This window comes from Frieseomelitta varia, unplaced genomic scaffold (assembly GCF_011392965.1).
Source record: "Frieseomelitta varia isolate USP_RPSP 00005682 unplaced genomic scaffold, Fvar_1.2 scaffold_15, whole genome shotgun sequence".
In the NCBI taxonomy this organism is placed as follows: Eukaryota; Metazoa; Arthropoda; class Insecta; order Hymenoptera; family Apidae; genus Frieseomelitta; species Frieseomelitta varia.
The window spans coordinates 1,165-73,253 of record NW_025109194.1 but is presented as its reverse complement, the minus strand read 5'-3'; the positions used below and the strand labels follow the sequence as shown (position 1 = coordinate 73,253).

At 31.3% G+C, this 72,089-nt stretch overlaps 1 protein-coding gene across 2 annotated transcripts; it reads right to left on the bottom strand.

The window, feature by feature from the left end:
• Positions 1–39,258: 39,258 nt before the first annotated feature.
• On the bottom strand, positions 39,259–53,840 carry LOC122535085 (proline-rich extensin-like protein EPR1). 2 transcript variants are annotated; one of them, XM_043666302.1, is made up of 3 exons: positions 53,573–53,840; positions 41,859–42,963; positions 39,259–40,916 (listed from the first exon to the last, which is right to left on the bottom strand). In XM_043666302.1, exons 1-3 carry the CDS (start codon positions 53,585–53,587, stop codon positions 39,853–39,855), a joined length of 2,184 nt encoding a protein of 727 aa, XP_043522237.1. In that variant the 5' UTR covers positions 53,588–53,840; the 3' UTR covers positions 39,259–39,852. The 2 variants fall into 2 exon arrangements, with proteins under 2 accessions (XP_043522237.1, XP_043522228.1); XM_043666293.1 differs by having other exon boundaries at positions 39,259–42,963.
• Between the last annotated feature and the right edge of the window lie 18,249 nt (positions 53,841–72,089).

Here is a 72,089-nt window from a genome sequence, read left to right as displayed (position 1 = left end):
CTCTGCCTATCAAAAGTTTGCAAACTTTGAACGTGCGTTACGCGGCCCGTAATATTTGCAATTAGCTTGTAATTATATTTGTTGCAGCCACTATATCCATTACCCAATATCGGTAATTTATAATTGTAGTTTGAAATTCAAATTATTTTGCAATGTTGGAAATTGTTAGAATATGTTAAAGTTCATATTCGTTTCTTTCCTTCAAGTAAATTTGAAAGGTTACAAATGTATACGGAAATTAATATTTTGAACATGTTATTTAACAAGTGGCTAGAAGATATCCAAGTGGCTACAAGATAAATATTTTTTTAATCGGATGGCGATGAATCTTTTGTAGAAAATCGCACAATTCAGAGATAAATTGGATATTTTTGCAAATTTTAAACATCTTTCCTAATTTATAGATTTTGAACTTTATATTGTTCAGTGACAAAACGTATTTATTATTAAATTTTCTTGTAATCTTCAGAATGATTCCTTAACATTATTTTCTATTACTTATTTAATATTTAATATATTATAACAATAAAATATTGAATAAAATTATATTTTATTATATTTTATATTTAATTATATTTCATATCTAATATATTATAACAATCGAAGAAAGTACAGAAAGTAAATAGCATTAAAATAATAAATTAAAATATTCGACAATGTATAATACTCATTATATTGACAAAAATTTTGATCCGACTCGTTTGAACATTATCTATTATACTGTCTGAAGGTTTCGTTCTTCTAAAGTTTGAACACTAAACTTCTAGACACCTTGTACAATATTGAGATCTGGATTAAATATATTCGTAAAAGTATAGTCAGTTGATTCACATTGGCTTGCAAAATTAATTCCAAACACAACAATGATATTTAAAAGGCGCATCTAAAGAAAATATAAAATTTAATCGACACATTTCGAACATTTTGAACATTATAACAAAAAAGGATTTGAGCATTCTGAAACTCTCGCTTAAATTCAACATGTTTCTGCTCAAACTTTCGCAAAATATCCCACTCGTGAGCTTGTCCGCCAGATAACTGTCTCTTTGATCGAAACAGCAACGCAATTGGAATTTATTCGAGTCCGCGTAACGAAACTAAGGAAGCATTAAGGTACGGTCATTTCCGATACTTCGAAGCATGTTCCGCCGATACACACGATGTAACTGGAACTGTTTCAAGGGCGTCTACATGCGATGCACGATCGCTCGTAATGGCGAGGGGTTAGCTTGGAGAACGAGGCTTGGTTGCTGGAAACGAAAGACAAGAGGAACACAGAGTCGGGTTTGCAGAAATGCGGGCGCGGGGATCTTCGACGAACTAAGAGCAAGTTTCCACGAAGAGCCGCCGCGTACGTCGCTTAATCGGGCTTAGGCAAGCGAGCCCGGCTTCTATTTACATTAATTCCCAATAATCGGACAACAGCATCCGTCCTTAGTCGGGGCGAACCTTATGAAACGATCTCCTGAAATCGTTTAACCTCGTTGCACAGGCACTGTATCGCACGACGACGCACCTACGACCCGCTTTCGCACACCTGGAAGAGAGCTCATCGAGTTTCTCCATTTGCATCGTGGATGACCTATTTCCATAATGTCGCCTCGCTGGCGACGTACATGCCTGCCTCAAAATCCTTAGGGCAGAGATTACGCTTGCTTCAGAATTGGAAAAATTAAATATCAGACACTTTAGAGCAGTTGCAACACTTTGCGATTTGTAGTCATTTACGAAAATATTTTACAAACGTTTAAGATTTATTAGAATCTTCCATATCCAAATATTGTAACATTCGAACATTCTGTTGTTCAAATATATACTGTACTACTTGTAATAGTAGATGTCTCTCTATCAAATAATTTATTGTATTAATTGTATGTTTCGTGTTTCTCATAATTGCAAGAAAAATTTACTAAACAAGAGATGTCTACAAGATTTCATTGAAAAATAATGTTGATATGATACATAAAAGATTATGCATGTCTAACTTCGTGAGAAATATTTCATTTATGAGATATATATATAATAAATAATATCCTGTGCTAAAGAAAATTATTTATATAATTCAACATTGTTAAAATGATCTTTCTGTTAACCAAAAATTTCTTTTGTCAAACTTTTTTGTCTTTCTCTTTTTCTTTCAGTTGGGATATGAGTATGTCTATTATATAATATTTCACAGAAATCAAATAATACTTTACAAAGAATTGTAAAGAATTGTAATAAATAGCACTCTACGTAAAAATAGAAAAACTTTATCATCTACGATAATCATTAAGAGTGAAAAATATCCTAAAACTTTTGAGCAGGAATGTAAGTGTTCCTGGACCAGTTATAGCACGAACCATACCATCATTTACCGATGTTTCACTGAATTTTCGTCGTCATGCGTTCTACGTTAGGCCGAGATTAAGTTCGAGTCTTTCCATCGTCGAAACTTGGGACGCGTCGTTGCTTTTCATTATCCTTAAGAGTTGAAGCCAGAGTTCGTCGATTTATATAGCAAGTTACGCGTAAAGACAGGATTAACGTTTTCAGTGTACATATTCGTAGCAGATGCAGGATCCAATGTCGTTATAGCGACAAATACGAGTGATTTATCATCTCATTTTACCGCGTAAGATCCACGCTCTGTATGCCTATGATAATTTGGCGGTTTCTGCGGTTTGGGTTAGGTTTGAGAAACAATTTAGGCGAATACCAACCAGCTCTCACGTTGATGTTTTGCCTTTCGAGAATGCATGAGAAAATTTACCATATTGATAAATTGTCTTATTTATTGATTCGATGAAAAACATCGTGGTTCCTTTAATTGTAAAATATGTATTATAATAATAGAGTGTTAGGAAAATTTAATATGTGTATCAATATATGATATGATATATTTCAATACCGTCATTTTAAAGCTTGAACACTTAACATGATTCCATTGTAACGTCACAGAAAATTTGTTGTTAAAAGTTACAATTTAGAGTTGCATTACCTGCTTTTGGAATTTTTTAATTTATTTTAATTCTGTTACTAATATCTATTTACACATAAAATTCAACATTAAATAAAATACCATAAATATTTGTCACATAACGTAAATTACAACTATATCAAACTTCATCGATCAATACAAATGTATATGTGTCTTAAACAGTCAATTATTTCGTAGATTAAAATGTATATCAGTAATTTTTTTACTAAATAGTTCACAACAAATATCTTGTAGCTCTTATATAGATTATCGTTCAAAAACATAAAACATCCTATTTATTCTGGGATGAAAGATCTTTCGGTAGATAAGATTAAATAATTAAGGATATTTAATTATAACTTGTTTATACATCTATTAATTTCAAATGTGAAATTTTTTGATGCACAGTTTTAGATTGGTTTCAATCAATGTAATCATGACTGTCTCATTATAATATTAATTCTTTGAGCGTTTTGTCCATATTACAATCATAAAACATGATCCATAATAAAACTTATGATATATACACATCATGATATATTGAATAAATTTTCAAAGATTATATGCTTAAAAATGAATGCATATGCCTCTTATTCGCTATTATGAAACCTTTGGCAATTTTAAGCACTCAAAGGACGAACGAATTTTCAAAATGATTCATACAACGCACCAGTTACCATAAATGTTCGAATATTATCTCGACTCAATATATATATATATAACGTTTCATATCCTGCTAGAAGAAATATTTTCACACACGCTGATCAGGGCAATGGTCGGTCAGGCGATATCCTGATGAATGGGCAGAACCAAACCCGAATCAATATTCAATATTCCTTTGATCCAAGAGTTTAACTTCTTTGTTAGCTCGCGAAATTCCCCCGTTCCATCGTCGTTTCCCCGTTTAACCGGGAACCGATCGCTGGCGGATACTTTGCAAGTCCTCGCGGCAAGTTAGCAAACCGTCGCCGCCTATTTTCCGGCCAGGCCGCGACGACGAACAATGAAATGAGCAAATAACTAGATTCTCACGCGCAACGGAACAATAATAGCACCGGGGAGGGAGGGGGAGGGGGGAATTTTTCACGGGCCCGTGGGCAAAATAATTTGGCAACAGATGCGTCGCGTCGCGTTTTCCGAGCCACCCGACCAAGAATAACCCGGCAGGAGTGGCACGGAAAAGGGCGGCAGCCTGTTTGCACCAGCAGGGCCGGCACAATGCGGTACCTCGTTGTTGGTGTCCCCCATGGAATTTCGTTTTCTTATGGAATTAGAGGAAAAGATATATCCTGCCAGGCAACAGGCTTTCGTTGAACGGTGAAAGTTTACAATGTATGTATGTTTTAAGATCAGCGTTAGTATTAAGTAATAGTTAGTATTCAGTATTAGTTAAGTTAGTATTAGTATGTGTTAAGAATTAGTTAGTATTTAGTATTAGTTAATGTTAAGTATTAGTTAGTATTTAGTACTAGTATCAAGATACTATTAAGTATTAATTATTATTTGGTATTAGTATCAAGTTAAGTATTAGTCAGTATTATTCAATATCATTAGTTAAGTATTAGTTAGTATTTAGTATCAGTATCAAGACACAGTATTTTTTTATTTGTAAATAGTTAGATAGATAGTAATAGTAAATTAAGATACAGTGTTAGTATTAAGTATTAGTTAGTATTTAGTATTAGCGTCAAGTTACAGTATTACTATTAAGTAATAGTTAGTATTTAGTATTAAGTATTAGTATCAAGATATAGTATTTTTTTATTTGTAAATAGTTAGATAGATAGAAATAGTAAATTAAGATACAGCGTTAGTATTAAGTAATAGTTAGTATTTAGTTTTAATTAGTATTAAGTATTTGTTAGTGTTAAGTATTAGGTAGTATTTAGTATCAAGATACAGTATTTTTTATTTGTAAATAGTTAGATAGACAGTAATAGTAAATTAAGATACAGTGTTGGTATTAAATATTAGTTAGTATTTAGTATTGGCGTCAAGTTAGAGTATTGTTTATTCGTAAATAGTTAGATAGATAGTAATAATAAATTAAGGTACAGTGTTAGTATAAAGTATTAATTAGTATTTAGTATTAATGTTAAGTTACAGTATTGTTTATTTGTAAATAGTTATATAGATAGCAATAGTAAATTAAGATACAGCGTTAATATTAAGTAATAGTTAGTATTTAGTATTAGTTAATATTAAGTACTAGTTAGTACTAGTATTTAGTATTAGTATCAAGATACAGTATTGTTTATTACCAAATAGCGGTGTATTTTGACGCTTTCGTATTATTGCTGATACATGGTTGTTCGCAGAAGTATTTAGAAGGATTATTTTTACGAATATACTGTGCTTGTTTTACGAAAATTATTGAAGACATACTAAGGTCCACGAATATTTGGGTACTTCTATATTTTTTGCAGATGTACAATTGTTCATAGAAATATTCAAACACTTATGGTTTGTGTATCATATAAAAACTATTTTTATATGTTGAAGATTTACTATCGTCCGATAAAGGAATTCATAAAAGAAATATTTATGGGAATTTTTACACGTAAAATTATTTTTATGTGTTGAAGATACATTTCTGTCCATAAATATTTAAATACGTATAAATTATTACAGATATATAATTGTTCATAAAAGTATTTCAACATTTATTTTCGTAAATATATCATGTATGTCACATATAACGTTTTTGAATATTACTAAGACTAAAATAAGACATTACATTAATAAAATTTGAAATCAATATAAAAATGAGTATTTTACAAGTATACAAGGTATTTATTAAAAAGTTATCCTGGATTTTGCAAGCCACTACGTGTAATGAAGTACACTTCAAATGATATTAATCATTCTTCAATTTAGTTTGTTATATATTATTAAAATCGTTTGAATATTTGGTTATTTATTAGTTGAATGCTTAAACCGTAAATTACATTATTATAATGTAATTGTTTAAATATTATGCATTTACAGTAATAATATTGAAACATTATGAATAATACATTACGTGTTAATATAATTCGTTAATGACATTAGCTGATAACTGTTTAATAAAGAATTTTATCATAATTTATTACTGTTATTTAGTTGTCATTAATTTAGTATTACTGTTTATGATTGATTAATCAATATCTAGACTAAACGAAGTCTTATATTTAGTAAAATATGATCAATTGATTATCTACGTCGTTTAATACAATTAAAAAATATCTTTCTATCCCTTTTCGTTTCCATCGTGCAAAATTTATTTATCTATCGACAAAATTCCAATTCCACACAGCGAACTGAAAAGAAAAAGGGGAAGAAAATTGTTTCCTGTGCCGTGGTGAAGCGCGCAATGAAATGGGGGATCGTTTTCTCTACGACACGGTTAAAGTGATAAAAATCAAAAACAGTTTGTCACTCAACGTTATTTGAACTGTTGGTATCTATACGAAATAATAATAATATTACTAATTAGTGTTACTAATTCAACTAATGTTACTAATTTTAGAATGAGAATTTTATTAATATTTAAATTATTCTATTACTAATAAAAAAATTAATGTTAGTAAATTAATTTATAGTTAAATTACTTAATTTTATCATTCTTCATTTAAAAATTCAACCGAATATTCGAATGAGAATTTTATTAACATGTATAAACATCTCTATTACTAATAAATACAATAATAATAATAATAATAATAATAATAATAATAGTAATAATAATTAATGTTACTAAATTAATTTATAGTGAAATTGCTTAATTTCATCATTTTCCATTTAACCGATTTTTCGAATGAGAATTTTATTAACATCTAAATTAATCTGTTACTAATAAATATAATAATAATAATAATATTACCAATTAATGTTACTAAATTAATTTATAATTAAATTTCTTAATTTTATCATTTTTCCATTTAACCGAATTTTCGAATGAGAATTTTATTAATATCTAAATTAATCTATTACTAATAAATACAATAATAATAATAACAATAATATTACCAATTAATGTTACTAAATTAATCTATAGATAAATTTCTTAATTTCATCACTTTTCATTTAACCGAATTTTAGAATGAGAATGGAAAATTTTAATGATAAATATCCAACACAAATTAATAGAATGATCTACGATCCAGCAATATCGTCAACCTCAAGTCAATAAGTTAACTTACCTTACCAATTTTTGTCTCAAGGCAATTTTGCTCGGGAATGTACGTCAGGAGAAGTCACCAGGAGCACAAGAAGCTATCCCTTGTTGATCGGTTCCGAATGAATACCTGATGCCTATTGCCGGTGGCCAGTGTCGGGTTCTGTTCTTACACGCTGAGAAACTCCTCGACCCTCGAGAGATCGAAGGGTCGGTCACGAGGGGAGCGTAGGGTGAGAAGCAACACAAGCGAACGAGCTAGAACGACGAAAGAGAAGAAGGGCCGCAACTTAGAAATAACAAGGCCGAATGGCAAGAAAACAGTGGAAGAAGGGAAAGACGGCCGGCTCCGTTTCTGTTGGAAGGAGGGAAGCTTTGGCAGGTTGGTCGCGACGAAGGAGGGCTGTCGCTGTTGTGGGGGAGGGCGGGCAGGGGTGTAAAGATAAGAGCGTTACGTGAGCGACTCATTAAGGGATGCAAATTAACCAGCAACGATGCCGCCTGCCTAGCTCCCTTGAAACTTCGGCGCTGAGCACCCTAGACCGCTGGCTGCTAGTCGTAGTTGGCTAGAAGTACAACGTGCTTCGAATCGCCGTTCGAGTATGTAACATGCATACTGCCTATCATCCGCGCCCGGTGCCATCTTTACTACTAGACAAAGAATGAAGTTGGAATTTCCTATAAGCGTCAGGTGCACGAGCCTTGACCTACGGCGTCAGGGAGCTTCTTGGCTGGATGCGGCATTCGAGTGACGAAGATACTCGTTTCGCAGTCCACATCGACCAAATTCTCGAATTAATTTAATAGAATAAACGATACGAATGTGAACATCAATTTGGTTAAAGAGGCGAACGAACGTTCGTTAATTTTGTCGATTGAAATAATAATCGAAAATAGTGTAAATGAAAATACGTTTCTCTATTGTACTGTTAGATGCAAGAAGGATTTCATTCCCATCGAGAGAAACGTCTTGAAATATTTTTTATACGTAAAGTATAAAGTTGTTTAAGATTATAATTTTTAAAATTTTGATACTTCTTCTTTATGGTTTCATCAATCCGAGTCTGATACATCAATGCATAGAATGAATTTTGATTACAGTGCCTTGAGACTCTTATTGAAATAAAACATTGTTTTGTTGAAATTTGTTTATAACATTATAGTATCAAAACGAATATTATGGATAATATCTCTGTTCAGTATAATATTCTATACAATTCAATGAAAAGTTTTCGATACGTTAAATCACTACAATTTCTTAACAAGAGATCATAGAACAAACTATGAATTAAACGCATCTCGCTTATAAATGTTTTTAACATCATTTTGTAGTAGGTAAGTAAGGATATCTTTTCTTTCGAAAATTTTGCAAATTCAAGTGTCTTAAAAAGTTCTTTTCATAATTAAATTCACAAAGTTCTTGACAATTAACCTCTTTGTAATGATTTCTTAAAATTTGTTGTACTACGTTCTTCGCAAAGTGAATGTATAAGAATTTAAAGTATTGAGTATTTTCTACGTCCATTGTATCTAACACTTCAATATCTTATGTCTAACAAAAGATAACAAATTATTGTTTGCACAAGAAAATTATTGAAGCAAGTAATTAAAGCAAATAATTAAATCAAGGAATTAAATATATGATGTCTAGGCTAAATGCTTGTTTATTCAAGATCTTCGGCTTTTACCGATGGAAGTGATGTTACCGCGCTTTGATCAGACTGATAAGCGATCGTAAGGAGATCGAATACCGTGTTCGGCTTGATTGAACCGAAGGGTATGTAGTGATTGGATGTTGCGTTAACGAGCCTCAGTCGATGTGGTTCGTTAATATTTGAATGAAACAACATTGTGTTACTTTTAAATTGTGTGTGCTTCTGATATGGTAAATTGTATTCTTATTAAAATCATTTCAACCGGTTATTAATCAAAAAATATAAATTATTAGTAGACTATGAATATTTGTCTATTTTGGGAAAATTTAAAGACATGAGAGTTTGTAAGATGTAAAGTCTGTAATACAAAATATCCAAAGAAAGCTATAATTGTTATAATATGATGGATAGAATGGATAAAATCAATAATTTTTTTTAAAATAAATTTCACAAATGTCAGTTTTTTTATAGATATTTATTTCAATTTCATATAATTAAACATTTGAAAATAATAGGATAGATAATTTTTTATCGTTTCACATATAACGCGTTCACAAAGTTTTAAATGGCCTGTATTTGTTATTATATATTTATATAAAATATAAAACTCTGAAAAAATTTAGTTATTAAATTCTAGAACACTGTTACAATGAAACCGAGCACATTATACATTTGACAGTAAAATATAATGATACAGCGTTTGCACGGAGATATTTACTACAATGTTTTTATAAAAATTGCAAATAGTAGTCACTTGGTAGCAATAGAATAAATGATAACGCATGCAAACGTAAGACTATTTGTTTATCAGATTCTAGCTAATTCAGCGAAAGCTTTTTTGCTTGGTTCACTCGGTCCAAGGCAATTCTGAGACTTCGAAGGTCTCTTTTGTAAACGACTGTCCAGTTTACCCTATGATTTATACTAGCTTTTAGTTGGTGCTCTCGCAAAAAGCTACCCTTGGGTAGAAATATGTCCCTGGACAGAAGCAAACTTTTCACGATACGTTGAAACACCGTGAAAGAGAATACTAAATTGAAAAATTTTAGCCTCTGAAAAGAGCTTTCTAGTTAAAAACTTTGACATACGAATGACTCGCTTCCGTCAGGAAATGGTTCAAACGCAGGTGACGTTTTTTAATGAAACTGTAATGGACAATAATATTTTTCCAGCGTTCACGCGTGAAAAAAATATTTACACTTTTGTATTTATTAAAATATGCCCCTAGCACGACTGACTAATTTGTTTGTACAAATTATACGGCAACGAATAATATTATTATATACATCATAAAAATTTTCTAGCTTGAAATTTTTACGTGATAAAATATTATATGTATTATTTGACTTTTTTATCCATTTTATTATTTGACTTTTTTAAAGATCAAGCAATAGTTTATCAGACGCAAATGCAAATATCATAAATATTATAAATACTTCATTATATCATAATTAAGTATTTATTAACTAATTATTAATATCATAATTAAGTATTTATTAACTAAAAATATTAACTAACTTTCATTATATCATATGATATTAATATTACTATACTATCACTTTCAATTTTGTGAAATTTCATAGAATTATAGATTCTATTTGATAAACATAATGATGAAAAAAAAACATAAGTGAATCTTTACTAAATTATATTGTTACTTGAAGCATTATAGTTGTAAAATGTAAATAATAGCAATGAATGACAATGATGAATAATGTTGAAATTATCAATGGATACGAATGTTGTTCAGTTATGATTATTTACCGAATTAAATGAATTTAATTTATTTTAATTTTAAATAACTTTCTTTCTCTAATAAACAGATATATCAATATCTTTCCGATAGAGATATTGTTTATTATTAAGTTTATTTATTATAGAAATATTATTTATTATTATTTCCATTGATTATGGATGAAAGAAACTTATTGTTAATCAGGAGGAAAGGAAGAAACTTAATCAAAGTTAGCTTGCTTAATTACAATTAGTTACAATTAATTATAATTAATTAATTAAAACAAAAATAGCTGGATATTATTAATTAAAACGAAATAAAAAAACGAATCATCTATTAAATAAAAAAATTCATCTTCAATGAATTAAGTTTCGAAATAGAAATCAATCATCAATACATACATCTCACATACTTACAATTAACAAAAATAGAAAATACAGGGCACAGAATAATTACAACGTCGTAATTATTCCACGCGACGAGATATCACTAAGTCGCTAAATAACCGATATTAAATAGAGGTTCTTAGATCAGAGTCAATTGATACCGCCTAGCCAATAGAATCGGGTGAATCTCTAAATGCGAGCAAATCGGCCCTTGGAAGGGATCCTAATCAAGAAGGAATGCATTCAGTGTCGGTAGGCAGTACGAACTGATGGGGAACAACGTTCCACAGCTTCCACTAGGCGTTCTTAGGGAGTATTAGTGACCACTCTAGAGATCACCCAGGGGCTTACCCTACGAATTTCCGCTCTGAACTACCCAGTTCATTCGCCCTATTCCCACCTCTCGTCGTTAATTCATCCCTGGTAGATTGACTGAGGATACAGGGAATTCGACAACTTAAGCCCTTGTACGACTGCATAAAGGAAAGTTAACGCGTTTCTCTGTGTACTTGTCGCTTCTATTATACGAAACTCTCTGCGTCGTTGTTAACCCCTTGACTGATTAATTTTTCTCGCAGAAAGTCGTCTCAAAAATTGCCGACTTCTTTTCATCCCTATTTTGTAATCATTCCTTACATTTCTATGGACAGAGAAGAAACTAACCTGGTACAATAATTTGTTTCCATAAGAATTTTATACTAAATAAATTAATATAGGATTATTTTAATATAATACTAAATCAAATAAAATAATATTTAAATAAATATTTTAATAGTAAATAAATATTTTATTCAAATCTTGTTTAAATAAATATTTTATTCGAATAGTACTCACGCCTTCGGAAAATATGATTATTTCTAAATTTAGCTTTAATTTTTCTAAATTTAGCTGTAGTTTTCGCATTTTGATAACAATATTTTTGAACGATCAAAAATAACATCTACATTTGCTCAATTGAATACCGACAAAATGTGCCACAATGTTCGCGAGATTTATGTGCGAAAATATAATTTGTACGGTTACGTCGGATACTGGGTCAAATTTTGTTCCTGGGTCCATTTTTATCTGCCTGCTACATTTTCTTCTCTGTTCCGTAAAAATCGATTCCGATCAGCGTAGTTCGACAGTTATTTTGGGTTTGACTATCTGGCTGCCATTGAATGAATCACGCGTTCAAATTCTTCAGTTCACTGAAGAGATTGCGGAGTAGAATCAATTTTCTTTCTCGGTTTAGAAATATATCATTAAGAGTTGAAAGAGTTCACTAAATATCAAATATAATGTCGTTATTAGAGCTGTCATTTATTCTGTTAAGATGTAAGGACTTTAATTTAGAATTTTAAAGCGTTTAATGACAGTTGGAAGAGAAAACGAGGAAGAATTAGACGACAGATATTTCATAAATAATTCAAATTCAACCTAAACCAATTTCTAGTAAAAGAAATTTATTTAAATTTAGGAAAACGAGTAGTATGACTTTCTTTGCCCACATTTCCTATTTATTCATAATTACTATCACACCACCACATTATTTCTATTCATCGTTCCCTACTAAAAAGTCTTCATTGTATTATAAATTTCTGTGTCAAAATTTTTTATTATTTTGTGTATTAACGTGTAATGTAAAATAATACATATTATTTACATATGTACATGTTGTGTCCTTTATTATATTATAAGCTTCTTCTTATTTCTTATTTCTGTCCGTTTTTCTGATACGATTTAGTCATCGACAATTCCAAGACTAAAAGAGCTCAATGATACTAATTCAACGATAAATTATACCATGCTAATCAGACATGCTACTTCGTCGAAACAGTTAAACCCAGTGGAAAAATCAGTATGCTATAACATTCTCTGCCACTGGAAGCGGATTTCATATACGATGAAATATGTATTTGACTTTAAAAGTTGAACTATTTGTCTTCTTCACTATTTATCTTGTCTGCTGGCTGGCAACTTGTGACGGCCGGGTATAAAGAGTAAAATTCGCTTCCGTATAGAAGCGTAAGGAAAATGTAATGGAAAGTAGAATCAGGAGCTGTCTGAATTATTGCTTTACCAACTTAAACGTTCCTTTCCCCGTATCGTGCATGTATATACGTGTCTTATCGCCTTATCTTCCTCGTCCACCGTCCACACTTTAACCCTCTCGACCTCGGATTTTGTTTCTTTTCTTTTTTTTTTTTTTTTAATCAAAATTAATAGTACCAAACCAGGTATTGGGATGAGTGCCCATATCAAATTTATGTGTCAGTTGTTAAAATTGAGACATAAACTCTCATTTGAAAGTCTTGGGGATAAATAACTAACTATCAAATTAGAATCATTTGCAGTTTACAGTGTTTCACATGTTTGTAGTAAAATTAAGAAATCCAAACGAGAAACTATTACAGTATTACACATAGATAACGAAAGAAAAGTGTTGATACTGTTCTTGTCTTTTATATTTAGGTTTAAAGAAATTGAAGTTAAAGGTTATTCAAAATTAATAATTTTTCGACGCAAAATCTAAATTAATAATTTTTTTTATTAAGGTTATTCTAAATTAATAATTTTTCGATGTGTCTACTAAATTAATAATTTTTCAACGTCTCTACTAAATTAATAATTTTTCGACGTAAATGGGTAAAAAAATGTTGAATTTCATCGATTAATAGATGTTATTTCATTTAAAAAAGTGGAAATAAACTTAAAATCTCTACTTATAAAAAAAATTATTATCTCATGACTCTCTCTGAAGTGAATAACTATCATTAACATCTTGAATATAGTGAAACTATACTAATGATGAAATGCAATAAAATTTCTATCTCAATTTAGGAATCAAATTGAAAAAGTCTAATGAAATATATATTACCATCAATAAATATTTGGGCATATCCACGTATGTGAAATAAAATTCAAACGAAAGATTCTAATCTCGTCTGTAAGATGTGGTAGTAATTAAAAAACTTTGGTCATTGACTCTAAAAGAAGATATTGACGAAAACAATAAATAATACCAATTAATATAAATAAAGAAATAATTGAAAGTGGATGAAAGTTTATCTTGCAGAGATGTCTAAATGAATTTAATTTCTATTGGGATATGAAAGTAGTTGAGATATCTGTTTGCCACATTCTAAAAATGTCAAGTCCTACAAATGTCAAGTAGATACTAATTAAAAATTCACAGAGACTTTGACTGATGCAGATAATACTTAATTTAGTCCGAATTTAGGAGCCCAGTCCTTGCAAAAATTAAAGAGTTAATAGCAGAGAAATATTCCTAAACGTAACAAAAATATTAACTTTATTAAAATGGCATCGATTGTTCAAATATTTGTATGACCATAGTATATTTGTACGTTTCGAATATAACGAGACAGTAATTAATTTAACAATAAAAATGAAAACGTCTAATAAAATGCATTTGTCTCAAAAGCTCGACAATATTCTCGTGAAAACTTAAACAAACGTGAAATATATGTAAAACACATTTCCCTGCGAACAATCAGAAACATTTACGTCTCGGATGTATGTACGTGCATCAGGGTTGAAAGAATTCGCTTTCGATGAACTATTTTCGTTCACTGACATCTCTATCGTACGTACGACCGCGTGATTAATCATTTTCTAACGAGCGAGAACGTTTCGTCATTTAACTCTCGCTCGTGCACGCGCGGTTAGATGGGGTGGCATTGGGAGGGGGGGGCAACAGTGCCCTCTAAGGAAGGTGGTAGGCTGCTAAAGAAGGCTGATGGAAAATGACGTTATCTTTTGGCGTAAGTCGGCCGAGTCACGAGGGAGGCGATTCGTAATTGCTTTAGTTAAGGAATGTGCGTCGCGCTTCGGGCTTGGACGCGGGATAAAAGCCGGAAAGACGGCCTCGTGGGGAGGAGGGCAGACGAAACTGACGAGAGAAACGAAAATTGGAAAAAGAGGGCACGTGAAGAGGAAAGGCGAGAGAGAAGGTGAAAGCGGCGAGAGAAACGAAAAGTGAACGGGGTTAGAGGGAAGAACAAGAGAGAGAGAGAGAGAGGGAGAGTGAGTTCCAGGGGTAAGTTCAGCGCCATGGGGTGGCTATGAATTTAAATTTCTCTAATTAGGACGCACGGGAGATGCGGTGACGCTGTTGGTAGCTACGACCCCCTTCAGGCCCTCTTTCCTCCGTCCCTGTCTCTCTGTATCACCCTCTGCGTCAACTTTCTCATTCTCTCGTATAATACTTTCTTTCTCGGCTGCCTCTTTCTCCCTCCGTTCCTCTCCCTCTTTTTTATATATGTATGTATACATTTTATATATTATGTATACATACCGAGTGTTCGAAAAGGTTCAGCGAAAATTTCGGGTATATTTCCTGTTGAAAATCGAGAGAATGAGTATATCATTGATCTAAATACTTGATTGTATGTATATATATAAAAGTGTCATTGGCCTTAGAATACAATATATATGTATTGTGTTAACTATAATTATGAACTGATAATTTTATATATTTTGTACTGATGTACATATTTTAATTATGTTATTATAATAACGATTGTATCATTTAATAATATATATTTATATGACTGATATATGTTAAAAGTAATTGATACAATTAAAATATGTCAACTTTCTTATATTCTTGTGTTACATTTGTTACATACTATTCTTACAAATACAATTCTTCTAAACTAGATATGGACTATACTTGAATTAAATTACTATGACATACTTGTTATATTTATATAATCATTTGATTACTATAATATGAATTTCAGAAAATACGAACCTGTTTCTTCTGCTTCTCCATGCATAATACAATCTTGCACTTGACAGCAATTAAAACAATCCTACTATTTTCCATAATAGCATATTTCTTCTTTTCCACAACCAAAAGAAACTTTTTTACTAGATTTGTCTTTCATTGAATGTTTCAGTTTCTTTTATAAAAAAAAATTAAAAGGAAACACATTTACAAATATTTACTTTTATTTTATTGCTAATGTATTAATTGATATATTAATATCAAATATTAAATATTTACTTGTATTTATGTTATATTTGCGAAAGCTTGTACTAAGCTTAAACCCCCACTTTCACTACTCAAAGAATAATACTCATTCCAAATCGAGCCCGGCATTTTTGAAACACCTTGTACATATGCTTGTCCGTACGCACACACACGCGCAATACATACGTGCGTGTGTACATATTTATGCGTGCACGTGCGTGTAGGTAACTCGCCATAATACCGTAGCAACCACAAAAGCCTGGCGCTGAAGTAACTCAAGTAAGAGGTGGCTCACATTCGCCGTAGTTGACACCACCTGACTCAGATTTGTTGCTTCTCACGTTCTAACCGAAATTTATTTGATGCCGGCTCGCGCGGGTTAATTAACGCTTTCCGGAGAGAGAGACACGCGAAGCGACAGAATGAGAAAGGAGTAGAACGCGCGCGTGCAAAAGAGAACGGCTGTACCAAGAGATGAAAGGGAGAAAGGGTGGAGAAACGGGGAGGAAATAGTACCTTCGAGATTGGACCGACACAGAGAAGAGAGAAAATCTTTTGACAGAAAACGGCAAGCAAAACGATCGAAATACACACGTGTTTTTTACGACACGGTTAATGATGTGATTAGTAGTATAATTCCGGTATGGTCAGCCATCAACATGCAGAAGCTACTCGTCGAAATAATCAATAAGAATGTAGTGATTTTTGTTGTATTTTTTTTTTTTTTAATTTTTCAATGGAAAATACATTGTAATCGGTGTAAGTTATTTTTATAATATAGTAAAATTGTAGCTATAGCAATAGAACTATATACGTAGTAATATAGTAGTTATTAATAAATTGTAGCTCTTGGTCATTGAAACATACAAAATGTTTGATAGTTTTCAGTTTTTAATACACTTGAGAGGCATGAGCCAATTTTATGTATGAGATTATAATAATTATTAAGATATATATATATATATATATAGTTAGATAATTTTTGTAAGAAATGAAATAGATATTCTTAGAAAATAAACACAATAAGAGTATAATATGTATACATAAATAAAATGAAAATAATTATTAATATTATAATTATTATAAATATAGTATGATGGATAATTTCTGCTTAAATTCCATTTCTTAATTATATTTGGGAAAATATGAACTTGTATAAATATCCATTATTTTAGCCACATGTATAACGTCGTACCAATCTAAAACTTCAATTAGTATCATAGAACGTACTGACTATAAAAGGCAAGGACTAACGAAAAGTTTAGAGAAACAGTAAGTAAGGAACTTTTTAGGGAGTTTCAGCAATCATTAGCAAGCATTGGGGGTTGAAGCTGACAATTTAAAAAAAGCTTTCGCGGTGCATACATTAAGCTACGCCGGTGTGTACGAATCTTAATTCTTTCTTTGTTATCTCTTTCCACTAATTCACGACAATCGCGCCCGGGATAGAGGGTCGACGAAAAGGGAAAGAAAAAGGGCGAGAAAGAAATAGAATAAGAAAGAGGCTAAAACCACGGCTACGGCCGATGTTCCTCGTCTTCTTTGTCCTTGAGAGATTAAAAGCTTAAAGCCTTCACACCCGTTCTACATATTTCACCCCGAACCCGCTAACGTTTAGCAATACTGGACTGTTTTCTGCATAATGTTCTAAAAATCGAACCAAATTACCGAACGTTTAAGAGCTAATTATAAATATCCAAACACTTTTAATAATTTGTATCTCTAACATTAGTATCTCAAATATTCTAACTTGAACTAACAGTAGTATCTCAAATATTCTAACTTGAACTAATTATTGAATTATCCAAACACTTTTAATAATTTGTATCTCTAACACTAGTATCTCAAATATTCTAACTTGAACTAATTATTGAATTATCCAAACACTTTTAATAACTTAATATCCAATAATAATTTAATATCCAAACGCTTTTAATAATTTGTATCTCTAACACTAGTATCTCAAATATTCTAACTTGAACTAATACTAGTATCTCAAATATTCTAACTTGAACTAATTATTGAATTAATTAACACATCTCAGGAACTTTGTGGACCACATCTCTGAAGATAAATAATCTTTCCAAAATGTTTTGTTAAAAATTTTATTAAAAAATCATATCGTGCAAAATCCAATATTTTCTTGCACATATCCCTTACCTGTGATATTTAATTATCACTCGTAAAAGTACGCATATCATATACAGAAAAATAGAATTCTAGAAACAAGAAAGAAAGACTAAAAGATTTTAAATAAAGAAACTTTGATTAATTGTCTGTATCATTTATTATAGAGTGTAGACTTTTATACACTTGCGTACATAAAATTTCAGAAATAAAATATAATCTATAGGATATTCAAAGTAAAGTACGCATAATATTTATTTACTCACGTCTTTGAAGCCACGTACTGCGAAAATATTAATCCCTGCAAAAAGATGCGCAGTCTAATTATAAACACGTCACTCCGTTCATCCTCAACGTTAACCTGAGCATTAAGAGAACAATTATTCTGGATGATCAACGTTTTCAGCGCGTGGAAATCTTGTCACGAAACCAAAAGGCGGAAGCACAAAGGTAATAAACGGTATTGCAGGGGCATTCGTGAATATCGTTCGATAAATTAGTTCTCGGGTATATTAATTAGAAAGCGTGAAAATTGGTCTGGAGTATAGTCGATGGTATCGTCGATTTCGTATCCAATTAAGACTAAACTACAGCCGAATTCATAAAAATGCTGTAATTAAAAGTATTGATTATCGAAGGGTGACCGATGCGAGTGAGGCTCGCTACGATAGAGAACGGCAGTAGCTTGCTTCGTACACCTGTTCATTAGGTAATGAACTTATTAAATCAGAGGGGCGCGTAGGCGCAGTAAAAAATTCTACCCTATCTTCCCGACCTTCGATCCTTCGCTGACATTCTTGTTCCTCTATTTGTTCAATTACCTCGCCGAAAGGATTCAGTGTTATTGGATACGAGTTTAACTAAATCTTCCGAATAATTGCGATTATTTCCTGAACGAAATTCGTGGGGGATAAATATCCATGTTGTTCGTTGTGCTATACCTTCCTCGCTCACGGAGATTTATCAAACTGATATATGCACGCTCGGTTATTAATCGTTCTTCTTGTAATTTAATTCTGGATAACGTAAATACAATCGTGAAAGTGAAGAAGTAGATCGTGCGATTCGTTTCAGTAATGCAAATTTTTAAGAGATTTTAAGAGCAAAATTAAAAATTAACCGAGAGGCTGCAGATAATAAAATTACAGGTATCTATACGAAAATATAAATTATAAAAGAAGTGTCAAGTGTTATATTTTCATTTTTCTAAAAGAATATAAGCTGATGAACTTTATAGGTTGAAATTTAAAAAAAAATGACAATTATAAATATTACTTTTTGAACTATTTACCTGTTATCAGTAAATTTGTGAAAGATAGTTTCTTTATTTTTTAATTATGTGCTTGACAAGCTTTACATATAAAGTTATGTAATTGTAGAAGTTGGAAAATTATATATGTTAAAAATATAATTCGAACATTCATATAGCTATACATGTTGAGAAGAACTAGACTTTTATCAAAGTTTTAAATACTCACAGTAAATGTAAATATATTCACATGCATTAAGTGTACAATATTTATGTATTAATAAAATTATACTTTTATTAATCATTATTAATTATGATATTGATATTCAATATCATCACTAATAAGACTTGATCTTCAATTTGCAATAATTGTAAAATGCAAAATAGTAAATCAGTTTTGTTCTTAATATGAATAATGTGCATAATGTTGTATAAATAATATATTTGACTAATTTCATAACATTTTCTTCGTATTATTATTGTATGAAGTTCTAATTGTTTATTTAAAATTTTATCAGTGTATCAAAATTAAATGCAAGATTAAAATATTCAATATTGATTAAATATTCTTGAAAACGAAGCACGATAATTTCTTCATCAATATGGAAAAGAATCTTATCTACAATTCTATGAAATATGCATTATCATAACAAAATATAATATTCATCTGAAATATGCATTATCATAACAAAATATAATATACATTAAATATAATATATATTAAAATATAATATACATCTCATCTGAAATATAATAATCAAAATATAATATACATCTGAAATATGTATTATCATAACAAAATATAATATACATCTCAAAATATAATATGCATCTCAAAACGATCGATAACACAAAAATTATTCAGATGTACGTGTACAAACCAATCTTAATCTTCTCCCTTTTACCCACCAATCAAATAATAAATATTCTATCAAATAATAAATATTTAATAGAATCAGCTTAAAAAAAATACTTTCAACGCGATCAAATCGAATCATTTTCGTACTTTCATCCGAACTGCAGCACGCTCGGACCAGCGTATTATCATGTCTCCCTTAAGCGGTATCTCGCCGAGGCGGACAGTATATAGAACAACTTTTCAGAAGAGCTAACTGAAACGCTCGAAACGTTTCACAGTGGGGAATGGGGTGGGCGCGCGGCGGTACCCTCGACGCTCTAACCCGCATAACCGAATTAACACCGGAGGAAACCTTGCTACAGGTTTACCTCGGTACAGTTTAATCCTGCGTTCCGCGCCGTGTCCGCAAGGAGGTCCCCGCCGGGCCGATGCTGGTCTTCGTCGAGCCGACTGAACCCGGCTGGGATGCGAGAGTGACGTAAAATTTAAGAACCACCCGCATTAAAATCACTGCCGCCGCCAGTATTTCAACTTCCAGCCACGTTCACCCTTTCGCCGCTCGTGTTACATTCTCCTTTCGACGAGAGAACGAGAAAGAGAGAGAGAGAGAGAGAGAGAGAGAGAGAGAGAGTCTGCAAGTATATAAAGGGTTCGCAAAGTGACTCGAATTGCTGCACGGTCGAGACTTTACGAGACTAGCTATTGCTAATATCAGAACATAAGGGCTGTTCCTCCGTTCTCCCTTTGTCGTCGCGTGATTCCCTCTGTCTCTTCGTCCTTCTTTGTTTCTCGCAGGGACATTGGTCCACCACACTTTCATCCCCACCTGCGTGGAACAGCTGACGATTTCTCCCTGCCTCGGCGAAGCTCCTTAACCATTCGACCCTCCGCGACATTTTTAGTGGCCATCAGAAAGCAACGTCAGGGCTTAATTATGAGGGCAGCGACAGAAATCCTGGTGCTCGCCTGTTTGGCAGCTTGGTTCGTCTCGATTCTGGATAGTCTAGCTCTTGTTATTCTGCACTTACTGCACGAACCAGCCTCGAGGAATCCTTTGTTTCTTCTTCGTTTTTAGCTTTTCGTTTGGTTCTTTGAAAGGAAGAAAGAGAGGTGGTGTAACGTGAAAAGAAACAATAGCGAATCTTTTCGAAAGTATGCCGGTGAAAAGAGTGGCATGTCTTTCTTTTGTTTCTGTACACCAGAAGCATGTGAATACTGACAGTTCGGTTGAAGTGGAATAAAACGGTGGATAAAGTTATACGTTCGAGATAATTGAGGGTAAAAGTGAGAACACGCAATAATTATCTGAAATGATACTTAATAATGTGATGGGTTTATGTAGTTTGTACCTAAAAATGAATAAGAATATTTTGAAGAACTTCAGTCCAGTTTAATTCGGGAGTTATGTGCATAATTTAAAACAGTAAGATTCACGCAATTTTATTAACGAGGTAATAATACGATAATAAGATTGTTTGTATAATTTATACTTCTGTTAAAGATAAATAAGAATTGTTTTGTCAAAGAGAAATAAGAATATTTTGGAAAAATTTAGTTCAACTTAATCTGAGAGTTATACAATCGACATATTTTTAATTTCTGCATTTGAAATTGATACTTTTGGTAAATAATATGTGTAAACTTCAATGTAATACATGTGACTATTAATATTAGTGTTTAAAAATAAATCAAATTGATAATTTGATGCAACAATATAAAAATATGGTAACTTCATAATACAAAAATTACTTTATTACTACACAATACGATTCTCGCAAGTCAATTAATTCATAACTTTTGTACATAAAATATAAATAAATTTGAAATCGTTAAAACAATTATGACTGTTCATGTCTATATAATATTATTATTATTATACAATATAATATAATAGAATTTATGAAAATATTGAAATTTTGTTGAAAGATAATCTATAATTTTGTATAAACGCGACAATTGATAAAATTAATATTTTAAAATTTATAAATACTAACAAACACTTCCAAAATTATAAATTAATGTTTTCTTTTCTTTTATTGTAAAATATAGGATTATATCGAGAAAATTATATAATATAAGGTTATATGAAGAAAATAGACAATACCATCCCTCTGGATTGTTAAAGCAATTTTAAAATCGACATATTTCTTTAATATTATTATAAATAACGTAAATGCAGTATTTTTTTAATCTCAGCCTTACTGCTACAGATTAGAAGATAAAAATTTGTATGAACTCATAAAAATAATCAATGTATAATTTTAAAACGTCATCTTCTTTCAACTCATTTATTTCTGAAAGAGAAATACGGAAATTATGAAACATGTTTATGCTTTAGTCGAAAATAAATCTCGAAATATATATATCTTTCAAGATTCATATAAAAGTCAGGTGTTTTCAGTGTGTTATAGTGTCAAGAGTAGTTATTAGAAGTTCCTAATGTTCAGAAGAAAAAGAAAAAGATTTAAGAAATAATTCTTTTGCAAGATATAATTTTATATGCGCTATTTTAAGATTAAATATTGTAATATTTAAATTGACATTAATTTAAATAAATATTATATGTTCGAAAATTAATATGATCAATTAAATAATTACAAATTTAACTAAGATAAGTATTTTAATTACAAGTTTTTCAAGAGTATGTTTAATCTCTGCAGTAGAATTCTATTTACGAAGGCAAGCAATCCAAATAATTGGAATTCATTGATTCTCTCCCATTATCTACGATTTTTCGTTCGTGTGATAGGAATTCACGTTCAAATAAGTGGATTCAATAGGTAGAAGTTCATTTGATCGGGCACGAAATAAAATTTCGTTCGAATGAATGGGATTTCACTAAACATCAAAACAACGTTCAGCATTTAAATTTCACCTCATGCCTAAATAACGTATTTAATTTACATATTTATAGTAGAATAAAACAAAGGTTCTTAAAATTTTCTATTTGCTGCAAATCGTTTACATTTTTGTTGTGATTGTTAAATTTTATTAAATTTATTATATTAAATTACATTTTATTTTAGTTATATTCTTAATACTTTTATTCGATCCTTTAAAATTAAATCTTATCACTTATAGAAAGTGAGAAAGAAAGCATGCTTTCTCTGTATTTTATATACAATATATATGTACACATGTATATAAAGTACCTTAACGACAAGTCGTATTGCATTATATGAAATGAATATCCAAAAATAATAGTACAAATATGGAAAACAGTAAATATTGCAACAAAAGTACATAATTGTATCACTTTTGAAAGAAGGAGCACATGTACTACTTTGCAGCTATACATATCAATTCTAGTAATACTTCAATAGCTCGAATTTAAGCTACTTTTAATTTTGAAAATTTGTCGCGCGTTTATTTTATTTTTCAAAGAATGCAAGACTGATTCGATCCAGTAATTGTTATACTAAATTTTATTTCAAGACGTTGATAATCCCAAATGAAGTCATTTAATTCAACGAAACGAATTTCTCAATTTTCTAAACAAGATTCTTCCACTTAATGTGCAAGAGATACTGAATGATACATTCAATAGTCTTGAAGACCTACTTTCCTTTTAGAAGTGCATAGAGAATGAAACAAAAAGCTGACGTGAGCGAAATGCATGATGACTGAAGACGTATGGAAGAAATCCAAGCAAATAAGAAGAAAGTGTAAATTAATTAAAATTACTTTGTATCGAACAATTACATCGTATTGTTAAAAAAATGAGACATTTTGAAGAGAAAGATTTCTAATTTACAACTATGGTAGTATATGGTTTATTATAAAATTAAGAGACATCATTCGTGCAAGATATTTTTTATTGCTAAATCTAGATATTTCTAGAAAACCACGTATATTTTAATAAACTCTATTGAATTATGGTATTCATTTCAAATCACATAGATCCGAGGAGTGCTATAGGATTAAATTGGAAATAAATGTAAATTATATGAGAAGGAACAAAAATTGGAATTTGTGTGAAACAAAAGCGTGAAGTCATTCAAAGTACTGAGTCCGATACATTAATGAAATATGTCTATTGCAGAATGTGATGATATAAATTTAAATGACAAAGTTTTTTTTTAATTTAATGGTATAAATGTAAATGATAATAATTTCTTTACTTGTAGAGAATAAAGCTTTACTTTCCAATCGTATGTACAACTTGTAACAGAAACTTGGCCTCCATATAACCACAGAAAATAATAAAAATATGCGTGATCAAGAATAACCAATGATTCGGAACCACATAAGTATCGGATATCATTGAATTGAATGTTTGAAACGCGTGAGAGAGTCTAGCAAGCAACCTAATATTGCATGAGAACAGGAACATTCTAGAGAATCTGATCACGAAGTAAGGAAGACGAGAGTATTTTCCAGATAGAGGAGCAGCAGAAACGAAAGAATCCCCGAATCGAATCTTCGCCTTAGCGATTTAGTCCTTTCTTTTTTGTAACTTTTGAGATGTATACGTTACGTTATTTTTAAATATTAAATTATTTTATATCACACGACTTCACGTAAATATAATTGTAAATAAATATAAAACAAAATAAAATAATACAAAATACGTGTGTATTTAAAATTGTTAATAAATATAAAATAAAATATGTATAACACAAATAAAATGTAGTTTCTCAGTTTCTCTTTTTTATGTGCCTATTATCGAACTGCAGCGTGTTTCCTCTATAGGTAACAATAATATTTCCTACAGTTTAATCACTTAGATGTCACTGTAAAGATATAATTAATCATTCGGTGTTTTAGTCCATTGATTTGATCAATGAACATCGGTGATTGCAACTCGAGGAAAGTTCTGTCTAAGCACTTGCCACTGTATGGTAGCAATGCAAACACGTTCAAAGTTTGTCTCGTATATTTGTCTAAGAGTTGTCTACGTAAGCACTGTACAACAGGTTGGGCGCAAGTTGGGTTTCCTCTGCTACTTACACACTCTGCATCTCACAAACAGAACGTTTCTTCTACACCTTAGTGTTTCAAGAGTGTATAAATCATTCGTAATTAAGTAAATTGCAATTTAAATTGAAATAAATCAAATTAATATCAATTAAAGGAACTATCATTGAAAAAATTATTGTCAACTGATAATTTCATCGATTCTTAAATAAACGAGTGTGGAACCTATTTTTATTTATTTTACAAAATTTGACTCTAACTCTTTTACGAACACTTTTTAAAAGTAAGTAGAACATATATTTTGTTAAGATTTTTTTTTAACTCATGACTGAACATGTTTATCACATAAATACTATTACTTTATTACACGAATACTTCACTTTCTTTGGGTCTCAAAAAATTGTATAGCATCTAACTAGAAAACGAAGGAAATACTAAGCAAATCCATGGAATTCTTTTTCATAGTTACAATGTTAAAAAAGCAGAATTCGATAATATAAAATGATATAAAAAAAAAAAAAAAAAATTGAAACGACAATTCAATAATTCTTACATGCAATGGTTCATCATTAATAATCACACGTATCCTTTACGTATTAACATATTAACACATTCTATACTCTACAAATTCTATACTCTTTCAAAATCACATATCCAAAAACATCAGCGCTTGAACACGCTCGGACGTTCGAAAATTCACGTCGACTGTTTAGTAAACGACAGATCATGACAGGAGAAACTTTATCCACCTACCCCGTTCCGTAGAAACGCACGAAAATTTCAACTGTTCCGGTGATAAGAGGGCCAACGTGACAAGGGAAGGTGGTGTTCACGCGAAAGGGTGAAGAACATCGGCGGAACGCTCGTCGCGCGCGTGCATATTGCGGGGAAAATAGCTTAGTTTCGTCGCGGGTACCGAAATTAGATTTCGTTCGAGGAGACGTTCCAAATGTTCGCTCTCCCGACCTTCTTTTCCTTTATCTGTCGCGCGCCACCTCCCCTGAAACTCCCCTACTTCGGCTCTCGTTTCAGCCGTCTTCTTCCTCCGCCGTTCGCTGCTGCCACTCTTCTTCCACACCTCCTGCCACTCGCTCTTTCTCTTCCGCTTGCAATTCGTTCTCTTCTTCGTGCTGGGATTCCAGTTTCCCCCGGGACACTCGACGACGTCGCGACGCTCCTCCACGTTCCGCGGTACTATGCATATTTCACCGATTTTTATGGAATTCCTTCTAGACTCGTTCCTCCCTCCTCCAACCCGTTCTCCCTTTCCTTTTCTCTCTTTTTATCTATCTTACAGCCTCTCTCTCTCTCTCCTTTTATTTCTTTCACATTCTCTTTCACGCGCTCTTCCTTTCTCCCTCTCTCTCTCTTTCACACTCTTTCCATTTCCGTTTAAAGCGCCGAGCCGCTCGTTCCTTCCGTCACCCTTCTGTTCTCGCGCTCTCTCTGTCGCACCCCGCCACCTCGTTGTCTGTCATCTTTCCCTCTCGTTGTTACGCAGCGTGTACACTCCACTTCCATCCCGTAGCTCGCCCCCTTGGGGCCGGATTTTGTACGGAGATTTTCCGATTAACCCCGTTGAACTGTCGATCGATCAAGCGGAACAATATTCCGGCCGACGTCTATGAATTCCAGCGATCTTCCGAGAATCGTTGTGTACGTTCACCGATGAAGGAGGTGGCGCGCGGCTAAACGCGCGGGAACAGAACGAAAAGATCCCGACGAGAAAATTGAAAGCACCGCGCATTGTAGGAGCTTTCACCCCCTCCCGCGCCGAGTTTTATTTCGATTGGCAATTACCCCGCGGCGCCGCGATTATCGTTTCACGCAAATGTTCTTTTTTTTTTTTTTTTCCTTTCTTTAATTCGGTTCGACGATTATTTTATGGAATCGCTCGTGGTGAATTGATAATTAATTGTTGAAATGGTGTTTACCGTCTTTGCTTTTGACATATAAATTTGATACGCTGAATGGAATATCGTGTGTATTGAATATTCTTCTATTATTATATATTATATATATTATATATAAATTATTGTGCATATTAAATATTATATATATTATGTATAAATTATTGTGCATATTAAATATTATATATATTATGTATAAATTATTGTGCATATTAAATATTATATATATTATGTATAAATTATTGTGCATATTAAATATTATATATATTATGTATAAATTATTGTGCATATTAAATATTATATATATTATGTATAAATTATTGTGCATATTATATATTGTATGTATTAAATACTGCATGTATTGCAAAATATTGTATGTATTGTAAATATTAATATTGAAAAATATTGTATGCAATATATTAAATATTGTAAATATTGCAAAATATTGTATATAAATATTGCAAAATATTGTATGTAATATATTAAATATTGTAAATATTAATATTGCAAAATATTGTATGCAATATATTAAATATTGTAAATATTGCAAAATATTGTATCTAATATATTAAATATTGTAAATATTAATATTGCAAAATATTGTATGTATTGTGCATATTAAATATTATATATATTATATATAAATTATTGTGCATATTAAATATTCTTCTATTATTATATATTACATATATATATATATATATATATATATATATATATATATATATATTAAATATTATATTCTATTATTATATTATTCTGGTATTGTATTGAAAACTATTTGATACATCGTTATTATCAAAGCATTAATTAGCAATGATGTATTGTCTTTGATAAATCTTGATTCGAAGTATATACGAATATTAGTTATATTAATTATAATTTTCCATTATTATACTAGAAAGTATTCTATATGTTATTATTGTTGAAAAGAAATTGGAATTGTTACAGATAATAAAACTATAAGTTTGTTACAGTAATAAGAATAATGTGTATATATATATGTTACTAAAAGTGTAATTAATTATTATTAAAATATAGAAAACATTATTATTATTAAAACTATCAATTCGAACATGTAGACTTGTTTTACACAAAATTTTAACAGTAATATAACAGTAGAAAACATTACAATTTTATATATTTATTTCGTTACAGAAAAGCTCAATCATCTAACTTATTAATCATTTGATTTATTAATTTATCGAATTAAATATTGATTTTAATTTAATTGAATGTTAAATTTATAATATAAAAAATGATTATAGAACTTAAAGCGTAAGACTTATAGCTGGGATTTTCATTTACCTGACGCCAAAGCAGCAATATATTATCGTTCTCGGCTGTCACTTGTGACGGCTCATTCAGCAACAAATTAATTATGCAAATGAAATAGTGTATCGCTAACTAAACCAACTTAATGAGAAATTGTATGCGTGTCCATTTAAAGTTGTCACATCCTTAAATTCCCAATATTTCTCAATTATGCGGCTAATTGGAGTATCATCTGGCAAGTGACATTCACAGCCTCTATTAACGTATAGTTCCAATAGACATTATTGTAACATGGAACGTTTGCATCAACGAGCTTATGAATCATGTGTCATCATGTTCGCGTGTTGATCTATGTAGACGAATTAGCATTTACAATTTCATTTTTCAACAAATATTTTTAAAAATATTTTACAGAATATAATTATAGTTGGACAAAGTGTTTTTGATCTGGAGGTGATTTCGTATAAAGAAAATAACTCGAAAATTTTTTCATTATTGGATCGAGAAGACTGGATTTAAGAATTTGTCAAGTATACTTAAATTTGGATATGTGCAAACATTTCCTGGATAGGAATGAGTAATCCAGAAAGTTAGGCTATTTGCGAAGCCAAATAAAATTTAAATAAAATTAAATAAAATTATATTTAGCCAAATAAAATTTAAATAAAATTAAATAAAATTATATTTAGCCAAATAAAATTTAAATAAAATGAAATAAAATTATTTAATTAGTATTATATTCATATACTTTATTATATTCATAAGTAGTGAGTCTGTGATAATAGATGATTTATAATAATATTCAGAAGAAAGTTTCAGAGACCAATGATAAAACATAATTTTTATAAATTATTTACAAGTGTTATGAATAGATAGAATGAAATACATCTCATTGTCAATATAAAATAATATGATTCTTACTAATGTTGATAAGAAAATGTCTTTTTTTCATAAAAATAATCTAATATAAAAATTATATATGTATGCATACATACCAGTAACAAACAACATCAATAATTCTGAATTTCTTTTATTCAGCGCTTTATAAACATTATAAGTTGTAGGAGAAATATTCTATTGTAAGCATTATAAGGGCTGTAGGAGTAAGCATTATAAGGGCGTTGATTTTGACAAGATAGAACGTGACCCATCCAGCGTGAACGAAAAATGATAAAAAATCGGTTTGACAGGGAATGTGTTAGAAGCATGAATATTTATTGGAAATTTGATATATCACATCTATTTTGTAGGGTGATAATATCCTCTTGCTGGATGCACAAATAGTTTCATTTTACAATATCATCGTGAAAAATTTAAATATAAATTGTATTTTATATTATTTCATGTGTGTGTATATATGTATATATATTTATAAATATGTGTATATATTTCATGTATGTATATATATATAATTTATCGATTGTTTTTAAAATATACAAACACAATTATTCTTTAAGTGTAATAGTAAGGTTATAGACGAAAGTAGAATTTAGTATAATACTAAAAATTTAGTTACAATTTTAATAAGAGATGACGAATATCAAGTTTCCTGTCGTACCTATAGAAAAAGAAATACACAATTGCCCTGTTTTAATAATTTTATTCTTTGGATACATTTCTATTGAAACATTTCTAGCATTTTATCATTTTTACATAAAATATAAATCTTCCATCTTTCTTTCTGCGAAAATAGCATAATAAAATAACGCAATTGAAGTTGCTGACAGAAACTAGGAGTGTAGTAATAATTGGTACGTTTTTGGTATCATTTAGCACTATGTTCCATATTTCGATTTATAATAATAAAATTTGTCGATAATTTTAATGTTTCGCGTCAACGTGGCGATCGAAGTAGATGGTGTGTCCACGTTAATTCTAAGGAACAGCGGCTGATTTGACATAATTTCTCCACGCACCTCTCCTTCTAGGAGAGTCTGCCCGCGGGGCTATTTTATTCCCTTACATTCTACTTTTAGCGACTATTCGCCATTCCGAAAGAAAGACAATTTCGCCTTCGGCGAACAGGCTGCGCTAAGTATACCGTCCAACGATACGCCAGAGACTCTTGCCTCCCTCTCTTTCTCTTCTTCGAGTCGCCTTATATCCCCCCGCCGTATATACCATCCAGGAGGCAACGACGTACCTCTCGAGATCAGTATGACTGTCGGTGTGTACGGATACCGACTCACTATGGAAATAAAGCACTTCCGAGCTCCGCGAGAAATGCATACGTTCCCCCTGGCTACCCGTGAAAACCTTCCTCCGAGATCTCTGGCAATCCCTTCTCGTCACCAGCCTTCCACGAGAACAGCCAACAAACCGGCTGATACGGCTCTCGATTAAAGCTACACGGAGAAGGAAGTCGTTACGGTTCCTTCGGGCTTGTCTGAACGCTAACGAAATTCACGTTTCGACGTCGTCCTCATCGTTGTCGTTGTTGTTGACACGCAGCGGCCGAGTTACGCCATTTTGTCTTTCTTCGGGCTTAACCGTTCAGCGAAGCAGTTTCCACCTATCGAGGGGTATTTTAAGGTGTTCCCGACGAATCGTTGTGAATATTTATGTAGAGATGTCGAGTGTTTGTCGAGTATCTTTATTAAATGAATGCCTGGAAATGAAGCTATATTTTCTTTCGATTGTTGCCAACATTAATTTAATCCATTATAAAATAATCCATCTTTTCGTAAGTGTCCTAATTAAGTAGAAAATTTCTTTCATGAAATTCGTAATTAATTCTAATTCCGTGAATTTAATTTAATCACGACCAATCGATTTTGAAAATTTATAAGAACCCGTAATGCAAAACATTTTTAATATAATTTTAATATAGTGATAAAAAGATTCTTTACAATATAAGCTATATTTTCTTTCGATTGTTGCCAACATTAATTTAATCCCTTATAAAATAATCCATCTTTTCGTAAGTGTCCTAATTAAGTAGAAAACTTCTTTCATGAAATTCGTAATTAATTCTAATTCCGTGAATTTAATTTCACGACCAATCAATTTTTGAAAATTTATAAGAACCCGTAATGCAAAACATTTTTAATATAATTTTAATATAGTGATAAAAAGATTCTTTACAATATAAGCTATATTTTCTTTCGATTGTTGCCAACATTAATTTAATCCCTTATAAAATAATCCATCTTTTCGTAAGTGTCCTAATTAAGTAGAAAACTTCTTTCATGAAATTCGTAATTAATTCTAATTCCGTGAATTTAATTTCACGACCAATCAATTTTTGAAAATTTATAAGAACCCGTAATGCAAAACATTTTTAATATAATTTTAATATAGTGATAAAAAGATTCTTTACAATATAAGCTATATTTTCTTTCGATTGTTGCCAACATTAATTTAATCCCTTATAAAATAATCCATCTTTTTGTGAAGTTACTTACAAGTGTCCTAATTAAATAGAAAATTTCTTTCATGAAATTCGTAATTAATTCTAATTCCGTGAATTTAATTTCATGATCAATCAATTTCGAAAATTTATAAGAACCCGTAATGCAAAATATTTTAAACATAATTTTAATATAGTGATAAAGAAGTTCTTTATGTACAATATTAATTAGACGATTGCAGACATTGAAATTCAGCAAGTGATTTCTGATAAATCCACTCATCGTGCTTTAACAGATAATAAAATAGTGTGGCAAAATGTTTGAAATCGAAAAAAATTTATATTTATTTCAATTTATATCAATTAGCAATTTTTTATTATACATGTACAATTTCCTGACTGATTTTCTTTTGATTCTCTCACGGTACTGTCGTGTAAAATATTGAAATCACTTGCCTCGTATGTAGGTGACACAAATCCACGTGACTTATACTCAATTTAATTAACCCAAGCTGATTAATCCGAACGAGCCTTCAGACTCGCCACGGTTACGAAAGTTCCGTGGAAGAACGCTGTGCTCGCGTGTCTTCCGTGAGCGACGATCCTATCTTGGGGGCCGGTATTTCGCGACATGGATTCCTGCCTTGTATGCGGATGCGTCCTGTTTCGTAACGAAGCGGCAGGAAGCGAGCTGGAGGAATATTTCGGAAAGAACGAGCAACGAGGGATTGGATTAAAGCGCGCAATCATAATTTGTGGAACAAGCATGGATTTACCTTGCAAACGACGCAGAATGATACACGAGTTGCTCGGATTCTTGAATATCCGTAAACTGGCGAAGCATTTCGACTCTGTGGCAAGCTAGGTACATTTGGCGAGTATTAGAATGAAAAGGCGACTGAAATGACATTTATAACGTAACTAGGAAACTATTATATAAATTAATAATAGTAACAATTTCATGTGGGAGAACAATTATAATACAAATTAAATATTGTTATTTATTGTTATAAGTATTGTTATTTATTGTCATTTTTATAATTATATTTGTTATTATTCGTTTATCATTTACATCATTACATTTACTATTTATTATTGATACAATTACATATTATTTCGTAAGATAATGGTAACAAACTATTAAATATAGTTATTGTAATTCGTTGTCGATTTTATAGTTATATTTGTGCTCATGTTATATCAAAGAAACCGTAACAAGTATAATATTGATTATATCGTAAAATAATAATAACGTAATCGTAAATGCAATCGAATATAATATTCTTAAAAATATAAAATACAATTTTTACAATTACATTCGCTATTATGCAATTTTACTTTGCAGACAGTTATACATTTGTAATAAAAATATTATATGAAAGCAATATAACAGACAATTCACTCAATTAATGCAATAAAATTTGGATGCAATAACCCTAATATTTGCAGTAGCATGCAAAAACGAATATTTAAAATTTACAATACTTGTAAATTATTTAAATAAAAATTGTAAATTATACTGTAAATTATTTAAATAAAAATTGTAAATTATACTGTAAATTATTTAAATAAAAATTGTAAATTATACTGTAAATTATTTAAATAAAAATTGTAAATTATACTGTAAATTATTTAAATAGAAATTGTAAATTATACTGTAAATTATTTAAATAAAAATTGTAAATTATATTGTAAATTGTATTTAAAATTTACAATACTAATTTCCCTTATTCATTAGTTGTATTGTTGATCAATCAGCGGTAAAAAGATGCCGAAAATCGGCAGAACGAACAATTAATGCGTCTTCGTGGCAAATTAACCGGGAATCTTCTCAGTGCTTGCTCGGTTTTATAACCGAGAACGTGCGAACATTCCCATAGTTCACCGGAGTTTCAGTTTGCGACGGAAACCTTATGATCGCATTGTCTGCTACGCGAAGTACGGAATAATGGAGGAAACGAAGAGAAGCGTGCAAGGTCGAAGGGTTGAAGGGAAAGAAACGGTGGAAAAGCGGAAGGGTAACCGCTAGGACACGCGCTGGGACACTCTAATTGTACCGTGCTAGCCTAACTGCCACGATACCCTTTCATTTACATAACCATAATCCTACTTAGAGGTAGATGCCCAGATTCTCCTTCTGCATTTACGTTTGTGCATCGTGCCTACCTATTCGTTTTCATCTAATAAACACTTTCGAGATTTCATAGATTAATTTACATATGTTACGAGCTGGTATACAGGCTAGTGATCGTTTTGAACCAGTCGTCTCGCTTTTCTGAATTACACGCATTCTTCCTTATCTCGTTTTCAACGGTTGTACTTTTTGATGAAAGAGAAACAAGTGATGTATAAATATATGAGTGACGAGCGTATATTTAAATGAAATAGTTGAATAATAATAAGTTTATGTCATGTTATAATTAGATTATAGTTTGTAAAAGTTTTATTAAAGTTTCATTTTTTATTGAATATGAAAGGACAGAGTTTTTAAAGGGAAAAGTTTTAATTATCACCTCAAACTTTAGCAAAAGAAAGAAAGAAGTACGATTGACAAACATTTGTAAAATTTCTAAAACTTCAAAGTTTTGGATATTTTATAGATGTCTAATTTAGTGAATTTGTTACTACTACTATTAATATTAAAAATATTATTGACAATGTTAACAATGTTAAAGTATTATTAATAAAATGTTTCTTGTATTAACTAACTAATAAATAAATTAAAATAAATAAGTAAAATAAATGAATTAAATAAATTAAATAAATTAAAATATTCTTATTTTTCTTTTAATATTTTAAACTTGACAAAATTCATACCTATCATTAATTTAAAAGGAAAATGAATTTTCTCACATACGAGCAAGTTAAATTATAGATGAATAACCAATAAATAGCTACTTCTTTTTAATAATAGAAAAATTTAAATTGGAAAGAAAATTAATTTCCATTAGCGAAATAATAATTTTCTCAATTTTATATCTCCTATTCTAAACCTGATTCTCTAAAAGATTTAATTTTTAATTTTGTCAGGCAAAACTGATGATACAAAGTCTCATTTCTTAACATTCGCCGTTCAGTCATTAGGATCACTTTGAATTATAAAGAACTTTCAAATTAACTTCAAAGATATTTCATCAAATAATCTTACTGAACTAATGAAACTCATGAAATTTTTTTTTAGCAGTGTTTCAAATTTGTTACCATGGAAGATGACCCGGTAACAAATCCGTGATCCCGAAACGTGAATCTCGGTCACTGAAAGTTGCGATTACGGCCAACGTGAAGGGAAAACACCATTGAGATAAACGGAACGCCAGATGCTTGGAAATTCTATCATGTATTCACACACACACACACGTGAACTGGCTTTCAGAGCAAACTAATGTTTAACTGCGGTTTACTATGTAATTCTCGAGGTTTTATTTTTATAGTCATATTCGCGGAAAAATGAATCTGCACAGTCTAACCCAGTATGATACCCAAGGTTAGCGAGTGATGTCGTGCGATTTTCAGGAAACGAATGGAGTTTACTCAAAATGCTATAAAGAAATTAATCAAAACTCTGCATATGAAAAACAAATTCTGACTAGCATATAATTTATTCTGTTATCAGTAGTTATTCTATGATGTTTGAATTGGAGCGCCATGTGATTCTTGCCAGTAATCGTAAACATTATATTATCGTAACGTTAATATGATTTTCAGTTCCCTCGAAATGTAAGAAAAGCTAAGTAAAATTTTTTATAACGAAAAAGAAAATTCTGATTGGGAAATAATAATATCAATGCTATTGTAGCGTTGTGTGATGTTTAGATCGTCAAATAAGTTCAAATGTATATAGTACTCCTATTTCAAACTGAAATTGATTTCTCGTTTTAAGTATCAAGAGTCAGAAACTCTTAACAAAACTTGGCCTATGGTAAAAAAAATTCAGACCGAAAAATTAAAAACTGATTTGAAATCGTCGTGATAGTATGATTGGACAAAAATTTTCCTGCCGAATTTAACGAGTCAATTTGATCAATATCACTTTCAAGTGCAACTTCTCTTAAAAATTCGATCACCTTTTTATTTCTAACAGGAGATAGGAATAAAAAAAAAAAAAAAGAGCGGAATGAGAAATAAGATGCATCTTCTATTTACAAATAGATCGTATATTTACATACTTAACCTCGTAAACATGTGTACGTATACATATAAAAAAAGAAATACAGTCGTACGCGCGCCATGTTCAACGAAGTGATAACGTCGATCTAACGTTAACGCCACATGCACGAAACGTTACGTACATAAAATAATAAATTAATCCATTAAAAGAAAAAAAAAAAGAAAAAGAAGAAATGAAAAAGAAAAGGAAGGAGAGAGACAGAAGGAAGGAAGTACATCGAGGTGGATAGAAGTTAGGAGTCGACGTGTTTTATGGCTTGGCAGCATCGTCACTGCGTATTTCTTAACAATGAGCATCCCTCTTAAGCTTATACGCTCTACTTATTTTACGTATCTGCAATACACCAAGTTATGCATAACCATTTGCCAGGCAGCAACAATAAAAGTAGAAGAAGTTTAAGATTAACTCCGGAATGCGTGTACACGCCGCGGTATGCAGCCGATTTTCAGCACGTGTCGATGACCGTACACGCGAACGTGTTAACATTTTATTACCTATGTATGTCTCTGGCCAGTTGCATTTTAGTTAGTGTTGATCACATTGTTTATCAACGTATCGGGTGGCTGGGTTTTATTGCCTTCGTCACGCGAATATGACTCGTGTATCTTTGGGTGCTTATGGTTCTAAATGCCTCCACTTAAAACGACATTCTAAATTTCTTACATTAGCAATATATATATGTTATAAATATAATTGTAGAGAAAGAGGTGACGGAATGGAACTATTGAGAATAATATTTTAATGGAATCATTAGTCTCCAAAGTATAAAAGACAGATTTGAATGATTTTTAAACATTGATATATTAGTAAGGATTTTTAAAATGATAATGCGGATTTATCATTAATCATTAATCTGACAGATATGTAAGAAGCACTTGAAATTTTCTACATTATTAGGTTACACGAAATCTACGTTCTTAAAACTCTGAAACAGAAAGCGTTCATTTTTAACAATAATGATAAAAAATTTTAAAACATTCTTCGTTCGCGAGAATTCTATATTATTAGTAGACTACTAATTTGTAAAGTGCAAACTTCCACATAACGAAACATATAAAATAGAGAATAATCATTATTACATTAGCCACTATCGTACTGTATTAAATTATTACTCTCATTTTTCCAGTCACGTTCATAAAAAAATTTTAAAATGCCTAGAAGTCCGCAATTTAATCATCACCTTCTTCCCTGATTCTGAAAAATATAACATAACGTACGTATATACTCGGATAAATTTAATAGCAAGCTAATTCCAAACGGTGAAAGATCGCGCCTCTATTTAAAAGCGTCCAGCGTTAGAAGCTAGAACGTACTTCTACAATTAACAAGATCTCGCTAAAGTTCCGGGCTCGCGTACCGTCGTAATGGTGTTTCTATTTTTCAATGCGATTACCGCGCTTGGAGCAAACCGAGGCGCCTAAAAACTCATCCCCTATGATGCAGGTGTATAATTGGATATAGCATATCTCATCGAGAAACAACAGACTAGATGTATGCATATACATATATATATATATATCTATATCTATATGTTACTGTCACAAAGGTATGCAAAACCGTGTGTATCGCGTTCGTTGAACGGCTTGCAAAGTGAAGCAGCGCGTTTCACTCGGAAACGAGATCCACGCGAAAGGTAGGTATCATTACCTGTGTGAAGCTGTTTGACGAGGTTCTGAACTTTCACCTCGGTGAAGGTTAAAGACATGGAAGTGAACGAGAGGCCGGTGTCCCCGTTCGATCACGTGCACGAGCGTCAACGATGAAAGTTGCCCGTCACCTCGCCTTTTATTCCTCGTACGGCAACGATTTGTTACTCGAGCCGAGCCGAATCGAACGATATTGCAAAACGTTTGGTTATGGGATTCCCGTCTCGTTAGACGCGTGCGCGTCAAACGAGCCCAAAAGCGGCGGGTTCTACGTGAGATTTGTTGGCTCTCGCCTGATGGCGCGTTTAAATCAAAGGAAAGAATGCTCGTTTGTTCACCGCCTCGAGCAAATCCGTGCTCGTTTAGCGTAATCTATGTTTACTGATGGCGCTTGAATACATGGTTTTAGTAGGTTTATTAACAGACTGTGGAGTTTTCGACATTATTTCATGAGGGATCTGAAATGCGTAAAGTATTATTTACCCAGTGACGCAATTCGAAACGAGTGTGTTTTTCAGAGAGAGAGAGAGAAAAAGCTGAAATTCAGAAAACGCAATTCAACGCTTCTTATCTTGTCAATGTGCATTTGCTCGATGATAATAAATATTTCATCGACGTAACGTTAAAAAAGTTACCAAATGATTCATTTGCTGTTATTAGTTCCCAAATTTGACGTTGGATTAAATAACAGTCTTTTACTTGTATAAATGAGTGAAATTTTAGTCAACGAGTTATTAATGACGATTCCTTACCTAGGTTTTTTTAAATCGAAAATATGAATTTGCGTAAGCGAGCCGACGTTCGATAAATGTCCGTTTCAATTCGAGTTCCATCAGAGCAGGGGAACGAACGAGCATTTGTTCGTTTGATCTGAAACGCACCATGAGACGAATGGAATTCACGGGAATGGCCATGACACGGTTGCTCCTCGACCCCAAAAAAGGATCGCTTCGATACTTTTACTTGCTTTCGTTCACGTGTAACCTCTCCATCTTGTGAAGCGTTTTCGAGTGAAAAGGGCATAGAATGGTCTTCGGTTCTTCGGGAATGGGACGGAAGAACACTCGAGGACTTTCGTATCTTCGTCTTGTGTCGCAATTAAACTCGTAAAAGGTAGGATTTTGCTTTTCACGAACGTGAAAAGAAAGAAACAAGAAAGGTACCTCGAGGTGATGACGTCTGCGTTACGTGATCATTGCTTTGCGAAAATTTCTCGATGTAATCAATCATCGATACACGAAAGTGATTCAATAATTATTAACACCTTTTACCTTGGTTGCAGCATTAGAAAATGCTTACGGTTGTACAAATTTTTGCGTAATAATGTATACAGAATAACAAATGTAAGAAAAGAAGCTTAAACGTACAGATTAATTTTGAACAGCTCGCCCTGTAGCAACAAAATGAAAGAAAATGAAACAAAAGGGAACAGAAAGAAAATAGCGTTTAAGTTGTTCAAAACTGTCCTTGTAAATTTAATATCAATTAATTAAAGTAAGTTGAAACGATTTCTGTTCAATCGCAAATCACCTATTTGTCTATTTTCAACTGAGCGATCTAATGATTTGTGATTGCCTGATGTAAATGTAATTTAACAGTGGCTGAATCGCTTTGTTTTGATAAAAAAAGAATTAAAATAAAAAAAGTAATGTGCTGTTATTTTTATAGTTTGAAGTACCAAAGAAGATTTTTAATGCAATGTGAACGTTATTAATAAATTAAAACTGGCTGCAAAGAATTAAATATATGCATGACTTGCTATTTAATAAAAAATACTTTCTTTTGAGGCTATAAAGAAGCTACAAAGATGGATTAAACGAATTACTAAGAAAATAATGTTATACTAACAAGCAAGAGGATTATATTGTAGAATATTGTTGTAAAATCTCTATTTTTATTTAATAAATTTATCTAAGTTTCTAATAAGTTTATCTAATAAATTTTACAATTACGTTACGAATAATTATTGCATCACCTTCGTATTTGTCGAAAAACGAACATTATTTTGCGTTTCTCGGCGAAGAGGGAAACGAAAATGTTATGCAAACCGTGACTTGCTCACGATTCTGACATACTCTGAAATGAAATGTAAAGATGTCATTGACGATCAGTACAACAACCATCATGACCCGAAGAATAATTCAAGTTCACTTAGTAGACTGTGAATCTATCAATCCGACGCAGACAATCGAACGTCAACGTTTGTAACTATAACATCCATATATCATATAAAATTTAAATATTTCGTAATTAAATATAGTCTTTAGCTTAATGACTTTAATCAATAACCTCTACGCGAAACAATTTTAATGTTTCCATCTTAATCATCTCGTAGTATCGTGGCGGCACTTGGTGAACCTTAACTTGATAATGCAAAAAAAAAAAAAAAGAAAAAAAACGAAAGCTCGTTCGTTGTATAAATTATCATACATCACCAGCAAATCTATCGACGAAAGTATTTTCGAAACGAACGAGACGATTTAAGAGGACTTTGTCTCGCTAGCATTCTTCCCATCGTCCGAACGAACAGCCGCCACGTTCTCGTTTTTCGTCACCGATCTTATCTCCTTCCTCGAGTCACCGTACTGACTGTTGAAGAAGAGAGCGACACCTTCCTTCTTCGTGGATATTTCTCTGTTCGATTCAGCCTCGGTGTTGTCACCAGGTTGTCCGAGCAACGCGTTGGAATCTTTCCTCCGATCATTCTGTTCCACAGTGATGTAATGTCCTTTAGGGACTTCCGTATCGCCAGCCTGTGGTAAATTACTATACACGTGTTGCAACTGTTGTTCCTCCGGCTGGCCGTGAACTTGTATCTGCCCCTGTTCAGGCTGTTCGATGGCCGCGAGTATATCTTGCAAGAGACCGTTAGACAGCACCTGATCGTGTCTGATGCTGCCATCCGAATTCTCCGTCCCTAATCCTCCGTCGGCAGCTTGGATTTGCAACGTGTACGTCCCCTTGGAGCCCTGAACCTCGAAACCGTCCCCGTTCAATCCCTTCACCAAGGACAGAGCTTCGCTGCCCTCGTGAGTGGTCAGAAATTGACTAGCATCCACCTCGTTCGCGGCTAGGTTCTTCGCTTGACTTAGGTCCAGGCCCGCGGTCAAAGCTTCGGCTCTGATCCCGTTGTTCTCTCGTTGGAATTGAACGTTCGAGGAGAACGAGTCCTGAGATTGTACGGCCGGTGGTGCCGAGAGCACGTTCGCCACATCGGTCGATTGACTGTGATCACTGGACACGACGTTGTCGGAGCTCTCAGGAGCGGCGTAACTCACGCCTATCGAACTGCCGTAGCTGTCCTTCAGATTCGTTTTAGGCTGATCGAAGTTCTGCAGGCTCAGCTGGCCGACCGACTGCGTGTTATCCAGCCCGCTCAACACGTTCGACAACGAGTCGACTTTGAAAAGCGAATTCTGATTCAGTCCGGCGGGGAGTGCCGCGCCGAAACTCGGGCCGACGTTCAACGAGTGACTTCCGAGATCTTCGAAGCTGTACCGCGTGCCAGGTGCCGTTTGCTGGAGGCCGCAATCGTGTCCACCACCTGTCGACAACGGGAAATTCACAACCGGAGTGCCGTACGTGGTGGTAACAGCGTTGCTGATGCCGTCGTATAAATTGCTGCCAAAGCCGGCGGAGCTGGAGACGAAGGAAGAAGCGGGACCAAAGTTAGGCGCCCCGTACGTCAACACCGGCGCTGGTGTGTTAAAATCACCGAATGACAATGGCGTTCCATAGTGAGCGTTCGGTGCCGCCATTGGTGAGTTCAAGCTGACGCTAGGCAATTTCTTGAAAGCGACTGGAGCGTTATGGATGGGTAACTGTTGCTCGAACGAAAATGGCGAGAGGTAAGTTTTTGGCGCTTTAGCGGCTAGCTCCGCGTGTCTCGGCGGTGGCAAGTAGCGATTAAGGTTAGTCAAAAGTCCGCTGGGAATGGATTCTTTGAATTTGATCGGCTCGCGATTCCTTGGCGGAATCAGGGTACCTGGAGGTGCAAGTGGATGTCTGAAGGATCCAGGGGGATGATAGTGTTGCAGAGTTTGCTTGAAAAGTACGTTGCCGTGTAGTCCGACGGAGGAAAACGAGGATGCTCGACCTGCCTCGGCAGCTGGATAAGGACCATTTGATGAGTATGATGATGAAGGAGGTGCACCATAGGAATCGAGCGCGGGAGGTGGTGGCAAAGGAATACCCGACTCAATGGGATTCAACTTTCCAAACGAAACGCCTGATAACGGCGGTGGGCCGTAGCTATTGGAAGGTCCGTTTAACGACAGCGACAGATCGTTTCCTAGATTTTGAAACGCGTGAGAGCTACCAAAATTCGAATTGACACCGGCATCAAGCAGGGGTAATTTCAACGTCGGCAATCCAGCGGTAAGGTCCGAGGTTAGAGACGGATTCGTAGGCAGTAACTCGAATCCAACTGTTTTCACGACTGAAAGTGGTTCTACCTTTGGCACTTCGTACTGTAAATTAATCCCACCTTGGATATCATTCTGGGGTTCCTTCTTTGGCGGGCTTTCGTTGTGAAACGGTTCGTATTCCGGCAACGGGGGTGGCGGCAATCCTTTATTGTCGTTAGAACCAGATCTCACCGAGGTCTTCAAGTCCTGTGCCTCGGGACTGTGAATCGGTACGCCGTACGAATCGCTCGGCACGTTCGGATTCTCAACGACGTTGTTCGTAGACTGCGGACGCTGTAAATCCAAGGATGAACCGTCTATAATCCTCTGCTCCTCGGATGGAGGTCCGTAAATATTCGTAGGCTGTTGATTGCCCAATCCAGCAATTGGTTGCCAACCATCGTACTTTATGTCGGGTGGAGTAGGTGGTGCTGGCACGCCTGGCGGAGGAACTGGCGGTCTGTACAGATCAGGTGGTCCATATTGTGATTCAGGTACCACTCCAAGCGATGGCGGTGGAGGTGGTCCGTAGTTGCCGCTCGATTGCGAACTAAACTGAACAGCCAGTTTTTGCGGAGGCACACCGTAGGTATCGAAAGGCACTGGGATAGCAGGTCCGTGCGCCGGGTTTGTTGGTCCAAGACCGGAGGATCCTACCGCTATGTATTGATTGGATGTGAATTTCAATGGTGGACCGTACTGAGGTTTCGGCAGTCTGAACGAACCGAACGAATATGGCGGTCCATGGTATTGCTTTGGTGGTCCATAGTGAAGTTTCAACGAGCCGAAGTTTAGCTTCGATGACAAAGGAGACAGAGGAGGGCCGAAACTTTGTTTTGGTGGACCGTGAAGCGGTTTAATATTCCGTGGTGGCCCGTATGAAGCTAATGGTGGACCGTAGATGGGTGGTGGAAGATCTGGTGGTGGCGGCGGGTATATGGGTGTTGGTCCTTGATCACCTGTTAACTCTGGTGGACCGTAAACCGGCACTGGTCCTTTAATATTTGATCCAATTGGTGGCCCGTAATCATCGGAAGGTGGACCGTAATTACTTATTCTTTCGTCAGCCTTAATTTCGTTCGGATTCTCTTTCTCCTTGTTGGCCAGCGATTGCGATTGCGCTTTGTTAACCACTGCGTGAACTTGATGTCCGATCAACAGGACGCAGAGCAGCGTGATTGTCATCTGAAATGAAAACGAAACACTTCTTCAATTTTCCTGTCGTTATTGTTCGATGACGTTTAAATAAAGAAAAAATTTGAAGGCACAAAGTTGCACATAAAACAATTTTCTATCGAGTTTCTATTTTCTAAATTTTATTTTTTAAAATATAAATTTTATAAAAATACACAAGCTGATAGTAAATATCTTTTCTTTAATCTTATTATAGTGTTTGAAATTTTATATCTCAATCTCATATATTTTGTTTGTGTTTTAAGGATCGGTCAGATTTTGAATGTTTCAATATAGCCTTTAAATATAGTATAAATATTGTTGAGTCGAAATGATTATAATAATTTATGCTAGATTACTAAAATTTACGGCATTTCATTTTATTTTGTATTTTATAACCATGATAGAAACTAGTGATTGAATAAAAATCAAAAATTACTATGATTCCCAACGATATCAATTAAGAATTAAATTTAAAAATTCTACGTTCAAAGCATAGAATCCTGCGTATTAACAAGGATTCTTTCACATTTTTCTTAAGACTAGTTAAGAATAAAAAGGTACGAAGGATTAACACAGCGTGACTAAAATAATAGGTAACTAGTTATTTATTAAACGATAATGGCTATGGTTATCGTTTAGAACGTAGTAAGACTTAACTAGAGCGTAGACCTAAGTAACTTATTTAATTTTCTGTACCAAATAAGGAAAAAATGAGATTGGAGAAAATGAACATTTCATGAATATGAGCATGTCCAGGGTGATTAAAATATTTCTACAAAATTAATATTAACATTTAATATTTAAATAATACAAACATAATGTAATATGTAAATAATTAAATATTAATTTTTTAATGTAATATTTAATATTTTATCAAAAGAGAAAATTAGTATTATCAAGTAGATTTTATTAATTAAACTTTCTGCCGGTTTAGTTTTCTATGCATTAAATCATGAATTCAAATTGTTCTGCTCTATTCAATTGAATATCTTTTTGTTATCATATTCGATAATAAACACAAAATTACTGAAATTTCTAGGTTTGAGAGTTAGAGCTACTAGCGTAGCCTTCTCCTGTTCTAATTAGTTGGTTGGGAACATAAGTGTAGCTCGGTATCGTGTACACATTTCGCTCGTGCCAGCACATATTGTCTAGGGTTCCGAATTGAAGGCCGTGAGAGACTTTAAGCTAGTTTACAACCACGGTTGGCGCAAGGCAAACCAGTCATCCCGATGCGTGTGAGAATTATGTGAACCTGTATTTACTCACTGTAAGTATTAAACGCATGCGCCCGTAAATAATTACGTTAATTACAAACATGAGTGTACCCTGTATGGGCAAAAGAAATTGTATTTTCACTTTAATCGTATTGTTCTTGATTTGATTGGAAGCTCGTTATCGAAGATTTTACATAATACTGATAATACATTACTTAATAATTCGGTCCACTTTCGTGTCGAGATTGTTTCGTTGTGTAATGAAAAATAAATAGCCTAGAATTTTAATGTACATCGCCGTGCGACACAGAAAAATATTATATTATTTAATTATTAAATTTATTATTATTGTATTATTTATAATATTATATTGTACTGTATAAATATCACCTGTTAAATATAATAATATATGTCATATAATATAATACAATTAAGTATTTAGAAAAAAAGAAAGACCTATAAATCCATTTATATTTAATTAATGCTTTCATGCCTTGACATAATTTTCTTCTAGAACTACCCTTAATGTATGTAATAATTCTTCAATTATATAGAAAATATTCCAAGTAAATATTGTTTAGTTTCATAATCAAGACAAAATATGATATTCAATTTTTAAAAAAAATGAGAGGATTTTATTTTCTCCTAGTACTCTAATCTCTTGTACTCCAGATAAGCAGTTCATTCTATATATATTCCTTTCTTGTTAAATACGAAAATTCTATTAATTTTGTAAGTACGGACAATTATCAACTTCGATTAATATTAAAAGACTAGAATTAAAATTTTCCACACAATTTATCCAATTAATCTTCATTAAAATTAAAAACTGTATTCCGACATTCGTCGGAAAGTCTTATCTTCTTCTGTATTCATCTATTTTTATAAAAGAAGAACAGCAATTTATTATTTAAACTAACATTTATATCAATTACTACCTATAAATATGTCATTTATGTAGCAAATTTATTTATTCAATCGCTATACGTATTATTTCAACAAGTTACCATTTTAAATGTGTTATTAAAATATTTCTTGACAAGTGAATTTCAACATTCAATTTTGAAAAAAAATATACAATTTATATTAATGTTCCATTACTAATATTTATTTCTAATAGAAAATAAAAAGTATATATTTGGTACGTCTAATATCAGTAACGCAAGGAATCTTGAAAATAATGAAATAACCCCTAGATCATCTACTTTACACTTTTCTTCATTTTTGCTACGATAATCATAGGGTTAAATAAGAACAATGATGGAAAGTAGGTTAACTGACCTCCTTAGAACGAAGTGAACGAAGAAAGTGTTGTAAGCAGTGCAAATGTTGTAATTTCCTACATACAATGGACAAAAATAATAATTGTGTTTTTTATTTAAGACCTTTTCTGTTATAAAATGTCTAAAACAAAGATACTCTAATATTTCTTAAAGCTTAAATCTATTTCAAGGAAAAGGGTCGCTGCAATTAGATTTATATCCCTTTTTTACAATAATAGATATGCATTTCACTTTATTTCACTGTAATGACCAGTTTGTATTTCAGGAAAGATACTGTATAGATAAATACGAAACAATTTGGCAACGCGCAAGTTTAAAGTAATAAAGGTCACCAAGAAGTGCATGTCATCCTTGCAAGTCTTAAGTGGCACAATGACCGAGATGCAAGGTTAACATAATATGCCGCACTTTCTCCCAAGTGCATCAACGAGAAATGCAACGCAAGAACACATCGCGCATTGAGTGGAGAAACATGCAAATGTATCTCGAATTTCTATACATCTTTTAACAGCTCTTGTTCATTGGAATTTTTGTACTACGAATTTTACATTACAGTAGGTATTGTATTACAGTGTCAGTATTATTACATTATTAAATTATATTCTTATTTTAATTACAGCATGGCAGTACTAAGTTATTATTAAAACTGATAATTAACAATTGTCTTGAAAGTCTATATATTCAAATATCAATTTCGCTAAACGTCAGTGAGTATGTGAAAGTTCAACGATTGTGCGTTCTGAAAATCAATAAAGTTGTATTTTTATGGGTTTATCTATTTCATATATGATATACATAATGCGTAATTTATGTAAATGTATATTCACCGCAATTTTAATTCGTAAATAATTTTATAAATGTTTAATTTGAACATGTAAATTTCCAAGTTGATAAAAACACATACAAATTTAAATGAATTTATTTCTTCACATAAATCATATAAACTTTTTATATGTTTCAATTCTAAAACTACTGAACTTTTAATAACCTATTCGTTATATAAATTCATAAATAAACTGTACATAGGACATACACATTTATTCCAATAATAGTTACGAAATGTGAAAAAAATATTCATTTGACAATTTGTAGCTATTTGTAAAAATGAAAATATAAATAAAACGAAAAAGAATTTTAACATTTCTCGATTCTCATTAATTTTTACATAAATCTTATCCTGTATAAAGGCTAAAGGTTATAAGTGTATTTTGTTTAAGAAGTAAACATTGGTCGTTGTACAAAAATAGTACAAAAGGTATCGATTTCTACTTAATTTCGATAAAAGAGAGAGAGAAAAAAATGAATTACAACCGCTTATAACTATGTGACAGGTAATAAGTTACGCTGTTACCGCAGATAGCGTGAGTTGGAAGCATTTGTCACAAAAATAGCATTGATTGATGACCTCCGAGAGAGCATTTTCAAATCTTTATATTTTTCTTTTATCAGAACATTTAACACATTCTTCTTCTTTAAACACTGTATTTCAATGTCAGAATGAACGTTAATATACGACATATATATATACATAAATATAAATATGAATTTTTTACATGCTGTATATAAATTTATTTGCGTAACTGAAATTACGTAACTATTATTATAGTACTTAGAAAAGAAATTTTATAGTAAGTAAAAAAGGATTTAATATTATAAAATACAATAAAAGTAATTTTAACTAAATGACAACAGAATGAAAGAATATAACCCAAATAGGAATTTCTGAAAATTAAATATTGTGATAATACATGCTCGTATTATACTGATTTTTATTTTAACTACTGTTGCGCTTTATGATGCCTATAAGAAACATAAGCCTCGTTAAAACTTTCGCTAGACTGCGGATTTTTATGTACTTATACTTTCAAACTGTGAAATTGCATAAATATAAAAAGATCTATAAAATATCTAAATAATCGTTTTTATTATATTCTTAGAATATAAATTTACGTAAAAATCTGCAATTTAGCATTTGCTAAATATAACATGAAGATATTGTTAAACTTTGTATAAATTATGAATATCAATGCACATCCATGTTAATTTTTTTCAATAAAAAATCGTTAGCTTTTAAAAGAGAATTCGGATTCAACATTTGGTTTGATGAACGTACTCAGGATATTTTGGAACGAAATTAGTAGATTGCGTGGTTGAAATGTCTAGATGTATCTTAATAAGTGGGACTTGTCATCAGAGACGAATTTAGCACGCATGAATAGTAAAAGAAGGTCAAGTAAACATTTTAACATAACTTTCTAACGATATTACAACTGTATTTGTGCAGATATTTTCACAGAAATGTTGAAGAAACTGTGAAAACCCTTATAAGTTTGTACGAAATGTTTTTTTTAAAAAACTACATTTGATACAAGAATTCAATTCATATATTAGTATAGATAAATACTTATCACACGCACAAATGAAATTATTATTATCATTAATTTTTTATTATTATATGATACTCCCATTTATACATATGTTCGGTATTACATTTAAGTAACAAATACAAATTGATCCATATTAAATGGTGAAAATGATCCATATTAAATGTAAAAAATGTAAGAAAATTATTGATAAAAATTAAAATAAATTTTCAATAAAAATTTAAATCAAATTGAAATTAATATAAATTAATTTGAAGCAAATTAAAATTCAAATGAAATATAAATTAATTTAAAATTAATTTGAATTGAATTAAATCTAAAAGATTAATTTAAAAATAATCTTCAGATTATTTTGAAAATCTATGATGACATTTTTAAATAAAATTTAAATTAGAATTTAATTTATTCATTAAACAGTGTGTAACGTCTGTCTCTTTCCTTCAGAATCTACTAATTATCTTCTAATTTCTTATTTTTTTACAAGGAGATGTATCTTTACGATCAACTTCTTTGTTCTTAAGCTCAACAAATTATTTCTTAACAATGATTTATAACCATGATCTAATAGTGACTCATGTTCTTTAACATTTCTTAATGTAACTATTAAGTTCTGCGATTTAATTTCCTCTATTGAACAGTTTTTTCCATTTCATTGTCTATTTTCTAATATTCTTAGAAACAGACAAGAGTTTACTTAAGCAATGACGTTATACTTCCCTAAACATTAATCTATTTGCATTTGTAACGTTCTATAAAAACAATTTTCTCGGTTGTTATCATCGGTATTCATGCTTGCAATGTCAGTGATTATAGCCATGAAGTCGTTAACATTATTTATATCGTATAGAGTAACAACAAGCGAGACGTAAAATGGAAAGTTTTTACAAGTAAAATTGATTATTCCAATTGTATGAAAAAACATTGTTAAACCTCTAAAAAGGAGATATGATAATTTCTTAATCATGATATTCATAGTAATGAAAATGCGAGTGACACGAATGATTTCATGTACCAACGAAAAAGTGACGTATTCTGGTACATGAAGAATATATATAACAGTAAAAATATGACAAATTTTCTCAAAGAAAATGATAGTGAGAAATTGAAAAAAATGATATAAATTCCATTCCATAAATACTAAAGGTACACTATCGTTCAAAATTCTTAGAGCAAGCACTATAATTGTTTCAAAACTAGGAAAAAATTGAAAAAAATTTTTCAAACAGCAATACATATAAATTCTAATATAAACGTATCAATAAATCACAAGACATGTATTTATATATCATCTGTTATAGTATAACAAATTATAATTTCCTTTTACCAAAAACTCTTCCACGAAGAATCCATTTCTTTATCTAGTTTCAACTACATCGGAGATTCACAAACATTCTCGAAAGTGTATCCTTTTACATCCACCCAGGGTGCAAATGATTAATTCTTGATGCAGTTTCTTTCTATATCGTTCTCACGTGGCAAAGGTGCACTCCTAACGACGTGATGCACCCACTTATTGAGACGCGACCTATACGCTCGCGTGTGCAATACTTTACACGTAGGTTGTATCCAGAACGGGTAGACAGGCGAGTGCATCGATGTAGGCAGATTGTGACTAGGTCAAACACCTCCTTCATGCATAGTCATATATTCCGACCACGTAGGACGAGTGCACGTAACGCGGTGGAAACCATTACTTCTTATCGAACGATACGATTCACCGGGAAATCCGATGTTTATTTCACTTTTGCTTCCGCCTTTGAATCGCAACTTTTTCCCGCGCGCACGTGCGCTCTCTATACTTTGTCGTAAATTGATAAAAACTTTCGGAACGAAGAATCGATTAAAGCACTGACACTAAGACGTTATAAACTTCCTACAGCATGTACACTTTCACTTGAGAATCTCTAAACACTTCTTATCTCTGATCTTCAATATTTTCTAGTACATAACAAAATTTTTCAATCGCACGTGCATTTTATAATGCAATTATTAATGCACTTCACAGATCCTTTGATGTATATATTATTTAATTGAATTCTTCAGTTTATAACGTAATAAATTAATTAGATTGCAGAATAACAAACTGAAACGAGAAATCATTAGTTCATTCATTCAATCCTGCTGCGGTTCTCAAATTTTTATATTTAAATCCCTCGCTCAATCTAGGAGACGCATTTATAATGTTTCAAGGAGATGTTCAACGTAAAACTTAAAAATCATACACGATCTGATGAAAATTCTTTTAAATTTTGTTTAAACTCGAGATATTTGCGAATTTTTAGAGAAACATAAATGTATACCAAAAGGTATACAGCAGAGAAAGTGCACGATGCATTTACGAGTTTCGTTTACCGCTTCGAGGAACACGTGACGATTCTTTCCTTTTTTTTTTTCTTCCTTTTTGTTTGGCATCCTAGTAAACCGGTTGGTTGCAAAAACACAAGTTTGCTTAGCATATCCTATCTGATATTTACCAGCTTCAGCAATATATATGTAATAAATTTCGTCACAAGAATTTGAATGATGTGGAAAGTTTCTCACGCTTCAACTTTAGAACGAAATTTTTATTACTAACTGGAATGTAAATATTATGTAGGAGTGTAGGAGATTCTATTTGAAATGCTAATCAAATATTTATACAACGGAGAGACTAGTGAATGAAAATTCAGTTGGTTGGACTTGGTAATAGCTAGTTCTTATTGTTGGTACAAGAGACAATTTGTTGCATCAAGTTCTTACGCTTTGAACAATTTCTGCTTAATTGACTGAAACATAACTTATACAGTATTTGTTACATTATATTTTTATAGATTTTCTATGCATTGTATAAAGAATACTTTAATTCAAACGTAAAACTTTTTTAAACTAACGTGTAAAGCTCCATAAAATACAAAATAAAGAATAAAATTTTCATCATTTGGAAAGTAATATAATTAAAAATATGATTTAAAAAAGTGAATTTAATAAATACATATTTTTTTGATAAAAAAAAAGTATTGTATCAAAAATTAATTATATTAGTTATATTTATATTAATTGTAATAAAATTTCACAAAATAAAATATACACAATAGTTCTTATTTAAAAAAAATTGTAACAAAAGAAATAAAAAAGGAAAGCAATGAAAAATCATTCAATAATTACAATTTGCAGTTGATATCTGGATTTTTCAAATTTTAACTATCCAGAAATAAAATTTGCACATCAGAAATTCTAATGTACTACATTTTGAGTAATATATAAATATTTATTTATTTCTTTAATTCGTAAAATAACTATGTTTCCGCAACTTTCAAATGATAATTAACTTCCTGAATCGACAAAGGTTTAATATAAACTTATCATTTTCCAAAAAAAAAAAGAAATTAAAATTCAAAATTTAGCATCTCAATTGTCATTTTTCTATTTAAATTTCTCTAATTATATTTTAATACTTCGTCATCGTCCTTATGTCTACAATTATACGTCGATTACTGTAACTTCGAACTAAAATCGCTGCTTTCTATAAGACTTTCAGTCTTAATTGAACAGTAAAAGCTATAATCACTTTCATCACGTTTAGATATTCTCATAATGTTGATGCAACCGCGTGCTAAGGAATTGTAACACTGTCTACAATTAATTCAGTAGCCAAAATGATTTTTACTTTCACGTTGAAAGAGTTTACGACTTTTCATTTACCTTTGCTACAATTAACATTTCATCAAATCTTAACTGTTTAATACGTCACTGCCCACAGTGATCCTCGGTGAAGATGAATTTTTTTTTAAATTTATTTAAATAAAATAAATTTCGTCGACTGTGAAAGTATTTTAAAATAGAATAATTAAGATAAAGTATTGATTAAAGAATATGTTAGAACAAATAAGGTTAGATTAAAAATTATTAAGTGCTATTTCCTTATATTAGATCATTCAATAAGTAACATGAGTTTCTGAGAGTTACATTAAAAAGTAATAGAGAGATTCAGATAGTATATAAATTTCATTTATTATTAATTGTAAAAAAATTTGTTTCATCTGTTATTAATTTATTACTTTTTTAATTTATTAATTAATTAATAAATTTATTATTTATTATAAAACGATTTACTTTACTTATTATTGTAATAATATAGACAGAGTCATTTAAAATAATATTACTATAAAATTTGAATAGAAGATTTAAGAAAAGGGGATATAGAATTAGAAAAAGTATAAATTCATCACTAGTCAATTTCCAACAAGTAATTTCCTACTTTCATCTATTATACATAGTATACGAAGACCAACCGCAAAACCTAGATGACTCAATATTTTTCACTGGACGTACAGATAAAGAAATTTATAGATCGTGTCCCGCTTTCAATATGATCAGCTAATGATACATATATTTGACAGCAGATATTTATAAGATGAAAAGTGTCGAAAGAGAGAGTAACTGCTTGAGATTAATGACACCGGAACAGCCAATCAAAAATAAAGAAAGACTGAGTGCACGAATATCAAGAACCGATAAGAAACTTACAATTACTCAATCTGTGCTCTAATATCGTAGTTGTGCGGTTATCGGTAATGAATACTTTCCTACTAGCTATTTTGTAATTTGTATGCTCCGCTCTCACACGAAATTCGAATTCAGGGATTAACGTGGTTAACGTGTTTTCGTGAAACAGCTTTTCCGCTTCAATTGTACAATCTTATGGATATGTATACTGTATTTCGCAATATTTGACAAGGTGTTAAATATCTCTCAACATTTTTGTAATATTTGGAAAAATGCGTTTCTATTATTCACAATTCTGCCATCAAAGTTGCTGCAGAGCCTACTCTAAGATTATGGATTGATTGTAATTGAGTTTCAAACCTGACTCATCAACTTATAATATTTTTAATTGCTTTAGAATTCTAAATTTCAGATTAAAGAAACAGCGAAATACAAATGTGAATGACAAAAAATAGATTTTTTAAATTTCTTCCTCCTTGAAAAATGTAACGTCATATGTGTGACAAAATTTGATCTCCATAATATTTCCAATTCTTATCATCATCAATATCTCTACATGTATAGTTGACGCGATAATAAAACTTAACTAAAGAATGAAAAGAAATTAATTTAAAACGATATTACAATACAATATAATAATACAATAATATAAACATCACAGCTCACAATTAATTACAAAATATACACCGACCATAACTCAATCCATTAAGAACCATACAGCATTTTGTCATAATATTCAAAATACTTCTTTTTCTGAACTTTATAAAAATTTTAGAACCTACATAGAAAAAGTAGTAGTAAAAAATATCGAGTAAATTTTCAAAATTTCATGTCTGCAGTATTAAGGAATAGAATGTGAATTGATCGGGCACAAATTTCTAGCGGAACGTTGCGTTAATGAGTTATTCTAACGATAATAAATGATCATTCATGAAATCATAAATAATCGAGCAACAACTTTCCCAGATCTCGGCTCGAGGAGAAAATTACATCTACAGAGAACTACCGCGTTCACATCGAGAATCCTTCCTGTAAATCGACCGAGCTCTCGCGAGATCGCTGGTCCATCTCGATCACTCTGATCGATCCGTCAAGCATCAGTCGATCAAAGAACGAAAGTAATACAAAACTTTGTGAAATCGCGATCTTTCTTGTCGAAGGAGCACTGAACAACACACGAATCGTTCGTCCAACGAAAACGAAGACATAAAGCAACACGATGATTCTCGAGGATTGCACGATCACCTACCTTGCCTCGTAGCATGGTTGCATCCGCGCGAATTGCTGCCAGCACTGTACACAAATTGAACGACGAATTACTCTCTGTTTCTTTCTTTTTCTGCTTGGTTCCTTTTCTTCCTTTTCGACGCGCCGAAACAAGAAAAGGAGGAGCCAAGGCGCGCGCGCGACGTTTTCCTCGGTTTCAATCGAACGCGATTCTATAGTGTCGCGACGTGCACACCATCCTGACACTCTTCAACCGGTAGTCAACCTCTTTGACGGAGGGGACCCGCGACTCCGTCACTACTAACACAAAAAATGCTCGCTCTCGTATGAACACTCCGCTTATATAGACTCTGAGAGAGGGGTACTAGTTGCTGGAATTCTCTCTGCCGAGTAAATCGAGGAAACGACTAACCAGAGAGAGAGAGAGAGAGAGAGAGAGAGAGAGAAAGAGAAGAGTAATGAACAGCGACGGCGAAGACGAGGGAGGGAGTGAACAGAGAGAGAGAGAGAGAGAGAGAGAGAGAGAGAGAGAGAGAGAGTGAGAAAGGGAGGAGAGTGGAAGAGAGTCGCGGTGATGTTCAGGACGTGAAGACAGGGAGAGGGAAACCCCTCACACGTCGGTTAAAAATTCTCTTTGTAGAGAAAGTAGGCTAGCCCTGTCTCCGACATGGCGAGGAAAGATGCGCTCGGAAGTATTGGACCGATGATGCTTGCCGGTCTCGTGTGAATAAACGTAAAATTATATCGATGAACTTCTCGGCTAATTTCGCGTAATGTGTCATTGAAATTGTAAGAGTTGAGAAATTACCCGGCGAATATGATTTAAATGTTTAACGTGTGACACTTTTGCGAGACAAAAATTTGAGGGGAGGCGTTTGAATGGATGGAAATTTATTTCCGAAGAGAATTCCTGGAAGTGTTTGTCAAGGTTACTATGATTTAATATTTTGCTACAGGTGATGGGGATAGACTGGAAGGAGTTGATGTCTGGATTATCGGAATGTTTGAATTGTTTCCTGTTTATTACGTACATTGAAGGTTTTATGTCTTGTTTGAAATAAAATCAAATTTGCAGTGATTCACAGAATGAAAGAGTTAAAATTCCTTAAGCGTAAATGTTATTAATTTAGGAATATTAAAAGAAGTTTTTCTTTAACATGTTTGCTTATACATATGTATGGTTTTTGATTGAATTAAAAACTAGATATTTTAAAATATTTAAAGTATGTATATAAATATTTAAGTATGTATTTAAAAAAAGGGTGTACATAAATATCTAAAGTATGTATTAAAATATGTACAAAAGAAGAACCACGGAATATAATTTATCTTTCGGATTTCTTTCTGATGAAAATAAATATGAGTTGAAAATAAGCATTTCATTCTTTAAAAAATTATAAATATATAAATATCTAAGTATGTATTTAAAAAAAGTGTGTATATAAATATCTGAAGTATGTATTAAGATATCTACAAAAGAAGAACCGCAGAATATAATTTATCTTTCGAATTTCTTTCTGATGAAAATAAATATGAGTTGAAAGTAAGCATTTCATTCTTCAAAAAATCATACGTAAATTATGGGTTTTGTAAATTTTGTTTAAAAAAGTATTAAAAAGTGATATCTAGGCAAACATCTTAGTAAAGTAATTTTCCAATATTATGCATGCAATTATAAATGATTCATCTATAAATAAAAAAATTTATTATACGTCAAAATATGTAATCAAACCTAATCTCTCTCAATTTTAGAAATGATTTCTGACGTTGTTCAAATCACGAACGTCATAAATAACATACTGTTAAGCACCCAATTAACAAATCGCATAAGAACTTTTATTTTTCATTGTCACGTGAGCACGTAAAGTTTGAAATCAAGAGTCTGTAATCCACGGATGAATGCGTTTCGTGACTTGAAGAAGAAAAATTTGTATGCAATCGAACATAAATTTACACGCATCATAGAACAGTTGTCGCAATCATTATTGCATTGGCTACTTATTACGGTTTAACTGGTCTCTTTAGAAATATGTCGTTCTTTTATTACATATTGACAAAAATTAAATTGCATTGTGTTGTTACAACTTAACAGTTTCTTATTATGCAACCAAGTTTTTTTTAAAATCCAATTTTGCATATTAAAATGAATGCGTAAAATACATAATAATCGTGTTATATAAAAATTATGAAATATATTATATTACATACAGATAATGCAATATATAATATGTATAATATATTATAAAAATTATTGTAATTAGAAAGTATTATAAAAATATTTTATAATTATTAAGTTATATTATACCGTGTTGGCCAAATAAAATAGTACAAACTATGTGTGTATGTCGATTTTGCCTTTTTCTTTAATTAAAGATCCTTTCCTTTAATTAATCTAAGATAGTTGAAGAAACAAAAGATTCTTCACGCTTCACTTTCTTTAAATGGAAAGACGTATTAATTATTTCTGTTCACATAAAGAGTGCTCATTCAAGTAATTTATTTGATATTCTTCATAAATAAATAATTAAGTCAAAGTACACAATTCTCATGACAAATTAGAAATAAATTAAATTAAAACTCATTTTACCAATAAACTAATGAAATCAAGAATCTTCTGAAGAGAAATCTTCTAGATATAGATTAAAATATTTTATTAAAGGATACTAATTGATCTCATGTATTTACTTAAAATAAGATTTAACATTAAAACTATCGACTATGACTAGAGTAAAGTGTCCTAAGTATAAAAAATAACAAAAGGTCATTCGAATCTCTAAAAACATGAAATTGTTAATATTGTAAAACTGTAAATCTGCAATATTAAAATAAATCGTAAAATCTATAAAATTATAGATCTATACAATTGATAATAAATAATAAATTCTAAAATCTATTTAAGTCGTGAGTCTGTCAAATTTCTTAGCAATTTTGACTATTCTGGCGGTTTCACTATTAAAATCCTATCTGTAAGTTCCTTTCTTCGAATTCCAAGTGTCGCTGCGTGAACGATCCAAAGACGGAAGAAAACAAAAAAAAAAAAAAACCGGCTGACCAAAACCGCGCTGAAACAGTTAATTATGGTACAATAGTAATGTAAGTCTCACATTGAGCGAAGAGCAGAGAGCACAATGAAATAGAAACGCGACCCGTTTCACAGCGTCTCGGATCGCTCCGGAATCGAATTCGGACAAGTGGAAGCGGGTGATTTCGTGTATCAAAATCAAACTGAACAGGCTGTCGTTCCTCGCGTCGAATAGTTTACGATGTCGTAACCAAAGGCTCGTAGTTCGTAGTCGACCTTCGATCCTGGTTACGAGAGAAATTCAACTGGTGTAAGAGGTATACGCTCGGTTACGGTGTGCAGAGTACGCTTCCGGTTCAGTCTTACGTACACACACACAGCACTTTGAGTAACGTAAGCTGCCTCTCTTTCCGTTGAATAGTGCTTGTACAATTGCATATATTATCTCTTAATTAAGAAAATTCACGGATATGTATAAATGATCTAGAAATGCCCCGTAGACGTTGTCATAGTCTGGCAGGTACTTACATGTTCCAAGGTCTCATATGATATAACATCTAACGGAATTCCTGATGTATGCGGATTACGTGAATTTCTCCTCCATGTATAGTTAGAGTAGAGAGTATATAGTAGAAATAATGGTATATGCCAATGTAATTTGCGCTGAACTGCGTGAAGTTATTCGGGAAATTTGTTTGAAGAAAGAAACTGTTGTATGTTGTAAGTACATATATATATATATATATATATATATATATATATATACATTCAATGGAAAATTATTATTAATATTTTCAAGTCATATAATTCTGTAAAAAAAATCATATAACAAATTTTAAGTGATTATTACAGAATAAAGACTCCAATTTTAAGGACCATGGTGGATTTAGTTATGCAGAAAGAAATACGATACAATAGAAAGTAGAGTACTGGTCATTGAAAAATCTCTAATTATAAATTTGTTTCATTGAATTTCCAACACAAGTTAAATAAAGATTGGTGAACTAATTTTTACAAGAAACTTTGTTCGACACGGTATTAGTAATGAATGTAAATTAATTTAAATTTAAAGAGTGTCCTAAGTGCCTTGAATTTAAAAAATCATTTATTGAATATTGTAACTGGCAGTGTATTATACATATATATTATGTATTTCCTTGTGTATTTTATTAAATTACATGAAAGTTTAATGTCAAGTTTAATAACATCAATTATTCCATGATTTTCAAAATTTCATATAATATTAAGAGTATAAATAGCGACGATCGCTTAAAAATCTTTAATTAAAAATTTTAAATATTCCAAATATTCAAGAATTAAATTAAAAAATTAAACATTTGATCAAAAGTTTAACCCTTTTACTCACACGTAGAGTTTGATATATCTTTTTTCTACATATTTCTAAATTAGATTAATTTGTTTAAATATTTTAACTTTTTAAATTATTCTAATTGAAAAGAATGATATGTATATTTACTAATATTATTACATCTTTATTAATGTTCCTATTTTATATATTTATTTTATATTTGTGTAATTAATCTCCTGTATTCAAACAACTCCGTTCTTATCATTACAGGCTTAACCATTACAATATTGACCTAACCCATTATTATAAAGAACTTTCGTATTTATTCTTAAGATCAAAATTGAATTAATACTAAATTAAAATTTCAAACATATGAACGTAATATATAAAACGATACAGGAACTATTATTGTAGACATTGAATCATAATCATAATTACTATAGAAGATCTCACAGACAAATATCTATTTGTTGCATTACGACGTATCATACAAATAAAACAATCAAACTCATCCTGTCCTTCGTATATTAAAACAAAACAAAACAATATTCAAACAATATCAAACATATTTAAAACCATAAAATATTGCAGGAATAAGAATTAACAATGGTCTCACAGATGATTTATAATACTTGAGGATTAACGGAATAAATTCACCATCACTTTCCAGCAGTACGTTATCGACCTCCTCCCTCCCGATTCGTGACTCTCGGATACAGATTCGAGGCACGGAGGGACGAAGTTGAATTAATCCGGCCACGATGTGCCCCGTGCACGTTCTAAAGACGTCGCGTACGTGTGCAGAAAAAGGGGAGTGAGGAGCGTAGTTTCCGGCCGCGTGCATGCAAGATGAAACGTCGGCGTGTATATCTGCGCAGCCCCATTGAGGTCCATTACGTTGACATCAATAATTCAGCGCAAAAGTGCCGCCCCTCGCGGGTTTCGCCTCGCTCGACGGTGGCCGACGATGCATCCGTCTCGGCGCAAAAGCCCCCGAAATAACGAAAGAGCCGCAAACAAAATTCGTTTCGCCCGGAAGTCAGCGCACTATGCAAAAGCGGTGAAAAGGCGGCTAGTCGCGACACTGGAATTAATTGTCCAGCGACGCGATTTCTCCAAATTATATATCGTTCTATTTTTATTTACCAAACACCGCCGTTTCTCTTTTGTTTCCGGGAAGACCGTTGATGCGCTCGCCTCGAAATGAAACGAAGATCCCTGCCGGAAATTGATATGTAATTGCAGCCACGCTGTTGGCAAAATACAGGCGAATATATTTATATATTGCGGGTTATATCGAATGTTGATGCATTATGGATGAGATTGGCGGATGTACATCGGCTGCTCAAAAGTACACTTAATTTGATCTAACTGGGAGGAAATGTGAAACCTTTAAATTTGAATGAATTATATTCTAATTTGTCAGTGATGTTCACACATATTAAAGAATATATTTTACCAATGATTCGTTAAATAATGAAACATTTATTTCTGTCTACATGCGGATAGTATGTTTGTGTAACTGTGCTTACAAGTCGTTTTGGTACGTTTTGCTTTTTTAATTCTCTATAATATCATATTATACGGATTTGATATTTCGTAATATATGTAAAAATAGTAATACTTTCGAAATATCGTGCAATTAAATAATAATATTTAAGAGATATTTTTTGACTGAGAATATAATAAACTTAAGTGTACTCCACGTGTTTTCTAAACTTAAAATACCGTTTATTTTACTAAAATAAGAAATTTTATTAAACATCCTCATAGCATGACAGAACGATATGCATAACTAACTACATAATTATCATTTAATTTTACGTTAGCTTTCTAAAATTAAATTAAATTATTTTACCAACATGAATCTGATTAAATTGTTGAATTTAATTTTATTAATATTGTACATAAAAGTGGTAAGTATAACTTTCATCAGCTTATACATATACTATATATATATAAGTAACGGAAGGACTGTAATTTTGTATATATAATTTAATATTTAATTATTAAAAATTAATAAAGCGAAAAACATTTTTAATGGAAATATAATTTTTAATCAAAAATAGTAGAATGACAGTATCAGTGATATGCACAGAGAAAAATTACATAACTATTTGACGTAATATTGACTGAAGCGTTTAAATAACGATGATAAGTATGTTAAATATATTTTTAGAGACTTCGCAGAAGACATGTACGGTTTCGACTAAGTGTAAATTGTTGTAAGACGATTGAGAGTTCTCTAACGTGTCGAAATTTTCGAAGAAATGATTTCTATTGACTTGTATTCATAATTTGTTATATACTAAATTTTCATACTTATGTATATTGTGTAATGCGAATAAATAGATTGCGAATATGACAAAAATTTAGAGATACAGAAATATAAAGAATACACGCGATATGCAAAAATATATAAAATATTCATATAAAGTGTATACATATTTTAATTTTTTATTTAAATTACATTTTTCAAATCGTCTTTATAAAAATATGAATATGCATGAATATCCACATTTTTGTAATGATCTATATTTATATATATAATAAAGTAATATAATATCTCATGCCCCAAATAGATTCGCAAAATTTCACTAGGAATTACCATAAATTTTAATCGAGTCATTAATCGTTGAAGTAGATTTTGAATACCAAAATTTCTACAACTGTGCACGAATTCAATTCAACATTCTAGAGTGGCGAGTAAAATTTAATGTCGTTCGCTCGATTTTCTATTCACACATCAGCGAAAAGAAAAGTTGAGAACAGGTTTCTATTTAATAGTTTCGTCTATTTCATATCAAAAGATCATCGACCGAAAAGTGAAGCGATAGTTCGATCTTTAAGATGTTTTGCATGAGATTTAAAAAGTAAAGGAAATATCGATAACATCGGTTGGATTTCAAAATCTTCATGATTTCCCTAATTCACATCGCATGCGAATAAAGAAGTAAAAGTTACAATGTATAGAAAGCGATTTCCATGAAAAGATGCAAATGGTGAAGAGCGGTGTAATAAATTTTTAATTTAGAAATTACTATATTAAAAAATATATATTATATTATATTATAGATAGTGTCTATTACACAGTACTTAGCAATTTTATTTAAAATTCAATTCACTCAGTTTGATTCATAAAACTATGAATTTTAGAATTATTTCTAATTAATAATAATTAACAAGTGATTAAGGATATTGTTAAGAATATCAATGAGTTATTTAATTTTGCTTCTAATCACATCATAGATAAGAGAATTAATAATTTTATTATTAATTTATTATTTATTATTTATTTATTATTAATTTATTATTTATTATTTATTTATTATTAATTTATTATTTATTATTTATTTATTATTAATTTATTATTAATTTATTATTTATTATTTATTTATTATTTATTTATTATTAATTTATTATTAATTTATTATTTATTATTTATTTATTATTAATTTATTATTTATTATTTATTTATTATTAATTTATTATTAATTTATTATTTATTATTTATTTATTATTTATTTATTATTAATTTATTATTAATTTATTATTTATTATTTATTTATTATTAATTTATTATTTATTATTTATTTATTATTAATTTATTATTAATTTATTATTTATTATTTATTTATTATTTATTTATTATTAATTTATTATTAATTTATTATTTATTATTTATTTATTATTAATTCATTATTAATGTAACATTGACTAAATAGCTATAATAATTGAAACTTCTATTATTTTCTAAAATTTTAACGAAACTTACTATCAGTTACCTACATTTCTAAAATTATTTTAAATCTTCCTCTACTTATAAAATTTATATAGAATATATATAAAAATATTATATAAAATTTAAGTAATAATTTTTAATTATTACTTAAATATATAATAATTTAATTATTACTTAAATATATAATAATTTAATTATCACTTAAATATATAAATAATTTAATTATTACTTAAATATATAAATATATAAAATTTAAGTAATAATTTTTAATTAATATAAAATGTAAGAAATGAATTAAATTGAACCCTGAGGTAACATTGCGATATCTTCTTCACAAGTTTTAAACACTTGAAGCATTTCTTTTTCTTATTTTACATCGACTTCTTACAATCTATACTAAAACAATGTATGTACAGAGACTTTAGAATCATATTATATCATCAATCATATTATTATTTAGAATCATATTATATCGATTTAATTTCAATCAAAATATAATACAGTTGCTTATTTGAGATTCCTGTTCATGAACAACAATTTCAACGACCAATATAATTACTCCTGACACATAGCAATTGCAAAAAGCTAATTACCATCTCGTTGTCTACAAAGAGGTAAGTATTCCGCGATGAATCAGAAACTAAACATGCAAAACTTTCACTGCGCTTCTTCTTCCTCTTGCAGCAAACGTATCCTTCTGCACGTTTCACTGGAGGTCTCACAGCTATCTGACAAATCCGCGAAAACAAGCGTAAAACGCGAAACAACCATTCGAACGACTAAAAATTAATCGATTGTGGCGCGTCATCCACGAAGGTGCGAGATATCTTCAAACTACTTTCTCGAAATCGTTATTTCAGCGCCGAGAAATTTTCACTGAATATTCAAGAACCGATTATCAATGGTATCTCGTTCCCTTTCACGCTCAAGGCCCGAGACACGTGTGATCGTGCATTCGTCTACGTCGCGTAGAGATCCGGCCAAGGTGAAGGTATCGAGACCCAGCGCGCGCCATCCACGGTCAAGTTGAACGCACGGCGAACGCTGAAATTTTAGGGTCACGCCGGAATGGAATGCGCGCAGGTGCGGCAGCATCTCATACGCCCAGCTGAAACTTTCTTCTTTCTTCTCTGCGAGGTCACCGATGTTACATGCGTCTGGAGAAACCATTGAACGAAACGTAGGTAAGTTTCAAATGGGAGAAACAAGTTGAGAAATTTCGAAACCTATTTTCTTGTTTGTTGGACGTTTGAAATATGGAATAAATCATTTTGTAGGATTGATTCTTATCCTCGTTTTTCCTATTTATTTGATTTGTCTCTTTATATCAAATGAGATCTGTCTCTTAATATCTATAATGAGAAAATAAATAGTTAAACATGTAAATTCTTTTATTGACAATAAATGAGCTAAAACCAAATTCTACTCTCAACTTGTTTCAAATGGGAGAAACAAGTTGAGAAATTTTGAAACCTATGTTTTCATTTAGTGGATGTTTGAAGTATAAAATAAATTATTTTGTAAGACTGATTCTTATTCTTATTTTTCCTATTTATTTGATTTGTCTCTTGATATCAAATTAATATCTATAATGAGAAAATAAATAGTTAAACATGTAAATTCTTTTATTGGCAATAAATGAGCTAAGTTTCTGTATTCGATTGGATCTAACATTTATCCAAATTCTACCCTCATACGTTTCAAATGGGAGAAACAGGTTGAGAAATTTTGAAACCTATTTTTTTATTTCGTGGGCGTTTAAAGTATATAAATAAATCATTTTGCAAGACTGATTCTTATTCTCATTTTTCCTATTTATTTGATTTGTCTCTTGATATCAAATTAATATCTACAATGAGAAAATAAATAGTTAAACATGTAAATTCTTTCATTGACAATAAATGAGCTAAAACCAAATTCTACTCTCAACTTGTTTCAAATGGGAGAAACAAGTTGAGAAATTTTGAAACCTATGTTTTCATTTAGTGGATGTTTGAAGTATAAAATAAATTATTTTGTAAGACTGATTCTTATTCTCATTTTTCCTATTTATTTAATTTGTCTCTTGATATCAAATTAATATCTACAATGAGAAAATAAATAGTTAAACATGTAAATTCTTTTATTGGCAATAAATGAGCTAAGTTCCTGTATTCGATTGGATGTAACATTTACGAATATTCTACTCTCATACATAAATTACATATAGATCAATTTCAAATCGTAACCTCAGTTTCTCTACAATTATGTCTGTAAGTGTTCTGAACTCTGTCGAGATGCTAAATAAGGAGGACGCTTATTAGCGGTCTCGGGCAATTTGCTAAATCAATAAACCGGATCGTAGCGCGGGCAGATTAATTAGGAGAAAATTATTATAATATCGGAAAATCTGGTAAATACCGACGCGAGTCATTTATCAGAAACTGGCTGGCTTATCGCACCTGATCTCGGTGCTAAATGAGCTAAATATCTGGCCGGCGGTGTATGAGCACAGCTGGTCCAATTCGCTGTTACCTATCTAGGAGTGACTCGGTCGTATTAACGTTTGGTTTATATCGCTGAAAGTAGACCTGCCAGCAATGAAACTTTACAAGCGGCTTCTGTTAAATGTATCGTAAACTGTCCACGCTTTTAAAGCCCTGATAAATAACGTCGAGTACCATTGTTACGCGGGGAGAAAAAAAATTTCGTTTCACCGGGAATCCGCTGGATGGAAATTTTTACATTGAGACCCCTAGACAATTTGTAGCGTTAAAATCTTGTTGACCCGTGTTACCGGTGTTTTCGCCTCCTCCCACTTTTTTCCCTCACTCTTCAGATATCGATTTATTTTACGCTCGAATATCTTCTTTCAAATTGCAACAGTTCAAGGATTGTGTCTATATGTTTGTTGTATCAATGCTTTTACATAATTGTTTAGTATTAGCGTTGATTAGTAATGATTTATTGATTAGACTGGAGTACAGTTGTCAATTTATTGTTAAGCGAGATACTAATTAATTTTTCATTTCTTAAAATTATTTCGTATTCATACACATACACACGTCTAACCAATTTCACAATCGACTTGCAAACATTTATGATACACTCTATCTACGAATTTACTATTAAATAAATAATTCACTACTATTTGTCACTAAATAATTTACGAAAGCGTATCATTCAGTGCGAATACGCGATGACAGAATAGAATATGAATGAATATATATTCAGGAAAGCGGACGTACGCGTTGTTTTACTCCCACGTTGAAGAAAGGACATCACATCGCTGGAATATTTCCCTTGCATACATTCGTCCTCGTAAAAAGGAACGAGCGAAATTTTTGTAACACGGCTGCCTCCATAATCGAGCGATGTAACGAGACATTCGAGAGCGTCGCAATGTAACAATGAGAATTCCGTGCATCAAGTGCTCGCTTGAGTCCTGCAGTTCACTTCCGTTTACTACAGTTTCACAAATGAAACAAATATGGAAGAATCGCGCGCGCGTGTGACCATTTAGGTTAACAATTTGCAGGACGGGCGTGCTTTTCCCGTAGGGAAAAAGCAAAGTTTCAAATGAACGGAGTATTTATATCCTTCTCTTTCATAGCAATATTGAAGTATATTGAAGTATATTGTAACATATGAGAATACAACGTAGTTGTTAATAAAAAAATCGTGAAAAATTTTGCGAAGACCGAATAAAACCTGATAAGTCGCATGTAAGTTTTTATTAACAAATCATTATCTAATATACAATAAGTTTCACATGAGATATCAAAGGTTCGTTGAAAACCAAGAAAATAAATCATTACGCCAACGGTACAAAAATTTATTTACCATAACTTCCGTCAGTGAAGAATAACAATGAATCATAACCATTTTTCTTTTTTCATGAAAAAAATTCATTTTTATAAAATTTTATAAATTACGCTTAAACTAAAATAATTCCTCGTAACACATACATACGTACATATGTTTTCTATCTTTCGATGAACGACCCATCGACCACTGAAAACAATCACATCGCAGTGCCGTTCTTCTCTATGTCGTCAACAATATATCGGGTAACAACGCGGGCGCGAAATTGGTTTGATGTTGGCCATTATCGGAGAAAGTTTACAACATTCGTGTTTTACCGGAGTTTATCATCTAGGTCTCTCCTCCCCCCCCCCTTCTACCTACTATTTCGTTTTACTCAGATAGTCGCCTGTTAAGACACTTTTATTCGCAGGAAACTCCTCAGACAGTTCGAATTTGGTTTCGCACGGAATGACGTCTATGAAACATAGTCTCAAATCACTTAATACTAGAACGACACCGATTTATTCTTGCTTATCCCTATTTACATTCTCTAATAAATTGTTCAAAAGAACTCATGAAAAAAAGAAGTATTCTTTTAACAATTACAAGCTCTTTTGTGTAATTTAGTTTAGTATTATAATTTCAATGTGAAGCACTAATACTTGGAGTTCAATAAAAAGATCGTATAGAAGGTCCTGAGGACTCATTGTGGAGAGAAAACTTCAACCTTCAAGATCATGGTGATTCCTAGTTATGAGAAAGATTTTTCAACGATTTTGGGAGATGTTTAAATTTTTATAATTATCGAAGAATATCTTTACTTTGCCATCTGTTTATAAAATAAAACTTATTATATATAATATTATATATACTAAAACTTCAACCTTCAAGATCATGGTGATTCCGAGTTATGAGAAAGATTTTTCAACGATTTTAAGAGATGTTTAAATTTTTATAATTATCGAAAAGTATCCTTGCTTTGCCATCTGTTTATAAAATAAAACTTATTATATATAGTATTATATATACTAAAACTTCAACTTTTAAGATCATGGTGATTCCTAGTTATGAGAAAAATTTTTCAACGATTTTAGGAGATGTTTAAATTTTTATAATTATCGAAAAATATCTTTACTTTGCCATCTGTTTATAAAATAAAAGCTATTATGTATACTAAAACTTCAACTTTCAAGATCATGGTGATTCCTAGTTATGAGAAAAATTTGTCAACGATTTTAGGAGATGTTTAAATTTTTATAATTATCGAAGAATATCTTTACTTTGCCATCTGTTTATAAAATAAAAGCTATTATATATAATATTATATATTATATATACTATTATATATGAAAATTATATATACTATTATATATGAAAATTATTTATAATAATGTTTATAATTATTTATAAAAATTATTTATAGTAATATTTATAATTATTTATAATGTAAAAATTATTTTTTTTCACTTTGGATTATTAAAGTAGAGACTTCACGCTTTAGAATGAGATTAACTGGTTTGTTGTACAAATTTTTTCCAAGAAATTGTAATAGTTTAAGGTATCGACTTTTCATCGAATATGAACAATTTTGTGACTGTATATTTACAAATAGGATTAAAATTTATTGAAGTTACCGACAACTCCATTTTAGGATAAAATGTATTTAATATAACTTACAGCTTCATAAGTACAAACATTGCTCGTATAAATTTTTTAATTATTTCAAAGTAATTCGTTTATTTGCTTCTACTTGGTATAAGATACATTTAAAGTTTCAGTTTCTTTATTGCATTTAAACATTATCAGTCACTCTATTCTGTAAATACTTTTATCGTAGCTTTTTGACACCAGTTTATTAAAAATACATGTTCGTAATTCATAATGATTGTATCAGAGAACTGGAATCTCTATTAATGAAAATATAAGATTAATCATCTTCATTTATGCATAGAAACGATTATTAATTCACTATATAACGAACAACGTTACAGTAAAATCTTCAAACGTTCCCTATTAAAATTTCTTCTGGAGAAAGTTTCTATTCAATTATATATTTATGAATCAATTTTACATACGTACTATGAGTCTCTCTATCATCATTCTACGTGCTAAATTCTAGAAGCTAGATTGAAGCATTCGCTCCAGAAGAAAGAGAATCGTAAAACTCTGTTACAATCTAAATCACTCCTCTAAAAATGGTCTATAACTTACGCAGAATCCTACTCAAATACTCATATTCATTGCACGATTTGCCAACGGAAGAAAGTCAGTTACCACGATTTCGCTTCCACGTTATCTTCAAACAGTAATCGTTGAGCGTGGCGGTTTCATCCTACTAAGAAATCTAAAACGCGTACCGAATCGTAGCGCAGTTAGCACTTAGCATACGTCAGTAATCGCGGGAAACTATTACTATCATAGATCTCGGAGCGTCTCTGGACGCGCCAACAGTTCAACGATCACGTAGGTGTAATACTCACATCGTGTAATATCTCGCTGCTGGCAATGGAAACGTAACGTACGTGATCGTAATTCGTTGCTGCATTTACGTAGCTTGAGTTCAGGCGAAACTTTCATTATCACGTTGCACCGCCAACTGTATACGTAGTAAAATGGAGATTGGTATAAAGTAGTGTTACTTTTTTTATTTCAATTTAGAAGGTACACGATTTTCCTTGATTCACGAGTGAATTAAATCCATTTTCTTAATATTGTGAAAATTGGACATTCGTGTAATACTTCATAGCTTTGTTGCAAAGAAAATAAAGCAAAAGAATGGTAGTTATGATAACTTTGAAAAAATCTACATTTATTTAAATTGCAAACTAACGATAAAGTTAGTAATGAATAATCAAGTGACATTATTTACTTACAATGTAAATAATGATTATATATAATATTTATTGGTTATATATAATTAAATTATATACAAATTTAATTAAATATATAATTTATATATGATATATATAAATTATATATAAATTATATATAAATTTAATTAAATTTAATAAATATAATTAAATTATATTAAATTATATATAATCAAAAATTGACTTTCATTTTTTTATATAAAACAAAATACATGCAAATTAAATTGGTAAATGAAACAAGTATTTTTAGTATTCACTATTTTTGTAATAAACTCATTTTTCCTAATTTTGGACTTATTGTCCCACTCGTCGATTGAAGTGTGGTCACAAACTTGTGTCTATTAAATTTCTAATATTGTGAAAAATTGGCGATATTTAAATTGACGATATTTGTTTTGCTTTCACTTAATCACTTCAATAATGAATTGAGATTCATTTTAAAGTTCCTACTTTCACGATCTTGGGTTTATTTTTCACAAAAATGTTTCTATGTCCCCTAGTAAGATTTTTTTCTCAAAAATGTTACAAATTCAAATGTTTCTTGAAACATTGAAATTTTTTTTTTTATAGCTGAATTCATCATAAGTTTGAAACCTTGAAGCCTTCTCTTTACAGTAACTGTGTAAAACTTGCTGTACGATCATTTTTTGCCAAATTATTGAATTTTTAATATCAAAATTAAACAAAACAACAGAAATTCTAGAAATTCTATGACTAAATCAATTTTTATATCAAGCATACTTTTGTCAAAAATAATATTTTTGTTTATATAGATATCTACTGTAATGATTTATATGCAGAATATTTTTATATGTATTAAAGATCAATTCCAGTATCTTTAATACATAAAATTCCAGTATTAAAATAACAATAAAATTACTTTCATCAATTCCAGTATTAAAATAACAATAAAATTACTTTTGTCTGTATACATGTTCGATATATTCGATATATAGATACTGTTTTCCTCTTTGTATAAAAAAAAAAAACCGTTATACTTATTTTTCTTACTTAGTATGACTAACCTTCTCTGCTCATTCGATTTTGCATATCGCGATTCTTACGCAGTCCGTGAATCGAAAGCGGACTACGTCAGCGGTCAGCAGCCCAGGATGTGGCCTCATCACGCCAGTTTTGGGTCGAATTCTCGATCGGACGCGTTCGCAACCAGCCACGGAATCGAAATTTACAATTTAAACGCGGCACCTCCGAGTTTTCACCGGGGCCGATACCGGCCGAGTGAGTCACACAGTGAAATCTCGGTATCACCGGATGTTAGTGATGGACTAAAGAATGTACACTCTTGTTCATAATCGTTGGAACACTTGCTGGATTGGTAAGGGACGCAATATTCAATATAAATTACTAGTAAAAAATTACTAAATTACTAAATTAGTAAAAATTATTAGCAAATTACTAAATTAGTAAAAATTATTGGCAAATTACTAAATTAGTAAAAATTATTAGCAAATTATTAAATTAGTAAAAATTATTAGTAAATTAGTAAGTTAGTAAAACTATAAATTTCTATTAAAGTTGCGTAAACAATGCATTTATAAATAAATTCAAAATAATAATATTCATTATAATATTTAATAATTAATATAAAATATGGTATTAGCATAAAGTTAATTACCTAAGCTTTTATTAATTATATTCATAAATATATAAATATGAATTTGCATAGAGATCCACAGTCTAATTATCTGATTAAATCTGACAATAAATTTACAAGTCAATTGTGCGTGAAAAATCAAATTGCACTGTTCCTCCACGCGTAAATACAACGCCAATTTCCTCAACAATTTCCAAACAGATTTTACTGTATTGACATCCTCAAGTCACTTTCTTCAAGACAATTATCTTTTTTATAGTCGTGTCACTCAGTTTTTCGTATGGAAATATTTGCTTTCCTTATCCTCTGAATAGGAAAGTCTCTGTGAGCGAAAGTGATGTTCTGGGAACTGGCCATTCCATCAACCGAGTCCGCCACTCGACTTTGTTTTACTGCTAAAACATGCAGAACGTAATCATTCCTTGCGGAGAACACAAAGACACTTTGCACTTCCTGCAAAGACACCAATACGCCAATACTGTTGCTGCAACAATAATCGTCTTAAACGGTAAATTTCTTTGTTGCTGAAGTAAAGAGTGAACAGATATTTCGTTCACCTTCACTACGAACCACAAGTTTTTACATTTCAATCTTTCATTCAATTTAACAAAAATAACATGTTGATTGTCACGTTCATTTCTATGAATATTTTAGAATGATCAAGATAAAGTGTAATATCATCGACAGAAATTGTTGTAAATAACTAGACTATACTATAAAATAAAAAATGCATTTATATTGTAATGTAATACAAAAATGGTAAAAAATTAAGTATTTCATAAATAGAAATCAAAAACATAAACTTTACCTGATAAAACAGAATCACTATTTCGGGAATTCAGAAAAAATTATAAAACTTATGCTAAAGTTCACCCTAAGGAAATAAAACTGACGCCTGGAAATTCTTTTATTTTTCGATTCTGTGTGTAACTCGCAAAGTACAAGGGATAGGAGAAAAGTTAACTTTGTTAATTAGGATAATTTCAATTTTATAACATTTTTCTAAATATATAAATGTCCAATTAAAAGATAAGTAACACTCGTCTCAAAACTGTTTTCCTATCTCTTACGAGTTTGCGAGTTATGTATAACATCAAATTGAAAAGTACGTGAGAATTTTCACTTTAACCTCTTGAAATAAATTTCGACAGGAGAAAGAATTACGTATGTACCTATAATACGTTCCATACATATATACCCTTTCATAATTCTCTGAAATTCCAAGTTGGAAATCTTCCTTTGTCAGAAATTAATATTTTATTCAATCCTTAAGATATTCTTCAACGTTAGAAAAATGTAGGTCGATGGAAAGTGAAAAAAGTCGAAAGCAGAGATAAATTTTTTGCTTCTCGAACGATTTTCAAAGTAACTCATCTACGCGGTGGAAAATGTTAAAATTCTTCGTCGCGTGCTTTACGAGCATATTCAAGTCGTCTGAGAAGGAATAAAAACGAAGAAAGTGTCGTGTGTGGTTTTCTTCGATTTTTTTTTCATATTTTCTGGTGACTATTCACTCTATAGTGAAGGCTAATGTAGGAACATTCTTATGAACGAGGTTCACACTCATTCGATTGAATTGCACTTTCTCCAGATTGAATTCCGATCATAGGATTCACTGACCGATCACATGTTTTAATTATTGCATCTGAGCAGACGCGTATCCGATTATATATTTCTTTCCCATGTTACCATCGAATATAAAATCGAAATTGAACTTTCCATTTGGAAGAGCAACGTTATACATGGTTCTTTGCATTAGTTGAATTTTTTCTTGGCCAATAATTGCAAACGTATTTTCATTGAAGAAAGTAATAACTAGACTGCGGATTTTTATGGAAATTCACATTTTTCAAACATACGGTTAAAAAGACCGAATGTTGACAAAAAATTGTTTTTGTCTTTATTTGGCAAATGTAGAAATCACTATACTTTGGATATCTATGTGCCTTTGCATATTATGTGCGTTTAAAATTTAAAAGTTTAAAATTTCCTGTAAATGTATAAAAACTCATGGTAAAACTAATTGTAATTTTTAAGTGATCGAAGTGTAATACAGATTAAAACTACTTTTCGTTTCTTTGATTCATACATTCTTGCTTAACTGTTGGTCAGACAGTTATTCGTTGAAGTAATTGAATTAATAATTTAGTTTTAAATTAAATTTTAATTTAATTAAATTAATTCTACTAAAATTT